Genomic DNA, 72,089 nt, shown 5'->3' on the forward strand with positions numbered 1-72,089 from the left:
AGACTTAGACAGGTTGCAAAGTTGGGCCGAGAGGTGGCGGATGGAGTTTAATGCGGAGAAGTGTGAGGTAATTCACTTTGGTAGGAATAACAGATGTGTTGAGTATAGGGCTAACGGGAGGACTTTGAATAGTGTGGAGGAGCAGAGGGATCTAGGTGTATGTGTGCATAGATCCCTGAAAGTTGGGAATCAAGTAGATAAGGTTGTTAAGAAGGCATATGGTGTCTTGGCGTTTATTGGTAGGGGGATTGAATTTAGGAGTCGTAGCGTTATGTTGCAACTGTACACAACTCTGGTGCGGCCGCACTTGGAGTACTGTGTGCAGTTCTGGTCCCCACATTACAGGAAGGATGTGGAGGCTTTGGAGAGGGTGCAGAGGAGGTTTACCAGGATGTTGCCTGGTATGGAGGGGAGATCCTATGAGGAGAGGCTGAGGGATTTGGGATTGTTTTCGCTGGAAAGGCGGCGGCTAAGAGGGGATCTTATTGAAACATATAAGATGATTAGAGGTTTAGATAGGGTGGATAGTGATAGCCTTTTTCCTCTGATGGAGAAATCCAGCACGAGGGGGCATGGCTTTAAATTGAGGGGGGGTAGTTATAGAACCGATGTCAGGGGTAGGTTCTTTACCCAGAGGGTGGTGAGGGATTGGAATGCCCTGCCAGCATCAGTAGTAAATGCGCCTAGTTTGGGGGCGTTTAAGAGATCCGTAGATAGGTTCATGGACGAAAAGAAATTGGTTTAGGTTGGAGGGTCACAGTTTTTTTTTTTTTTAACTGGTCGGTGCAACATCGTGGGCCGAAGGGCCTGTTCTGCGCTGTAATGTTCTATGTTCTATGTTCTATGTTCTAATCCGGTCCAATCCAATCCAATACAATCCGATCGAAGGAACGGCATTCAATCCAATCCAATCCAATCCAATCAAAGGAACGGCATCCAATCCAATCCAATCCAATCCATTCCAATCCAAACCAATCCAATCCAATGCAATCCATCCCAATCCAGTCTAAGCCAAATCCAAGGAACGGGATCCAATCCGATCCAATCCAATCCAATCAATTCCAATCCTAGGAACGGCATCTAATCCAATCCAATCCAATGCAAGGAACGGCATCAAAACCAACCCAATCCAATCCAATCCAATCCAATGAACGGCATGCAACCCAATGCAATGCAATCCAATACTATCCAATCCAATCCAAGAAACGCCATCCAATCCAATCCAATCCATTCCACTCCAATCCAATCCAATCCAATCCAAGGATCGGCATCCAATCAAATCCAATCCAATCCACTCCAATACAATCCAATCCAATCCACGCCAATCCAATGAAAACCAGTCCAGTCCAATCCAAGGAACGGTATCCAATCCAATCCAATCCTATCCAATCCAGTCCAATGAAACCCAATCCAATCCGAGGAACGGCATCCAATCCAATTCAATCCAATCAGATCCAATCCATACCAATCCAGTCCAATCAAATCCAATCCAACCCAATCCAATCCAATCCAATGAACGGCATCCAATCCAATCCAATCCGAGCCAATCCAAACCAATCTAAGCAACGGCATCCAATCCAATCCAATCCAAGGAACGGCATCCAATCCATTCCAATGCAGTGCGGTCCAATCCAATCCAATCCGATCCGATCCAATCCAATCCAATCCAATCCAATCCAATCCAATCTAAGGAACGGCATTCAATCCAATCCAATCCAATCCAATCCAATCCAATCCAATCCAATCCAATCCAATCAAATCAAAACCAATCCAATGAACGCCATCCAATCCAATCCAATGCAATCCAATCCAATCAAATCCAATCCAATCCAATCCAAACCAACCCAACGAAAGGCTCCCAGCCCAATCCAATCCAAGCCAATCTAATCCAAGGAGCGGCATTAAACAAATCCAATCCAATCCAATCCAAGCCAACGAACGGCATCCAGTCCAATCCAATCCAATCCAATCCAATCTAATCCTATCCAATCCAATCCAAGGAACGCCATCCAATCCAATCCAATCGAATCTAATCCGATTCAATCCAATCCAATCCAATCCAATCCAATCCAATCCAAGAAACGGCATCCAATCCAATCCAATCCAATGCAATGCCATCCAATCCAATCCAAACCGGTCCAATCCAATACAATACAATCCTATCTAAGGAACGGCATTCAATCCAATCCAATCCAATCCATTCCAAGGAACGGCATCCAATCCAATCCAATCCAAACCAATCCAAGCCAATCCAATCCAATCCAATCCAATCAAAGGAACGGCATCCAATCCAATCCAATCGAATCCAAACCTATCCAATTCAATCGAATCCTATCTAATCCAATCCAAGGAACGCCATCCAATCCAATCCAATCCAATCCAATCCGATTCAATCCAATCCAATCCAATCCAAGAAACGGCATCCAATCCAATCCAATCCAATGCAATGCCATCCAATCCAATCCAATCCGGTCCAATCCAATACAATACAATCCTATCTTAGGAACGGCATTCAATCCAATCCAATCCAATCCATTCCAAGGAACGGCATCCAATCCAATCCAATCTAAACCAATCCAAGCCAATCCAATCCAATCCAATCAAAGGAACGGCAGACAATCCAATCCAATCGAATCCAATCCTATCCAATTCAATTCAAGGAACGCCATCCAATCCAAACCAATCCAATCCAATCCAATCCAAACCAATCCAAGCCAATCCAATCCAATCCAATCCAATCCAATCAAAGGAACGGCATCCAATCCAATCCAATCCAATCCAATCCAATCCAATCCAAACCAATACAATCCAATGCAATCCATCCCAATCCAGTCTAAGCCAAATCCAAGGAACGCGATCCAATCCAATCCAATCCAATGCAATCCGATCAAATCCAATCCAATCAATTCCAATCCTTGGAAGGGCATCTAATCCAATCCAATCCAATGCAAGGAACGGCATCAAAACCAATCCAATCCAATCCAATCCAATCCAATCCAATGAACGGCATGAAATCCAATGCAATGCAATCCAATCCTATCCAATACAATCCAAGAAACGCCATCCAATCCAATCCAATCCAATCCATTCCACTCCAAACCAACACAATCCAATCCAAACCAATCCAATACAATACAATGAACGGCATGCAATCCAATCCAATCCAATCCAATCCGAGCCAATCCAATCCAATCCAAGGAACGGCATCCAATCCAATCCAATCCAATGCAATCCAAGGAACGGCATCCAATCCAATCCAATGCAGTGCAGTCCAATCCAATCCAATCCGATCCGATCCAATCCAATCCAATCCAATGCAATCCGATCAAATCCAATCCAATCAATTCCAATCCTTGGAAGGGCATCTAATCCAATCCAATCCAATGCAAGGAACGGCATCAAAACCAATCCAATCCAATCCAATCCAATCCAATCCAATGAACGGCATGAAATCCAATGCAATGCAATCCAATCCTATCCAATACAATCCAAGAAACGCCATCCAATCCAATCCAATCCAATCCATTCCACTCCAAACCAATACAATCCAATCCAAACCAATCCAATCCAATACAATGAACGGCATGCAATCCAATCCAATCCAATCCAATCCGAGCCAATCCAATCCAATCCAAGGAACGGCATCCAATCCAATCCAATCCAATGCAATCCAAGGAACGGCATCCAATCCAATCCAATGCAGTGCAGTCCAATCCAATCCAATCCGATCCGATCCAATCCAATCCAATCCAATCCAATCCAATCTAAGGAACGGCATTCAATCCAATCCAATCCAATCCAATCCAATCAAATCCAATCAAATCCAATCCAATCAAATCAAAACCAATCCAATGAACGGCATGCAATCCAATCCAATGCAATCCAATCCTATCCAATCCAATCCAAGAAACGCCATCCAATCCAATCCAATCCAATCCAATCCATCCCAATCCAGTCTAAGCCTCATCCAAGGAACGGGATCCAATCCCATCCAATCCAATGCAATCCGATCCAATCCAATCCAATCAATTCCAATCCTTGGAACGGCATCCAATCCAATCCAATCCAAACCAAGGAACGGCATCAAAACCAATCCAATCCAATCCAATCCAAGGAACGGCACCCAATCCTTTCCAATCCAATCCAATACACCCAATCCAATCGAAGGAACGGCATCCAATTCAATCCAATCCAATCCAATCCAAGTAACGGCATCCAATCCAATCCAATCCAATCCTAGGAACGGCATTAAACCAATCCTATCCAATCCAATCCAATCCAACGAACGGCACCAGCCCAATCCAATCCAATCCAATCTAATCCTATCCAATCCAATTCAAGGAGCGCCATCCAATCCAATAAAATCCAATCCGATCCAATCCAATCCCATCCAATCCAAGAAACGGCATCGAATCAAATACAATCCAATCCAATCCAATCCAATCCAATCCATCCCAATCCAGTCTAAGCCTAATCCAAGGAACGGGATCCAATCCCATCCAATCCAATGCAATCCGATCCAATCCAATCCAATCAATTCCAATCCTAGGAACGGCATCCAATCCAATCCAATCCAAACCAAGGAACGGCATCAGAATCAATCCAATCCAATCCAATCCAATCCAATGAACGGCATGCAATCCAATCCAATGCATTCCAATCTTTTCCAATCCAAGAAACGCCATCCAATCCAATCCAATCCATTACACTCCAATCCAATCCAATCCAATCCAAGGATCGGCATCCAATCAAATCCAATCCAATCCACTCCAATCCAATCCAATCCAATCCAAGCCAATCCAATCCAGTCCAGTCCAATCCAAGGAACGGTATCCAATCCAATCCAATCCAATCCAGTCCAATGAAACCCAATCCAATCCGAGGAACGGCATCCAATCCAATCCAATCCAATCCAATCCAAACCAATCCAATCCAATCCAATCCAACCCAATCCAATCCAATCCAGTGAACGGCATCCAATCCAATCCAATCCGAGCCAATCCAATCGAAGGAACGGCATCCAATCCAATCCAATCCAATCCAATCCGAGTCAATCCAATCCAATCTAAGGAACGGCATCCAATCCAATCCGAGCCAATCCAATCAAATCTAAGGAACGGCATCCAATCCAATCCAATCCAAGGAACGGCATCCAATCCAATCCAATGCAGTGCAGTCCAATCCAAACTAATCCTATCCAATCCAATCCCAGGAACGCCATCCAATCCAATCCAATCCAATCCGATTTAATCCAATCCAATCCAATCCAATCCAATCCAAGAAACGGCATCCAATCCAATCCATTCTAATACAATGCCATCCAATCCAATCCAATCCGGTCCAATCCAATACAATACAATCCTATCTAAGGAACGGCATTCAATCCAATCCAATCCAATCCAATCAAAGGAACGGCATCCAATCCAATCCAATCCATTCCAATCCAAACCAATCCAATCCAATGCAATCCATCCCAATCCAGTCTAAGCCAAATCCAAGGAACGGGATCCAATCCGATCCAATCCAATCCAATCAATTCCAATCCTAGGAACGGCATCTAATCCAATCCAATCCAATGCAAGGAACGGCATCAAAACCAACCCAATCCAATCCAATCCAATCCAATGAACGGCATGCAATCCAATGCAATGCAATCCAATACTATCCAATCCAATCCAAGAAACGCCATCCAATCCAATCCAATCCATTCCACTCCAATCCAATCCAATCCAATCCAAGGATCGGCATCCAATCAAATCCAATCCAATCCACTCCAATCCAATCCAATCCAATCCACGCCAATCCAATGCAAACCAGTCCAGTCCAATCCAAGGAACGGTATCCAATCCAATCCAATCCTATCCAATCCAGTCCAATGAAACCCAATCCAATCCGAGGAACGGCATCCAATCCAATTCAATCCAATCAGATCCAATCCATACCAATCCAATCCAATCAAATCCAATCCAACCCAATCCAATCCAATCCAATGAACGGCATCCAATCCAATCCAATCCGAGCCAATCCAAACCAATCTAAGCAACGGCATCCAATCCAATCCAATCCAATCCAAGGAACGGCATCCAATCCAATCCAATGCAGTGCGGTCCAATCCAATCCAATCCGATCCGATCCAATCCAATCCAATCCAATCCAATCCAATCCAATCCAATTCAATCTAAGGAACGGCATTCAATCCAATCCAATCCAATCCAATCCAATCCAATCCAATACAATCAAATCAAAACCAATCCAATGAACGGCATGCAATCCAATCCAATGCAATCCAATCCTATCCCATCCAATCCAAGGAACGCCATCCAATCCAATCCAATGCAATCCAATCCAATCAAATCCAATCCAATCCAATCCAATCCAAACCAACCCAACGAAAGGCTCCCAGCCCAATCCAATCCAAGCCAATCTAATCCAAGGAACGGCATTAAACAAATCCAATCCAATCCAATCCAAGCCAACGAACGGCATCCAGTCCAATCCAATCCAACCCAATCCAATCTAATCCTATCCAATCCAATCCAAGGAACGCCATCCAATCCAATCGAATCCAATCCGATTCAATCCAATCCAATCCAATCCAATCCAATCCTATCCAATTCAATCTAATCCTATCCAATCCATTCCAAGGAACGCCATCCAATCCAATCCAATCCAATCCAATCCGATTCAATCCAATCCAATCCAATCCAAGAAACGGCATCCAATCCAATCCAATCCAATGCAATGCCATCCAATCCAATCCAATCCGGTCCAATCCAATACAATACAATCCTATCTTAGGAACGGCATTCAATCCAATCCAATCCAATCCATTCCAAGGAACGGCATCCAATCCAATCCAATCCAAACCAATCCAAGCCAATCCAATCCAATCCAATCAAAGGAACGGCATACAATCTAATCCAATCGAATCCCATCCTATCCAATTCAATTCAAGGGCAGGTCGTGCCTTACGAGCCTGGTTGAGTTCTTTGAAAATGTGACCAAGCACATTGACGAAGGAAGAGCGGTGGATGTGGTCTATATGGACTTCAGCAAAGCGTTCGATAAGGTCCCCCATGCAAGACTTCTTGAGAAAGTGAGAGGGCATGGGATCCAAGGGGCTGTTGCCTTGTGGATCCAGAACTGGCTTGCCTGCAGAAGGCAGAGAGTGGCTGTGGAGGGGTCTTTCTCTGCATGGAGGTCAGTGACCAGTGGAGTGCCCCAGGGATCTGTTCTGGGACCCTTGCTGTTTGTCATTTTCATAAATGACCTGGATGAGGAAGTGGAGGGATGGGTTGGTAAGTTTGCTGACGACACCAAGGTAGGTGGTGTTGTGGATAGTTTGGAGGGATGTCAGAAGTTGCAGCGAGACATAGATAGAATGCAAGACTGGGCGGAGAAGTGGCAGATGGACTTCAACCCGGATAAGTGTGTAGTGATCCATTTTGGCAGATCCAATGGGATGGAGCAGCAGTATAAAATGAAGGGTACCATTCTTAGCAGTGTAGAGGATCAGAAGGACCTTGGGGTCCGGGTCCATAGGACTCTTAAATCGGCCTCGCAGGTGGAGGATGCGGTCAAGAAGGCGTATGGCGTACTAGCCTTCATTAATCGAGGGATTGAGTTTAGGAGTCGGGAGATAATGCTGCAGCTTTATAGGACCCTGGTTAGACCCCACTTGGAGTACTGCGCGCAGTTCTGGTCACCTCATTACAGGAAAGATGTTGAAGCCATTGAAAGGGTGCAGAGGAGATTTACAAGGATGTTGCCTGGATTGGGGGGCATGCCTTATGAGGATAGGTTGAGGGAGCTTGGTCTCTTCTCCCTGGAGAGACGAAGGATGAGAGGTGACCTGATAGAGGTTTACAAGATGTTGAGGGGTCTGGATAGGGTGGACTCTCAGAGGCTATTTCCAAGGGCTGAAATGGTTGCTACGAGAGGACACAGGTTTAAGGTGCTGGGGGGTAGGTACAGGGGGGATGTCAGGGGTAAGTTTTTCACTCAGAGGGTGGTGGGTGAGTGGAATCGGCTGACGTCGGTGGTGGTGGAGGCAAACTCGTTGGGGTCTTTTAAGAGACTTCTGGATGAGTACATGGGATTTAATGGGATTGAGGGCTATAGATAGGCCTAGAGGTGGGAATGTGATCGGCGCAACTTGTGGGCCGAAGGGCCTGTTTGTGCTGTGGCTTTCTATGTTCTATGTTCTATGTTCTATGAACGCCATCCAATCCAAACCAATCCAATCCAATCCAATCCAATCCAAACCAATCCAAGCCAATCCAATCCAATCCAATCCAATCCAATCAAAGGAACGGCATCCAATCCAATCCAATCCAATCCAATCCAATCCAAACCAATACAATCCAATGCAATCCATCCCAATCCAGTCTAAGCCAAATCCAAGGAACGCGATCCAATCCAATCCAATCCAATGCAATCCGATCAAATCCAATCCAATCAATTCCAATCCTAGGAAGGGCATCTAATCCAATCCAATCCAATGCAAGGAACGGCATCAAAACCAATCCAATCCAATCCAATCCAATCCAATCCAATGAACGGCATGCAATCCAATGCAATGCAATCCAATCCTATCCAATACAATCCAAGAAACGCCATCCAATCCAATCCAATCCAATCCATTCCACTCCAAACCAATCCAATCCAATCCAAACCAATCCAATCCAATACAATGAACGGCATCCAATCCAATCCAATCCAATCCAATCCGAGCCAATCCAATCCAATCCAAGGAACGGCATCCAATCCAATCCAATCCAATGCAATCCAAGGAACGGCATCCAATCCAATCCAATGCAGTGCAGTCCAATCCAATCCAATCCGATCCGATCCGATCCGATCCAATCCAATCCAATCCAATCCAATCCAATCCAATCTAAGGAACGGCATTCAATCCAATCCAATCCAATCCAATCCAATCAAATCCAATCCAATCAAATCAAAACCAATCCAATGAACGGCATGCAATCCAATCCAATGCAATCCAATCCTATCCCATCCAATCCAAGAAACGCCATCCAATCCAATCCAATCCAATGCAATCCATCCCAATCCAGTCTAAGCCTAATCCAAGGAACGGGATCCAATCCCATCCAATCCAATGCAATCCGATCCAATCCAATCCAATCAATTCCAATCCTTGGAACGGCATCCAATCCAATCCAATCCAAACCAAGGAACGGCATCAAAACCAATCCAATCCAATCCAATCCAATGAACGGCATGCAATCCAATCCAATGCAATCCAATCCTATCCAATCCAATCCAAGAAACGCCATCCAATCCAATCCAATCCATTACACTCCAATCCAATCCAATCCAATCCAATCCAATACATGGATCGGCATCCAATCAAATCCAAGCCAATCCACTCCAATCCAATCCAATCCAAGCCAATCCAATCCAGTCCAGTCCAGTCCAATCCAAGGAACAGTATCCAATCCAATCCAATCCATTGCAATCCAATCCAGTCCAATGAAACCCTATGCAATCCGAGGAACGGCATCCAATCCAATCCAATCCAATCCAAGCCAATCCAATCCAGTCCAGTCCAGTCCAATCCAAGGAACGGTATCCAATCCAAACCAATCCAATCCAATCCAGTCCAATGAAACCCTATGCAATCCGAGGAACGGCATCCAATCCAATCCAATCCAATGCAATCCAAGGATCGGCATCCAATCAAATCCAATCCAATCCACTCCAATCCAATCCAATCCAATCCAAGCCAATCCAATCCAATCCAAACCAGTCCAGTCCAATCCAAGGAACGGTATCCAATCCAATCCAATCCTATCCAATCCTGTCCAATGAAACCCAATCCAATCCGAGGAACGGCATCCAATCCAATTCAATCCAATCAGATCCAATCCAAACCAATCCAATCCAATCAAATCCAATCCAACCCAATCCAATCCAATCCAATGAACGGCATCCAATCCAATCCAATCCAATCCAATCCGAGCCAATCCAATCCAATCTAAGGAACGGCATCCAATCCAATCCAATCCAATCCAAGGAACGGCATCCAATCCAATCCAATGCAGTGCGGTCCAATCCAATCCAATCCGATCCGATCCAATCCAATCCAATCCAATCCAATCCAATCCAATCCAATCCAATCCAATCCAATCCAATCTAAGGAACGGCATTCAATCCAATCCAATCCAATCCAATCCAATCCAATCAAATCAAAACCAATCCAATGAACGGCATGCAATCCAATCCAATGCAATCCAATCCTATCCCATCCAATCCAAGGAACGCCATCCAATCCAATCCAATGCAATCCAATCCAATCCAATCAAATCCAATCCAATCCAATCTAATCCAATCCAAACCAATCCAACGAAAGGATCCCAGCCCAATCCAATCCAAGCCAAACTAATCCAAGGAACGGCATTAGACAAATCCAATCCAATCCAATCCAAGCCAACGAACGGCATCCAGTCCAATCCAATCCAATCCAATCTAATCCTATCCAATCCAATCCAAGGAACGCCATCCAATCCAATCCAATCGAATCCAATCCGATTCAATCCAATCCAATCCAATCCAATCCAAGAAACGGCATCCAATCCAATCCAATCCAATGCAATGCCATCCAATCCAATCCAATCCGGTCCAATCCAATACAATACAATCCTATCTAGGGAACGGCATTCAATCCAATCCAATCCAATCCATTCCAAGGAACGGCATCCAATCCAATCCAATCCAAACCAATCCAAGCCAATCCAATCCAATCCAATCCAATCAAAGGAACGGCATACAATCCAATCCAATCGAATCCAATCCTATCCAATTCAATTCAAGGAACGCCATCCAATCCAAACCAATCCAATCCAATCCAATCCAATACACTCCAATCCAATGAACGGCATCCAATCCAATAAAATCCAATCCGAGCCAATACAATACAATCTGAGGAACGGCATTCAATCCAATCCAATCCAATCCAAGGAACGGCATCAAATCCAATCCAATCCAATCCAATCCACTACAATCCAATCCAATGAACGGCATCCAACCCAATCCAATCCAATCTCCACACTATCCAATTCAATCCAAGGAACGCCATCCAATCCAATCGAATCCAATCCGATCCGATCCAATCCAATCCAATCCAAACAAATCCCATCCAAGGAACGGCATCCAATCCAATCCAATCCAATCCAATCCGATTCATTCCAAGCCAATCCAATTCAATCCAAGGAACGGCAACAAATCCAATCCAATCCAATTCAATACAATACCATCCAATCCAATCCAATACACCCAATCCAATGTAAGGAACGGCATCCAATTCAATTCAATCCAATCCAATCTAATCCAAGTAACGGCATCCAATGCAATCCAAACCAATCCAAGGAACGGCATTAAACCAATCCTATCCAATCCAATCCAATTCAATCCAACGAACGGCACCAGCCCAATCCAATCCAATCCAATCTAATTCTATACAATCCAATCCAAGGAGCGCCATCCAATCCAATAAAATCCAATCCGATCCAATCCAATCCCATCCAATCCAAGAAACGGCATCCAATCAAATCCAATCCAATCCAATCCAATCCATCCCAATCCAGTATAAGCCTAATCCAAGGAACGGGATCCAATCCCATCCAATCCAATGCAATCCGATCCAATCCAATCCAGTCAATTCCAATCCTACGAACGGCATCCAATCCAATCCAATCCAAACCATGGAACGGCATCAAAACCAATCCAATCCAATCCAATCCAACGAACGGCATGCAATCCAATCCAATGCAATCCAATCCTATCCAATCTAATCCAAGAAACGCCATCCAATCCAATCCAATACATTACACTCCAATCCAATCCAATCCAATCCAATCCAATCCAAGCATCGGCATCCAATCAAATCCAATCCAATCCTATCCGATCCAATCCAATCCGAGCCAATCCAATCCACTCTACGGAACGGCATCCAATCCAATCCGAGCCAATCCAATCCAATCTAAGGAACGGCATCCAATCCAATCCAATGCAGTGCAGTCCAATCCAATCCAATCCGATCCGATCCAATCCAATACAATCCAATCCAATCCAATCCAATCTAAGGAACGGCATTCAATCCAATCCAATCCAACGACCGGCATGCAATCCAATCCAATGCAATCCAATCCTATCCAATCCAATCCAAGAAACGCCATCCAATCCAATCCAATACATTACACTCCAATCCAATCCAATCCAATCCAATCCAATCCAAGCATCGGCATCCAATCAAATCCAATCCAATCCAATCCAATCCAATCCGAGCCAATCCAATCCAATCCAAGGAACGGCATCCAATCCAATCCAATCCAATCCAATCCAAGGAACGGCATCCAATCCAGTCCAATGCAGTGCAGTCCAATCCAATCCAATCCGATCCGATCCAATCCAATCCAATCCAATCTATTCCAATCTAAGGAACGGCATTCAATCCAATCCAATCCAATCCAATCCAATCCAATCAAATCCAATCCAATCAAATCAAAACCAATCCAATGAACGGCATGCAATCCAATCCAATGCAATCCAATCCTATCCCATCCAATCCAAGGAACGCCATCCAATCAAATCCAATCCAATCCAATCCAATCCAATCCATCCCAATCCAGTCTAAGCCTAATCCAAGGAACGGGATCCAATCCCATCCAATCCAATGCAATCCGATCCAATCCAATCCAATCAATTCCAATCCTAGGAACGGCATCCAATCCAATCCAATCCAAACCAAGGAACGGCATCAAAACCAATCCAATCCAATCCAATCCAATGAACGGCATGCAATCCAATCCAATGCAATCCAATCCTATCCAATCCAATCCAAGAAACGCCATCCAATCCAATCCAATCCATTACACTCCAATCCAATCCAATCCAATCCAATCCAAGGATCGGCATCCAATCAAATCCAATCCAATCCACTCCAATCCAATCCAATCCAATCCAAGCCAATCCAATCCAGTCCAGTCCAATCCAAGGAACAGTATCCAATCCAATCCAATCCAATCCATTCCAATGAAACCCTATGCAATCCGAGGAACGGCATCCAATCCAATCCAATCCAATCCAAGCCAATCCAATCCAGTCCAGTCCAGTCCAATCCAAGGAACGGTATCCAATCCAATCCAATCCAATCCAAGCCAATCCAATCCAGTCCAGTCCAATCCAAGGAACGGTATCCAATCCAATCCAATCCAATCCAGTCCAATGAAACCCAATCCAATCCGAGGAACGGCATCCAATCCAATCCAATCCAATCCAATCCAAACCAATCCAATCCAATCCAATCCAACCCAATCCAATCCAATCCAGTGAACGGCATCCAATCCAATCCAATCCGAGCCAATCCAATCGAAGGAACGGCATCCAATCCAATCCAATCCAATCCAATCCGAGTCAATCCAATCCAATCTAAGGAACGGCATCCAATCCAATCCGAGCCAATCCAATCAAATCTAAGGAACGGCATCCAATCCAATCCAATCCAAGGAACGGCATCCAATCCAATCCAATGCAGTGCAGTCCAATCCAAACTAATCCTATCCAATCCAATCCCAGGAACGCCATCCAATCCAATCCAATCCAATCCGATTTAATCCAATCCAATCCAATCCAATCCAATCCAAGAAACGGCATCCAATCCAATCCATTCTAATACAATGCCATCCAATCCAATCCAATCCGGTCCAATCCAATACAATACAATCCTATCTAAGGAACGGCATTCAATCCAATCCAATCCAATCCAATCAAAGGAACGGCATCCAATCCAATCCAATCCATTCCAATCCAAACCAATCCAATCCAATGCAATCCATCCCAATCCAGTCTAAGCCAAATCCAAGGAACGGGATCCAATCCGATCCAATCCAATCCAATCAATTCCAATCCTAGGAACGGCATCTAATCCAATCCAATCCAATGCAAGGAACGGCATCAAAACCAACCCAATCCAATCCAATCCAATCCAATGAACGGCATGCAATCCAATGCAATGCAATCCAATACTATCCAATCCAATCCAAGAAACGCCATCCAATCCAATCCAATCCATTCCACTCCAATCCAATCCAATCCAATCCAAGGATCGGCATCCAATCAAATCCAATCCAATCCACTCCAATCCAATCCAATCCAATCCACGCCAATCCAATGCAAACCAGTCCAGTCCAATCCAAGGAACGGTATCCAATCCAATCCAATCCTATCCAATCCAGTCCAATGAAACCCAATCCAATCCGAGGAACGGCATCCAATCCAATTCAATCCAATCAGATCCAATCCATACCAATCCAATCCAATCAAATCCAATCCAACCCAATCCAATCCAATCCAATGAACGGCATCCAATCCAATCCAATCCGAGCCAATCCAAACCAATCTAAGCAACGGCATCCAATCCAATCCAATCCAATCCAAGGAACGGCATCCAATCCAATCCAATGCAGTGCGGTCCAATCCAATCCAATCCGATCCGATCCAATCCAATCCAATCCAATCCAATCCAATCCAATCCAATTCAATCTAAGGAACGGCATTCAATCCAATCCAATCCAATCCAATCCAATCCAATCCAATACAATCAAATCAAAACCAATCCAATGAACGGCATGCAATCCAATCCAATGCAATCCAATCCTATCCCATCCAATCCAAGGAACGCCATCCAATCCAATCCAATGCAATCCAATCCAATCAAATCCAATCCAATCCAATCCAATCCAAACCAACCCAACGAAAGGCTCCCAGCCCAATCCAATCCAAGCCAATCTAATCCAAGGAACGGCATTAAACAAATCCAATCCAATCCAATCCAAGCCAACGAACGGCATCCAGTCCAATCCAATCCAACCCAATCCAATCTAATCCTATCCAATCCAATCCAAGGAACGCCATCCAATCCAATCGAATCCAATCCGATTCAATCCAATCCAATCCAATCCAATCCAATCCTATCCAATTCAATCTAATCCTATCCAATCCATTCCAAGGAACGCCATCCAATCCAATCCAATCCAATCCAATCCGATTCAATCCAATCCAATCCAATCCAAGAAACGGCATCCAATCCAATCCAATCCAATGCAATGCCATCCAATCCAATCCAATCCGGTCCAATCCAATACAATACAATCCTATCTTAGGAACGGCATTCAATCCAATCCAATCCAATCCATTCCAAGGAACGGCATCCAATCCAATCCAATCCAAACCAATCCAAGCCAATCCAATCCAATCCAATCAAAGGAACGGCATACAATCTAATCCAATCGAATCCCATCCTATCCAATTCAATTCAAGGGCAGGTCGTGCCTTACGAGCCTGGTTGAGTTCTTTGAAAATGTGACCAAGCACATTGACGAAGGAAGAGCGGTGGATGTGGTCTATATGGACTTCAGCAAAGCGTTCGATAAGGTCCCCCATGCAAGACTTCTTGAGAAAGTGAGAGGGCATGGGATCCAAGGGGCTGTTGCCTTGTGGATCCAGAACTGGCTTGCCTGCAGAAGGCAGAGAGTGGCTGTGGAGGGGTCTTTCTCTGCATGGAGGTCAGTGACCAGTGGAGTGCCCCAGGGATCTGTTCTGGGACCCTTGCTGTTTGTCATTTTCATAAATGACCTGGATGAGGAAGTGGAGGGATGGGTTGGTAAGTTTGCTGACGACACCAAGGTAGGTGGTGTTGTGGATAGTTTGGAGGGATGTCAGAAGTTGCAGCGAGACATAGATAGAATGCAAGACTGGGCGGAGAAGTGGCAGATGGACTTCAACCCGGATAAGTGTGTAGTGATCCATTTTGGCAGATCCAATGGGATGGAGCAGCAGTATAAAATGAAGGGTACCATTCTTAGCAGTGTAGAGGATCAGAAGGACCTTGGGGTCCGGGTCCATAGGACTCTTAAATCGGCCTCGCAGGTGGAGGATGCGGTCAAGAAGGCGTATGGCGTACTAGCCTTCATTAATCGAGGGATTGAGTTTAGGAGTCGGGAGATAATGCTGCAGCTTTATAGGACCCTGGTTAGACCCCACTTGGAGTACTGCGCGCAGTTCTGGTCACCTCATTACAGGAAAGATGTTGAAGCCATTGAAAGGGTGCAGAGGAGATTTACAAGGATGTTGCCTGGATTGGGGGGCATGCCTTATGAGGATAGGTTGAGGGAGCTTGGTCTCTTCTCCCTGGAGAGACGAAGGATGAGAGGTGACCTGATAGAGGTTTACAAGATGTTGAGGGGTCTGGATAGGGTGGACTCTCAGAGGCTATTTCCAAGGGCTGAAATGGTTGCTACGAGAGGACACAGGTTTAAGGTGCTGGGGGGTAGGTACAGGGGGGATGTCAGGGGTAAGTTTTTCACTCAGAGGGTGGTGGGTGAGTGGAATCGGCTGACGTCGGTGGTGGTGGAGGCAAACTCGTTGGGGTCTTTTAAGAGACTTCTGGATGAGTACATGGGATTTAATGGGATTGAGGGCTATAGATAGGCCTAGAGGTGGGAATGTGATCGGCGCAACTTGTGGGCCGAAGGGCCTGTTTGTGCTGTGGCTTTCTATGTTCTATGTTCTATGTTCTATGAACGCCATCCAATCCAAACCAATCCAATCCAATCCAATCCAATCCAAACCAATCCAAGCCAATCCAATCCAATCCAATCCAATCCAATCAAAGGAACGGCATCCAATCCAATCCAATCCAATCCAATCCAATCCAAACCAATACAATCCAATGCAATCCATCCCAATCCAGTCTAAGCCAAATCCAAGGAACGCGATCCAATCCAATCCAATCCAATGCAATCCGATCAAATCCAATCCAATCAATTCCAATCCTAGGAAGGGCATCTAATCCAATCCAATCCAATGCAAGGAACGGCATCAAAACCAATCCAATCCAATCCAATCCAATCCAATCCAATGAACGGCATGCAATCCAATGCAATGCAATCCAATCCTATCCAATACAATCCAAGAAACGCCATCCAATCCAATCCAATCCAATCCATTCCACTCCAAACCAATCCAATCCAATCCAAACCAATCCAATCCAATACAATGAACGGCATCCAATCCAATCCAATCCAATCCAATCCGAGCCAATCCAATCCAATCCAAGGAACGGCATCCAATCCAATCCAATCCAATGCAATCCAAGGAACGGCATCCAATCCAATCCAATGCAGTGCAGTCCAATCCAATCCAATCCGATCCGATCCGATCCGATCCAATCCAATCCAATCCAATCCAATCCAATCCAATCTAAGGAACGGCATTCAATCCAATCCAATCCAATCCAATCCAATCAAATCCAATCCAATCAAATCAAAACCAATCCAATGAACGGCATGCAATCCAATCCAATGCAATCCAATCCTATCCCATCCAATCCAAGAAACGCCATCCAATCCAATCCAATCCAATGCAATCCATCCCAATCCAGTCTAAGCCTAATCCAAGGAACGGGATCCAATCCCATCCAATCCAATGCAATCCGATCCAATCCAATCCAATCAATTCCAATCCTTGGAACGGCATCCAATCCAATCCAATCCAAACCAAGGAACGGCATCAAAACCAATCCAATCCAATCCAATCCAATGAACGGCATGCAATCCAATCCAATGCAATCCAATCCTATCCAATCCAATCCAAGAAACGCCATCCAATCCAATCCAATCCATTACACTCCAATCCAATCCAATCCAATCCAATCCAATACATGGATCGGCATCCAATCAAATCCAAGCCAATCCACTCCAATCCAATCCAATCCAAGCCAATCCAATCCAGTCCAGTCCAGTCCAATCCAAGGAACAGTATCCAATCCAATCCAATCCATTGCAATCCAATCCAGTCCAATGAAACCCTATGCAATCCGAGGAACGGCATCCAATCCAATCCAATCCAATCCAAGCCAATCCAATCCAGTCCAGTCCAGTCCAATCCAAGGAACGGTATCCAATCCAAACCAATCCAATCCAATCCAGTCCAATGAAACCCTATGCAATCCGAGGAACGGCATCCAATCCAATCCAATCCAATGCAATCCAAGGATCGGCATCCAATCAAATCCAATCCAATCCACTCCAATCCAATCCAATCCAATCCAAGCCAATCCAATCCAATCCAAACCAGTCCAGTCCAATCCAAGGAACGGTATCCAATCCAATCCAATCCTATCCAATCCTGTCCAATGAAACCCAATCCAATCCGAGGAACGGCATCCAATCCAATTCAATCCAATCAGATCCAATCCAAACCAATCCAATCCAATCAAATCCAATCCAACCCAATCCAATCCAATCCAATGAACGGCATCCAATCCAATCCAATCCAATCCAATCCGAGCCAATCCAATCCAATCTAAGGAACGGCATCCAATCCAATCCAATCCAATCCAAGGAACGGCATCCAATCCAATCCAATGCAGTGCGGTCCAATCCAATCCAATCCGATCCGATCCAATCCAATCCAATCCAATCCAATCCAATCCAATCCAATCCAATCCAATCCAATCCAATCTAAGGAACGGCATTCAATCCAATCCAATCCAATCCAATCCAATCCAATCAAATCAAAACCAATCCAATGAACGGCATGCAATCCAATCCAATGCAATCCAATCCTATCCCATCCAATCCAAGGAACGCCATCCAATCCAATCCAATGCAATCCAATCCAATCCAATCAAATCCAATCCAATCCAATCTAATCCAATCCAAACCAATCCAACGAAAGGATCCCAGCCCAATCCAATCCAAGCCAAACTAATCCAAGGAACGGCATTAGACAAATCCAATCCAATCCAATCCAAGCCAACGAACGGCATCCAGTCCAATCCAATCCAATCCAATCTAATCCTATCCAATCCAATCCAAGGAACGCCATCCAATCCAATCCAATCGAATCCAATCCGATTCAATCCAATCCAATCCAATCCAATCCAAGAAACGGCATCCAATCCAATCCAATCCAATGCAATGCCATCCAATCCAATCCAATCCGGTCCAATCCAATACAATACAATCCTATCTAGGGAACGGCATTCAATCCAATCCAATCCAATCCATTCCAAGGAACGGCATCCAATCCAATCCAATCCAAACCAATCCAAGCCAATCCAATCCAATCCAATCCAATCAAAGGAACGGCATACAATCCAATCCAATCGAATCCAATCCTATCCAATTCAATTCAAGGAACGCCATCCAATCCAAACCAATCCAATCCAATCCAATCCAATACACTCCAATCCAATGAACGGCATCCAATCCAATAAAATCCAATCCGAGCCAATACAATACAATCTGAGGAACGGCATTCAATCCAATCCAATCCAATCCAAGGAACGGCATCAAATCCAATCCAATCCAATCCAATCCACTACAATCCAATCCAATGAACGGCATCCAACCCAATCCAATCCAATCTCCACACTATCCAATTCAATCCAAGGAACGCCATCCAATCCAATCGAATCCAATCCGATCCGATCCAATCCAATCCAATCCAAACAAATCCCATCCAAGGAACGGCATCCAATCCAATCCAATCCAATCCAATCCGATTCATTCCAAGCCAATCCAATTCAATCCAAGGAACGGCAACAAATCCAATCCAATCCAATTCAATACAATACCATCCAATCCAATCCAATACACCCAATCCAATGTAAGGAACGGCATCCAATTCAATTCAATCCAATCCAATCTAATCCAAGTAACGGCATCCAATGCAATCCAAACCAATCCAAGGAACGGCATTAAACCAATCCTATCCAATCCAATCCAATTCAATCCAACGAACGGCACCAGCCCAATCCAATCCAATCCAATCTAATTCTATACAATCCAATCCAAGGAGCGCCATCCAATCCAATAAAATCCAATCCGATCCAATCCAATCCCATCCAATCCAAGAAACGGCATCCAATCAAATCCAATCCAATCCAATCCAATCCATCCCAATCCAGTATAAGCCTAATCCAAGGAACGGGATCCAATCCCATCCAATCCAATGCAATCCGATCCAATCCAATCCAGTCAATTCCAATCCTACGAACGGCATCCAATCCAATCCAATCCAAACCATGGAACGGCATCAAAACCAATCCAATCCAATCCAATCCAACGAACGGCATGCAATCCAATCCAATGCAATCCAATCCTATCCAATCTAATCCAAGAAACGCCATCCAATCCAATCCAATACATTACACTCCAATCCAATCCAATCCAATCCAATCCAATCCAAGCATCGGCATCCAATCAAATCCAATCCAATCCTATCCGATCCAATCCAATCCGAGCCAATCCAATCCACTCTACGGAACGGCATCCAATCCAATCCGAGCCAATCCAATCCAATCTAAGGAACGGCATCCAATCCAATCCAATGCAGTGCAGTCCAATCCAATCCAATCCGATCCGATCCAATCCAATACAATCCAATCCAATCCAATCCAATCTAAGGAACGGCATTCAATCCAATCCAATCCAACGACCGGCATGCAATCCAATCCAATGCAATCCAATCCTATCCAATCCAATCCAAGAAACGCCATCCAATCCAATCCAATACATTACACTCCAATCCAATCCAATCCAATCCAATCCAATCCAAGCATCGGCATCCAATCAAATCCAATCCAATCCAATCCAATCCAATCCGAGCCAATCCAATCCAATCCAAGGAACGGCATCCAATCCAATCCAATCCAATCCAATCCAAGGAACGGCATCCAATCCAGTCCAATGCAGTGCAGTCCAATCCAATCCAATCCGATCCGATCCAATCCAATCCAATCCAATCTATTCCAATCTAAGGAACGGCATTCAATCCAATCCAATCCAATCCAATCCAATCCAATCAAATCCAATCCAATCAAATCAAAACCAATCCAATGAACGGCATGCAATCCAATCCAATGCAATCCAATCCTATCCCATCCAATCCAAGGAACGCCATCCAATCAAATCCAATCCAATCCAATCCAATCCAATCCATCCCAATCCAGTCTAAGCCTAATCCAAGGAACGGGATCCAATCCCATCCAATCCAATGCAATCCGATCCAATCCAATCCAATCAATTCCAATCCTAGGAACGGCATCCAATCCAATCCAATCCAAACCAAGGAACGGCATCAAAACCAATCCAATCCAATCCAATCCAATGAACGGCATGCAATCCAATCCAATGCAATCCAATCCTATCCAATCCAATCCAAGAAACGCCATCCAATCCAATCCAATCCATTACACTCCAATCCAATCCAATCCAATCCAATCCAAGGATCGGCATCCAATCAAATCCAATCCAATCCACTCCAATCCAATCCAATCCAATCCAAGCCAATCCAATCCAGTCCAGTCCAATCCAAGGAACAGTATCCAATCCAATCCAATCCAATCCATTCCAATGAAACCCTATGCAATCCGAGGAACGGCATCCAATCCAATCCAATCCAATCCAAGCCAATCCAATCCAGTCCAGTCCAGTCCAATCCAAGGAACGGTATCCAATCCAATCCAATCCAATCCAATCCAGTCCAATGGCACGGTAGCACAGTGGTTAGCACTGCTGCTTCACAGCTCCAGGGCCCCAGGTTCGATTCCCGGCTCGGGTCACTGTCTGTGTGGAGTTTGCACATTCTCCTCGTGTCTGCGTGGGTTTTCTCCGGGTGCTCCGGTTTCCTCCCACAGTCCAAAGATGTGCGGGTTAGGTTGATTGGCCAGGTTAAAAAAAAAATTGCCCCTTCGTGTCCTGGGATGCGTAGGTTAAAGGGATTAGCGGGTAAAATATGTGGGGGTAGGGCCTGGGTGGGATTGTGGTCGGTGCAGACTCGATGGGCCGAATGGCCTCCTTCTGCACTGTAGGGTTTCTATGATTCTATGAATGAAACCCTATGCAATCCGAGGAACGGCATCCAATCCAATCCAATCCAATCCAATCCAATCCAATCCAATGCAATCCAAGGATCGGCATCCAATCAAATCCAATCCAATCCACTCCAATCCAATCCAATCCAATCCAAGCCAATCCAATTCAAACCAGTCCAGTCCAATCCAAGGAACGGTATCCAATCCAATCCAATTCAATCCAATCAGATCCAATCCATACCAATCCAATCCAATCCATCCCAATCCAGTCTAAGGCTAATCCAAGGAACGGGATCCAATCCCATCCAATCCAATGCAATCCGATCCAATCCAATCCAGTCAATTCCAATCCGAAGAACGGCATCCAATCCAATCCAATCCAAACCATGGAACGGCATCAAAACCAATCCAATCCAATCCAATCCAAACCAATCCAATCCAATCCAATGCAATCCATCCCAATCCATTCTAAGCCAAATCCAAGGAACGCGATCCAATCCAATCCAATCCAATGCAATCCAATCAAATCCAATCCAATCAATTCCAATCCTAGGAACGGCATCTAATCCAATCCAATCCAATGCAAGGAACGGCATCAAAACCAATCCAATCCAATCCAATCCAATCCAATGAACGGCATGCAATCCAATGCAATGCAATCCAATCCTATCCAATCCAATCCAAGAAACGCCATCCAATCCAATCCAATCCATTCCACACCAATCCAATCCAATCCAATCCAATCCAATCCAAGGATCGGCATCCAATCAAGTCTTATCCAATCCACTCCAATCCAATCCAATCCAATCCATTCCAAGCCAATCCAATCCAAACCAGTCCAGTCCAATCCAAGGAACGGTATCCAATCCAATCCAATCCAATCCAGTCCAATGAAAACCAATCCAATCCGAGGAACGGCATCCAATCCAATTCAATCCAATCCAATCCAATCCAAACCAATCCAATCCAATCCAATCCAATCCAATGCAATCCAATCCAATCCAATCCAAACCAATCCAATCCAATCCAATGAACGGCATCCAATCCAATCCAATCCAATCCAATCCAATCCAATCCGAGCCAATCCAATCCAATCTAAGGAACGGCATCCAATCCAATCCAATCCAAGGAACGGCATCCAATCCAATCCAATCCAATCCAATCCAAGGAACGGCATCCAATCCAATCCAATGCAGTGCAGACCAATCCAATCCAATCCGATCCAATCCAATCCAATCCAATCCAATCCAATCCAATCCAATCCAATCCAATCCAATCTAAGGAAAGGCATTCAATCCATTCCAATCCAATCCAATCAATTCAAAACCAATCCAATGAACGGCAAGCAATCGAATCCAATGCAATCCAATGCTATCCCATCCAATCCAAGGAACGCCATCCAATCAAATCCAATCCAATCCAATCCAATCCAATCCAATCCATCCCAATCCAGTCTAAGCCTAATCCAAGGAACGGGATCCAATCCCATCCAATCCAATGCAATCCGATCCAATCCAATCAAATCAATTCCAATCCTAGGAACGGTATCCAATCCAATCCAATCCAAACCAAGGAACGGCATCAAAACCAATCCAATCCAATGAACGGCATGCAATCCAATACAATGCAATCCAATCCTATCCAATCCAATCCAGGAAACGCCATCCAATCCAATCCAATCCATTACACTCCAATCCAATGCAATCCAATCCAATCCAAGGATCGGCATCCAATCAAATCCAATCCAATCCACTCCAATCCAATTCAATCCAATCCAAGCCAATCCAATCCAGTCCAGTCCAATCCAAGGAACGGGATCCAATCCAATCCAATCCAATCCAATCCAGTCCAATGAAACCCTATGCAATCCGAGGAACGGCATCCAATCCAATCCAATCCAATCCAAACCAATCCAATCCAATCCAATCCAACCGAATACAATCCAATCCAGTGAACGGCATCCAATCCAATCCAATCCAATCCGAGCCAATCCAATCGAAGGAACGGCATCCAATCGAATCCAATCCAATCTAATCCAATCCGAGCCACTCCAATCCAATCTAAGGAACGGCATCCAATCCAATCCGAGCCAGTCCAATCAAATCTAAGGAACGGCATCCAAACCAATCCAATCCAATCCAAGGAACGGCATCCAATCCAATCCAATGCAGTGCAGTCGATTCCAATCTAATCCTATCCAATCCAATCCAAGGAAGGCCATCCAATCCAATCCAATCCAATCCAATCCAATCCGATTCAATCCAAACCAATCCAAGAAACGGCATCCAATCCAATCCAATCCAATGCAATGCCATCCAATCCAATCCAATCCGGTCCAATCCAATACAATACAATCCTATCTAAGGAACGGCATTCAATCCAATCCAATCCAATCCATTTCAAGGAACGGCATCCAATCCAATCCAAACCAATCCAAGCCAATCCAAACCAATCCAAGCCAATACAATCCAATCCAATCCAATCAAAGGAACGGCATCCAATCCAATCCAATCCAATCCAATCCAATCCAAACCAATCCAATCCAATGCAATCCATCCCAATCCAGTCTAAGCCAAATCCAATGGACGGGATCCAATCCAATCCAATCCAATGCAATCCGATCCAATCCAATCCAATCAATTCCAATCCGAGGAACGGCATCTAATCCAATCCAATCCAATGCAAGGAACGGCATCAAAGCCAACCCAATCCAATCTAATCCAATCCAATCCAATGAACGGCATGCAATCCATAGCAATGCAATCCAATCCTATCCAATCCAATCCAAGAAACGCCATCCAATCCAATCCAAACCATTCCACTCCAATCCAATCCAATCCAATCCAATCCAATCCAATCCAAGGATCGGCATCCAATCAAATCCAATCCAATCCACTCCAATCCAATCCAATCCAATCCAATCCAATCCAAGCCAATCAAGTCCAAACCAGTCCCGTCCAATCCAAGGAACGGAATCCAATCCAATCCAATCCAATCCAATCCAGTCCAATGAAACCCAATCCAATCCGAGGAACGGCATCCAATCCAATTCAATCCAATCAAATTCAATCCAAACCTATCCAATCCAATCCAATCGAACCCAATCCAATCCAATCCAATGAACGGCATCGAATCCAATCCCATCCAATCCGAGCCAATCCAATCGTATCTAAGGAACGGCATCCAATCCAATCCAATCCAATCCACCCCAAGGCAATCCAATCCAGTCCAGTCCAATCCAAGGAACAGTATCCAATCCAATCCAATCAAATCCAATCCAGTCCAATGAAACCCTATGCAATCCGAGGAACGGCATCCAATCCAATCCAATCCAATCCAAGCCAATCCAATCCAGTCCAGTCCAATCCAAGGAACGGTATCCAATCCAATCCAATCCAATCCAGTCCAATGAAACCCTATGCAATCCGAGGAACGGCATCCAATCCAATCCAATCCAATCCAATGCAATCCAAGGATCGGCATCCAATCAAATCCAATCCAATCCACTCCAATCCAATCCAATCCAATCCAAGCCAATCCAATCCAAACCAGTCCAGTCCAGTCCAATCCAAGGAACGGTATCCAATCCAATCCAATCCTATCCAATCCAGTCCAATGAAACCCAATCCAATCCGAGGAACGGCATCCAATCCAATTCAATCCAATCAGATCCAATCCAAACCAATCCAATCCCATCCATCCCAATCCAGTCTAAGCCTAATCCAAGGAACGGGATCCAATCCCATCCAATCCAATGCAATCCGATCCAATCCAATCCAGTCAATTCCAATCCTAAGAACGGCATCCAATCCAATCCAATCCAAAACATTGAACGGCATCAAAACCAATCCAATCCAATCCAATCCAACGAACGGCATGCAATCCAATCCAATGCAATCCAATCCTATCCAATCCAATCCAAGAAACGCCATCCAATCCAATCCAATACATTACACTCCAATCCAATCCAATCCAATCCAATCCAATCCAATCCAATCCAAGCATCGGCATCCAATCAAATCCAATCCAATCCTATCCGATCCAATCCAATCCGAGCCAATACAATCCAATCTAAGGAACGGCATCCAATCCAATCCGAGCCAATCCAATTCAATCTAAGGAACGGCATCCATTCCAATCCAATCCAATCCAATCCAATCCAAGGAACGGCATCCAATCCAATCCAATGCAGCGCAGTCCAATCCAATCCAATCCAATCCAATCCAATGAACGGCATGCAATCCAATCCAATGCAATCCAATCCTACCCAATCCAATCCAAGAAACGCCATCCAATCCAATCCAATCCATTACACTCCAATCCAATCCAATCCAATCCAATCCAAGGATCGGCATCCAATCAAATCCAATCCAATCCACTCCAATCCAATCCAATCCAATCCAAGCCAATCCAATCCAGTCCAGTCCAATCCAAGGAACAGTATCCATTCCAATCCAATCCAATCCAGTCCAATGAAACCCTATGCAATCCGAGGAACGGCATCCAATCCAATCCAATCCAATCCAAGCCAATCCAATCCAATCCAGTCCAGTCCAATCCAAGGAACGGTATCCAATCCAATCCAATCCAATCCAGTCCAATGAAACCCTATGCAATCCGAGGAACTGCATCCAATCCAAACCAATCCAATCCAATCCAATCCAATGCAATCCAAGGATCGGCATCCAATCAAATCCAATCCAATCCACTCCAATCCAATCCAATCCAATCCAAGCCAATCCAATCCAAACCAGTCCAGTCCAATCCAAGGAACGGTATCCAATCCAATCCAATTCAATCCAATCAGATCCAATCCAAACCAATCCAATCCAATCCATCCCAATCCAGTCTAAGGCTAATCCAAGGAACGGGATCCAATCCCATCCAATCCAATGCAATCCGATCCAATCCAATCCAGTCAATTCCAATCCTAAGAACGCCATCCAATCCAAACCAATCCAATCCAATCCAAACCAATCCAAGCCAATCCAATCCAATCCAATCCAATCCAATCCAATCAAAGGAACGGCATCCAATCCAATCCAATCCAATCCAAACCAATCCAAACCAATACAATCCAATGCAATCCATCCCAATCCAGTCTAAGCCAAATCCAAGGAACGCGATCCAATCCAATCCAATCCAATGCAATCCGATCAAATCCAATCCAATCAATTCCAATCCTAGGAAGGGCATCTAATCCAATCCAATCCAATGCAAGGAACGGCATCAAAACCAATCCAATCGAATCCAATCCAATCCAATCCAATGAACGGCATGCAATCCAATGCAATGCAATCCAATCCTATCCAATACAATCCAAGAAACGCCATCCAATCCAATCCAATCCAATCCATTCCACTCCAATCCAATCCAATCCAATCCAAACCAATCCAATCCAATACAATGAACGGCATCCAATCCAATCCAATCCAATCCAATCCGAGCCAATCCAATCCAATCCAAGGAACGGCATCCAATCCAATCCAATCCAATGCAATCCAAGGAACGGCATCCAATCCAATCCAATGCAGTGCAGTCCAATCCAATCCAATCCGATCCGATCCGATCCGATCCAATCCAATCCAATCCAATCCACTCCAATCTAAGGAACGGCATTCAATCCAATCCAATCCAATCCAATCCAATCCAATCCAATCAAATCCAATCCAATCAAATCAAAACCAATCCAATGAACGGCATGCAATCCAATCCAATGCAATCCAATCCTATCCAATCCAATCCAAGAAACGCCATCCAATCCAATCCAATCCAATGCAATCCATCCCAATCCAGTCTAAGCCTAATCCAAGGAACGGGATCCAATCCCATCCAATCCAATGCAATGCGATCCAATCCAATCCAATCAATTCCAATCCTTGGAACGGCATCCAATCCAATCCAATCCAAACCAAGGAACGGCATCAAAACCAATCCAATCCAATCCAATCCAATGAACGGCATGCAATCCAATCCAATGCAATCCAATCCTATCCAATCCAATCCAAGAAACGCCATCCAATCCAATCCAATCCATTACACTCCAATCCAATCCAAACCAATCCAATCCAATCCATGGATCGGCATCCAATCAAATCCAAGCCAATCCACTCCAATCCAATCCAATCCAAGCCAATCCAATCCAGTCCAGTCCAGTCCAGTCCAATCCAAGGAACAGTATCCAATCCAATCCAATCCATTGCAATCCAATCCAGTCCAATGAAACCCTATGCAATCCGAGGAACGGCATCGAATCCAATCCAATCCAATCCAAGCCAATCCAATCCAGTCCAGTCCAGTCCAATCCAAGGAACGGTATCCAATCCAAACCAATCCAATCCAATCCAGTCCAATGAAACCCTATGCAATCCGAGGAACGGCATCCAATCCAATCCAATCCAATGCAATCCAAGGATCGGCATCCAATCAAATCCAATCCAATCCACTCCAATCCAATCCAATCCAATCCAAGCCAATCCAATCCAATCCAAACCAGTCCAGTCCAATCCAAGGAACGGTATCCAATCCAATCCAATCCTATCCAATCCTGTCCAATGAAACCCAATCCAATCCGAGGAACGGCATCCAATCCAATTCAATCCAATCAAATCCAATCCAACCCAATCCAATCCAATCCAATGAACGGCATCCAATCCAATCCAATCCAATCCAATCCGAGCCAATCCAATCCAATCTAAGGAACGGCATCCAATCCAATCCAATCCAATCCAAGGAACGGCATCCAATCCAATCCAACGCAGTGCGGTCCAATCCAATCCAATCCGATCCGATCCAATCCAATCCAATCCAATCCAATCCAATCCAATCCAATCCAATCCAATCCAATCCAATCCAATCTAAGGAACGGCATTCAATCCAATCCAATCCAATTCAATCCAATCAAATCAAAAACAATCCAATGAACGGCATGCAATCCAATCCAATGCAATCCAATCCAATCCCATCCAATCCAAGGAACGCCATCCAATCCAATCCAATGCAATCCAATCCAATCCAATCAAATCCAATCCAATCCAATCCAATGAACGGCATGCAATCCAATGCAATGCAATCCAATCCTATCCAATACAATCCAAGAAACGCCATCCAATCCAATCCAATCCAATCCATTCCACTCCAAACCAATCCAATCCAATCCAAACCAATCCAATCCAATACAATGAACGGCATCCAATCCAATCCAATCCAATCCAATCCAATCCGAGCCAATCCAATCCAATCCAAGGAACGGCATCCAATCCAATCCAATCCAATGCAATCCAAGGAACGGCATCCAATCCAATCCAATGCAGTGCAGTCCAATCCAATCCAATCCGATCCGATCCGATCCAATCCAATCCAATCCAATCCAATCCAATCCAATCTAAGGAACGGCATTCAATCCAATCCAATCCAATCCAATCCAATCCAATCAAATCCAATCCAATCAAATCAAAACCAATCCAATGAACGGCATGCAATCCAATCCAATGCAATCCAATCCTATCCAATCCAATCCACGAAACGCCATCCAATCCAATCCAATCCAATGCAATCCATCCCAATCCAGTCTAAGCCTAATCCAAGGAACGGGATCCAATCCCATCCAATCCAATGCAATCCGATCCAATCCAATCGAATCAATTCCAATCCTTGGAACGGCATCCAATCCAATCCAATCCAAACCAAGGAACGGCATCAAAACCAATCCAATCCAATCCAATCCAATGAACGGCATGCAATCCAATCCAATGCAATCCAATCCTATCCAATCCAATCCAAGAAACGCCATCCAATCCAATCCAATCCATTACACTCCAATCCAATCCAATCCAATCCAATCCAATCCATGGATCGGCATCCAATCAAATCCAAGCCAATCCACTCCAATCCAATCCAATCCAAGCCAATCCAATCCAGTCCAGTCCAGTCCAGTCCAATCCAAGGAACAGTATCCAATCCATCCAATCCATTGCAATCCAATCCAGTCCAATGAAACCCTATGCAATCCGAGGAACGGCATCGAATCCAATCCAATCCAATCCAAGCCAATCCAATCCAGTCCAGTCCAGTCCAATCCAAGGAACGGTATCCAATCCAAACCAATCCAATCCAATCCAGTCCAATGAAACCCTATGCAATCCGAGGAACGGCATCCAATCCAATCCAATCCAATGCAATCCAAGGATCGGCATCCAATCAAATCCAATCCAATCCACTCCAATCCAATCCAATCCAATCCAAGCCAATCCAATCCAATCCAATCCAATCCAATCCAAACCAGTCCAGTCCAATCCAAGGAACGGTATCCAATCCAATCCAATCCTATCCAATCCTGTCCAATGAAACCCAATCCAATCCGAGGAACGGCATCCAATCCAATTCAATCCAATCAGATCCAATCCAAACCAATCCAATCCAATCAAATCCAATCCAACCCAATCCAATCCAATCCAATGAACGGCATCCAATCCAATCCAATCCAATCCAATCCGAGCCAATCCAATCCAATCTAAGGAACGGCATCCAATCCAATCCAATCCAATCCAAGGAACGGCATCCAATCCAATCCAATGCAGTGCGGTCCAATCCAATCCAATCCGATCCGATCCAATCCAATCCAATCCAATCCAATCCAATCCAATCCAATCCAATCCAATCCAATCTAAGGAACGGCATTCAATCCAATCCAATCCAATCCAATCCAATCCAATCAAATCAAAACCAATCCAATGAACGGCATGCAATCCAATCCAATGCAATCCAATCCTATCCCATCCAATCCAAGGAACGCCATCCAATCCAATCCAATGCAATCCAATCCAATCCAATCAAATCCAATCCAATCCAATCTAATCCAATCCAAACCAATCCAACGAAAGGATCCGAGCCCAATCCAATCCAAGCCAAACTAATCCAAGGAACGGCATTAGACAAATCCAATCCAATCCAATCCAAGCCAACGAACGGCATCCAGTCCAATCCAATCCAATCCAATCTAATCCTATCCAATCCAATCCAAGGAACGCCATCCAATCCAATCCAATCGAATCCAATCCGATTCAATCCAATCCAATCCAATCCAATCCAAGAAACGGCATCCAATCCAATCCAATCCAATGCAATGCCATCCAATCCAATCCAATCCGGTCCAATCCAATACAATACAATCCTATCTAAGGAACGGCATTCAATCCAATCCAATCCAATCCATTCCAAGGAACGGCATCCAATCCAATCCAATCCAAACCAATCCAAGCCAAACCAATCCAATCCAATCCAATCAAAGGAACGGCATACAATCCAATCCAATCGAATCCAATCCTATCCAATTCAATTCAAGGAACGCCATCCAATCCAAACCAATCCAATCCAATCCAATCCAATACACTCCAATCCAATGAACGGCATCCAATCCAATAAAATCCAATCCGAGCCAATACAATACAATCTGAGGAACGGCATTCAATCCAATCCAATCCAATCCAAGGAACGGCATCAAATCCAATCCAATCCAATCCAATCCACTACAATCCAATCCAATGAACGGCATCCAACCCAATCCAATCCAATCCCACACTATCCAATTCAATCCAAGGAACGCCATCCAATCCAATCGAATCCAATCCGATCCGATCCAATCCAATCCAATCCAAACAAATCCCATCCAAGGAACGGCATCCAATCCAATCCAATCCAATCCAATCCGATTCATTCCAAGCCAATCCAATTCAATCCAAGGAACGGCAACAAATCCAATCCAATCCAATTCAATACAATACCATCCAATCCAATCCAATACACCCAATCCAATGTAAGGAACGGCATCCAATTCAATTCAATCCAATCCAATCTAATCCAAGTAACGGCATCCAATGCAATCCAAACCAATCCAAGGAACGGCATTAAACCAATCCTATCCAATCCAATCCAATTCAATCCAACGAACGGCACCAGCCCAATCCAATCCAATCCAATCTAATTCTATCCAATCCAATCCAAGGAGCGCCATCCAATCCAATAAAATCCAATCCGATCCAATCCAATCCCATCCAATCCAAGAAACGGCATCCAATCAAATCCAATACCAATCCAATCCAATCCAATCCAATCCAATCCATCCCAATCCAGTATAAGTCTAATCCAAGGAACGGGATCCAATCCCATCCAATCCAATGCAATCCGATCCAATCCAATCCTGTCAATTCCAATCCTAAGAACGGCATCCAATCCAATCCAATCCAAACCATGGAACGGCATCAAAACCAATCCAATCCAATCCAATCCAACGAACGGCATGCAATCCAATCCAATGCAATCCAATCCTATCCAATCTAATCCAAGAAACGCCATCCAATCCAATCCAATACATTACACTCCAATCCAATCCAATCCAATCCAATCCAATCCAAGCATCGGCATCCAATCAAATCCAATCCAATCCTATCCGATCCAATCCAATCCGAGCCAATCCAATCCACTCTACGGAACGGCATCCAATCCAATCCGAGCCAATCCAATCCAATCTAAGGAACGGCATCCAATCCAATCCAATGCAGTGCAGTCCAATCCAATCCAATCCGATCCGATCCAATCCAATACAATCCAATCCAATCCAATCTAAGGAACGGCATTCAATCCAATCCAATCCAACGACCGGCATGCAATCCAATCCAATGCAATCCAATCCTATCCAATCCAATCCAAGAAACGCCATCCAATCCAATCCAATACATTACACTCCAATCCAATCCAATCCAATCCAATCCAATCCAAGCATCGGCATCCAATCAAATCCAATCCAATCCAATCCAATCCAATCCGAGCCAATCCAATCCAATCCAAGGAACGGCATCCAATCCAATCCAATCCAATCCAATCCAAGGAACGGCATCCAATCCAGTCCAATGCAGTGCAGTCCAATCCAATCCAATCCGATCCGATCCAATCCAATCCAATCCAATCTATTCCAATCTAAGGAACGGCATTCAATCCAATCCAATCCAATCCAATCCAATCCAATCAAATCCAATCCAATCAAATCAAAACCAAACCAATGAACGGCATGCAATCCAATCCAATGCAATCCAATTCTATCCCATCCAATCCAAGGAACGCCATCCAATCAAATACAATCCAATCCAATCCAATCCAATCCATCCCAATCCAGTCTAAGCCTAATCCAAGGAACGGGATCCAATCCCATCCAATCCAATGCAATCCGATCCAATCCAATCCAATCAATTCCAATCCTAGGAACGGCATCCAATCCAATCCAATCCAAACCAAGGAACGGCATCAAAACCAATCCAATCCAATCCAACCCAATGAACGGCATGCAATCCAATCCAATGCAATCCAATCCTATCCAATCCAATCCAAGAAACGCCATCCAATCCAATCCAATCCATTACACTCCAATCCAATCCAATCCAATCCAATCCAAGGATCGGCATCCAATCAAATCCAATCCAATCCACTCCAATCCAATCCAATCCAATCCAAGCCAATCCAATCCAGTACAGTCCAATCCAAGGAACAGTATCCAATCCAATCCAATCCAATCCAGTCCAATGAAACCCTATGCAATCCGAGGAACGGCATCCAATCCAATCCAATCCAATCCAAGCCAATCCAATCCAGTCCAGTCCAATCCAAGGAACGGTATCCAATCCAATCCAATCCAATCCAATCCAGTCCAATGAAACCCTATGCAATCCGAGGAACGGCATCCAATCCAATCCAATCCAATCCAATCCAATCCAATGCAATCCAAGGATCGGCATCCAATCAAATCCAATCCAATCCACTCCAATCCAATCCAATCCAATCCAAGCCAATCCAATTCAAACCAGTCCAGTCCAATCCAAGGAACGGTATCCAATCCAATCCAATTCAATCCAATCAGATCCAATCCATACCAATCCAATCCAATCCATCCCAATCCAGTCTAAGGCTAATCCAAGGAACGGGATCCAATCCCATCCAATCCAATGCAATCCGATCCAATCCAATCCAGTCAATTCCAATCCAAGAAACTCCATCCAATCCAATCCAATACATTACACTCCAATCCAATCCAATCCAATCCAAGCATCGGCATCCAATCAAATCCAATCCAATCCTATCCGATCCAATCCACTCCGAGCCAATCCAATTCAATCTAAGGAACGGCATCCAATCCAATCCGAGCCAATCCAATTCAATCTAAGGAACGGCATCCATTCCAATCCAATCCAATCCAATCCAATCCAAGGAACGGCATCCAATCCAATCCAATGCAGCGCAGTCCAATCCAATACAATCCGATCCAATCCAATCCAATACAATACAATCCAATTCAATCTAAGGAACGGCATCCAATCAAATCCGAGCCAATCCAATCCAATCTAAGGAACGGCATCCATTCCAATCCAATCCAATCCAATCCAATCCAAGGAACGGCATCCAATCCAATCCAATGCAGCGCAGTCCAATCCAATACAATCCGATCCAATCCAATCCAATCCAATCCAATCTAACGAACGGCATTCAATCCAATCCAATCCAATCAAATCAAATCCAACCCAATGAAGGCATGCAATCCAATCCAATGCAATCCAATCCTATCCCATCCAATCCAAGGAACGCCATCCAATCCAATCCAATGCAATCCAATCCAATCAAATCCAATCCAATCGAATCCAATCCAATCCAAACCAATCCAAAGAACGGCACCCAGCCCAATCCAATCCAAGCCAATCTAATCCAAGGAACGGCATTAAACAAATCCAATCCAATCCAATCCAAGCCAACGAACGGCATCCAGCCCAATCCAATCCAATCCAATCTATTCCTATCCAATCGAATCCAAGGAACGCCATCCAATCCAATCCAATCGAATCCAATCCGATTCAATCCAATCCAATCCAATCCAATCCAAGAAACGGCATCCAATCCAATCCAATCCAATGCAATGTCATCCAATCCAATCCAATCCAATCCGGTCCAATCCAATACTATCCAATTCAATCCAAGGAACGCCATCCAATCCAATCGAATCCAATCCGATCCGATCCAATCCAATCCAATCCAAACAAATCCCATCCAAGGAACGGCATCCAATACAATCCAATCCGATTCATTCCAAGCCAATCCAATCCAATCCAAGGAACGGCAACAAATCCAATCCAATCCAATCCAATTCAATACAATCCCATCCAATCCAATCCAATCCAATCCAACCCAATCCAAGGAACGGCATCCAATCCTTTCCAATCCAATACAATCCAATCCAAGTAACGGTATCCAATCCAATCCAATCCAAGGAACGGCATTAAACCAATCCTATCCAGTCCACTCCAATTCAATCCAACGAACGGCACCAGCCCTATCCAATCCCATCCAATCCAAACCAATCCAATCCAATCCAGTCCAATCCAACCCAATACAATCCATTCCAGTGAACGGCATCCAATCCAATCCAATCCGAGCCAATCCAATCGAAGGAACGGCATCCAATCGAATCGAATCCAATCCAATCCAATCCGAGCCAATCCAATCCAATCTAAGGAACGGCATCCAATCCAATCCGAGCCAATCCAATCCAATCTAAGGACCGGCATCCAATCCAATCCAATCCAATCCAAGGAACGGCATCCAATCCAATCCAATGCAGTGCAGTCCAATCCAGTCTAATCCTATCCAATCCAAGGAACGCCATCCAATCCAATTCAATCCAATCCGATTCAATCCAATCCAATCCAAATCAATCCAATCCAAGAAACGGCATCCAAACCAATCCAATCCAATGCAATGCCATCCAATCCAATCCAATCCGGTCCAATCCAATACAATACAATCCTATCTAAGGAACGGCATTCAATCCAATCCAATCCAATCCATTCCAAGGAACGGCATCCAATCCAATCCAATCCAATCCAAACCAATCCAAGCCAATCCAATCCAATCCAATCCAATCCAATCCAATCAAAGGAACGGCATCCAATCCAATCCAATTCAATCCAATCCAATCCAATCCAAACCAATCCAATCCATTCCAATGCAATCCATCCCAATCCATTCTAAGCCAAATCCAAGGAACGCGATCCAATCCAATCCAATCCAATGCAATCCAATCAAATCCAATCCAATCAATTCCAATCCTAGGAACGGCATCTAATCCAATCCAATCCAATGCAAGGAACGGCATCAAAACCAATCCAATCCAATCCAATCCAATCCAATCCAATGAACGGCATGCAATCCAATGCAATGCAATCCAATCCTATCCAATCCAATCCAAGAAACGCCATCCAATCCAATCCAATCCATTCCACACCAATCCAATCCAATCCAATCCAATCCAATCCAAGGATCGGCATCCAATCAAGTCTTATCCAATCCACTCCAATCCAATCCAATCCAATCCATTCCAAGCCAATCCAATCCAAACCAGTCCAGTCCAATCCAAGGAACGGTATCCAATCCAATCCAATCCAATCCAGTCCAATGAAAACCAATCCAATCCGAGGAACGGCATCCAATCCAATTCAATCCAATCCAATCCAATCCAAACCAATCCAATCCAATCCAATCCAATCCAATCCAATCCAATCCAATCCAATCCAATCCAAACCAATCCAATCCATTCCAATGAACGGCATCCATTCCAATCCAATCCAATCCAATCCAATCCGAGCCAATCCAATCCAATCTAAGGAACGGCATCCAATCCAATCCAATTCAATCCAAGGAACGGCATCCAATCCAATCCAATCCAATCCAAGGAACGGCATCCAATCCAATCCAATGCAGTGCAGACCAATCCAATCCAATCCGATCCAATCCAATCCAATCCAATCCAATCCAATCCAATCCAATCTAAGGAACGGCATTCAATCCAATCCAATCCAATCCAATCAAATCAAAACCAATCCAATGAACGGCAAGCAATCCAATCCAATGCAATCCAATGCTATCCCATCCAATCCAAGGAACGCCATCCAATCAAATCCAATCCAATCCAATCCAATCCAATCCATCCCAATCCAGTCTAAGCCTAATCCAAGGAACGGGATCCAATCCCATCCAATCCAATGCAATCCGATCCAATCCAATCAAATCAATTCCAATCCTAGGAACGGTATCCAATCCAATCCAATCCAAACCAAGGAACGGCATCAAAACCAATCCAATCCAATGAACGGCATGCAATCCAATACAATGCAATCCAATCCTATCCAATCCAATCCAGGAAACGCCATCCAATCCAATCCAATCCATTACACTCCAATCCAATCCAATCCAATCCAATCCAAGGATCGGCATCCAATCAAATCCAATCCAATCCACTCCAATCCAATTCAATCCAATCCAAGCCAATCCAATCCAGTCCAGTCCAATCCAAGGAACGGAATCCGATCCAATCCAATCCAATCCAATCCAGTCCAATGAAACCCTATGCAATCCGAGGAACGGCATCCAATCCAATCCAATCCAATCCAAACCAATCCAATCCAATCCAATCCAACCGAATACAATCCAATCCAGTGAACGGCATCCAATCCAATCCAATCCAATCCGAGCCAATCCAATCGAAGGAACGGCATCCAATCGAATCCAATCCAATCTAATCCAATCCGAGCCACTCCAATCCAATCTAAGGAACGGCATCCAATCCAATCCGAGCCAGTCCAATCAAATCTAAGGAACGGCATCCAAACCAATCCAATCCAATCCAAGGAACGGCATCCAATCCAATCCAATGCAGTGCAGTCGATTCCAATCTAATCCTATCCAATAGAATCCAAGGAAGGCCATCCAATCCAATCCAATCCAATCCAATCCGATTCAATCCAATCCAATCCAATCCAAGAAACGGCATCCAATCCAATCCAATCCAATGCAATGCCATCCAATCCAATCCAATCCGGTCCAATCCAATACAATACAATCCTATCTAAGGAACGGCATTCAATCCAATCCAATCCAATCCATTCCAAGGAACGGCATCCAATCCAATCCAAACCAATCCAAGCCAATCCAAACCAATCCAAGCCAATACAATCCAATCCAATCCAATCAAAGGAACGGCATCCAATCCAATCCAATCCAATCCAATCCAATCCAATCCAAACCAATCCAATCCAATGCAATCCATCCCAATCCAGTCTAAGCCAAATCCAAGGGACGGGATCCAATCCAATCCAATCCAATGCAATCCGATCCAATCCAATCCAATCAATTCCAATCCGAGGAACGGCATCGAATCCAATCCAATCCAATGCAAGGAACGGCATCAAAGCCAACCCAATCCAATCTAATCCAATCCAATCCAATGAACGGCATGCAATCCATAGCAATGCAATCCAATCCTATCCAATCCAATCCAAGAAACGCCATCCAATCCAATCCAAACCATTCCACTCCAATCCAATCCAATCCAATCCAATCCAATCCAATCCAAGGATCGGCATCCAATCAAATCCAATCCAATCCACTCCATTCCAATCCAATCCAATCCAATCCAATCCAAGCCAATCAAGTCCAAACCAGTCCAGTCCAATCCAAGGAACGGAATCCAATCCAATCCAATCCAATCCAGTCCAATGAAACCCAATCCAATCCGAGGAACGGCATCCAATCCAATTCAATCCAATCAAATTCAATCCAAACCTATCCAATCTAATCCAATCCAATCGAACCCAATCCAATCCAATCCAATGAACGGCATCGAATCCAATCCCATCCAATCCGAGCCAATCCAATCCTATCTAAGGAACGGCATCCAATCCAATCCAATCCAATCCACCCCAAGCCAATCCAATCCAGTCCAGTCCAATCCAAGGAACAGTATCCAATCCAATCCAATCCAATCCAATCCAGTCCAATGAAACCCTATGCAATCCGAGGAACGGCATCCACTCCAATCCAATCCAATCCAATCCAATCCAAGCCAATCCAATCCAGTCCAGTCCAATCCAAGGAACGGTATCCAATCCAATCCAATCCAATCCAATCCAGTCCAATGAAACCCTATGCAATCCGAGGAACGGCATCCAATCCAATCCAATCCAATCCAATGCAATCCAAGGATCGGCATCCAATCAAATCCAATCCAATCCACTCCAATCCAATCCAATCCAATCCAAGCCAATCCAATCCAAACCAGTCCAGTCCAGTCCAATCCAAGGAACGGTATCCAATCCAATCCAATCCTATCCAATCCAGTCCAATGAAACCCAATCCAATCCGAGGAACGGCATCCAATCCAATTCAATCCAATCAGATCCAATCCAAACCAATCCAATCCCATCCATCCCAATCCAGTCTAAGGCTAATCCAAGGAACGGGATCCAATCCCATCCAATCCAATGCAATCCGATCCAATCCAATCCAGTCAATTCCAATCCTAAGAACGGCATCCAATCCAATCCAATCCAAAACATTGAACGGCATCAAAACCAATCCAATCCAATCCAATCCAACGAACGGCATGCAATCCAATCCAATGCAATCCAATCCTATCCAATCCAATCCAAGAAACGCCATCCAATCCAATCCAGTACATTACACTCCAATCCAATCCAATCCAATCCAATCCAAGCATCGGCATCCAATCAAATCCAATCCAATCCTATCCGATCCAATCCAATCCGAGCCAATCCAATCCAATCTAAGGAACGGCATCCAATCCAATCCGAGCCAATCCAATTCAATCTAAGGAACGGCATCCATTCCAATCCAATCCAATCCAATCCAATCCAAGGAACGGCATCCAATCCAATCCAATGCAGCGCAGTCCAATCCAATCCAATCCAATCCAATCCAATGAACGGCATGCAATCCAATCCAATGCAATCCAATCCTATCCAATCCAATCCAAGAAACGCCATCCAATCCAATCCAATCCATTACACTCCAATCCAATCCAATCCAAGGATCGGCATCCAATCAAATCCAATCCAATCCACTCCAATCCAATCCAATCCAATCCAAGCCAATCCAATCCAGTCCAGTCCAATCCAAGGAACAGTATCCAATCCAATCCAATCCAATCCAGTCCAATGAAACCCTATGCAATCCGAGGAACGGCATCCAATCCAATCCAATCCAATCCAATCCAATCCAATGAACGGCATGCAATCCAATCCAATGCAATCCAATCCTATCCAATCCAATCCAAGAAACGCCATCCAATCCAATCCAATCCATTACACTCCAATCCAATCCAATCCAATCCAAGGATCGGCATCCAATCAAATCCAATCCAATCCACTCCAATCCAATCCAATCCAATCCAAGCCAATCCAATCCAGTCCAGTCCAATCCAAGGAACAGTATCCAATCCAATCCAATCCAATCCAGTCCAATGAAACCCTATGCAATCCGAGGAACGGCATCCAATCCAATCCAATCCAATCCAAGCCAATCCAATCCAATCCAGTCCAGTCCAATCCAAGGAACGGTATCCAATCCAATCCAATCCAATCCAGTCCAATGAAACCCTATGCAATCCGAGGAACGGCATCCAATCCAATCCAATCCAATCCAATCCAATCCAATGCAATCCAAGGATCGGCATCCAATCAAATCCAATCCAATCCACTCCAATCCAATCCAATCCAATCCAAGCCAATCCAATCCAAACCAAACCAGTCCAGTCCAATCCAAGGAACGGTATCCAATCCAATCCAATTCAATCCAATCAGATCCAATCCAAACCAATCCAATCCAATCCATCCCAATCCAGTCTAAGGCTAATCCAAGGAACGGGATCCAATCCCATCCAATCCAATGCAATCCGATCCAATCCAATCCAGTCAATTCCAATCCTAAGAACGGCATCCAATCCAATCCAATCCAAACCATGGAACGGCATCAAAACCAATCCAATCCAATCCAATCCAACGAACGGCATGCAATCCAATCCAATGCAATCCAATCCTATCCAATCCAATCCAAGAAACGCCATCCAATCCAATCCAATACATTACACTCCAATCCAATCCAATCCAATCCAAGCATCGGCATCCAATCAAATCCAATCCTATCCGATCCAATCCACTCCGAGCCAATCCAATCCAATCTAAGGAACGGCATCCAATCCAATCCGAGCCAATCCAATTCAATCTAAGGAACGGCATCCATTCCAATCCAATCCAATCCAAGGAACGGCATCCAATCCAATCCAATGCAGCGCAGTCCAATCCAATACAATCCGATCCAATCCAATCCAATCCAATACAATCCAATTCAATCTAAGGAACGGCATCCAATCAAATCCGAGCCAATCCAATCCAATCTACGGAACGGCATCCATTCCAATCCAATCCAATCCAAACCATGGAACGGCATCAAAACCAATCCAATCCAATCCAATCCAACGAACGGCATGCAATCCAATCCAATGCAATCCAATCCTATCCAATCCAATCCAAGAAACGCCATCCAATCCAATCCAATACATTACACTCCAATCCAATCCAATCCAATCCAAGCATCGGCATCCAATCAAATCCAATCCTATCCGATCCAATCCACTCCGAGCCAATCCAATCCAATCTAAGGAACGGCATCCAATCCAATCCGAGCCAATCCAATTCAATCTAAGGAACGGCATCCATTCCAATCCAATCCAATCCAAGGAACGGCATCCAATCCAATCCAATGCAGCGCAGTCCAATCCAATACAATCCGATCCAATCCAATCCAATCCAATACAATCCAATCCAATCTAAGGAACGGCATCCAATCCAATCCGAGCCAATCCAATTCAATCTAAGGAACGGCATCCATTCCAATCCAATCCAATCCAAGGAACGGCATCCAATCCAATCCAATGCAGCGCAGTCCAATCCAATACAATCCGATCCAATCCAATCCAATCCAATACAATCCAATTCAATCTAAGGAACGGCATCCAATCAAATCCGAGCCAATCCAATCCAATCTAAGGAACGGCATCCATTCCAATCCAATCCAATCCAATCCAAGGAACGGCATCCAATCCAATCCAATGCAGCGCAGTCCAATCCAATACAATCCGATCCAATCCAATCCAATCCAATCCAATCCAATCCAATCTAACGAACGGCATTCAATCCAATCCAATCCAATCAAATCAAATCCAACCCAATGAAGGCATGCAATCCAATCCAATGCAATCCAATCCTATCCCATCCAATCCAAGGAACGCCATCCAATCCAATCCAATGCAATCCAATCCAATCAAATCCAATCCAATCGAATCCAATCCAAACCAATCCAACGAACGGCACCCAGCCCAATCCAATCCAAGCCAATATAATCCAAGGAACGGCATTAAACAAATCCAATCCAATCCAATCCAAGCCAACGAACGGCATCCAGCCCAATCCAATCCAATCCAATCTATTCCTATCCAATCGAATCCAAGGAACGCCATCCAATCCAATCCAATCGAATCCAATCCGATTCAATCCAATCCAATCCAATCCAATCCAAGAAACGGCATCCAATCCAATCCAATCCAATGCAATGTCATCCAATCCAATCCAATCCAATCCGGTCCAATCCAATACTATCCAATTCAATCCAAGGAACGCCATCCAATCCAATCGAATCCAATCCGATCCGATCCAATCCAATCCAATCCAAACAAATCCCATCCAAGGAACGGCATCCAATCCAATCCAATCCGATTCATTCCAAGCCAATCCAATCCAATCCAAGGAACGGCAACAAATCCAATCCAATCCAATCCAATTCAATACAATCCCATCCAATCCAATCCAATCCAACCCAATCCAAGGAACGGCATCCAATCCTTTCCAATCCAATCCAATCCAATCCAAGTAACGGCATCCAATCCAATCCAATCCAAGGAACGGCATTAAACCAATCCTATCCAATCCAATCCAATTCAATCCAACGAACGGCACCAGCCCTATCCAATCCCATCCAATGCAAACCAATCCAATCCAATCCAGTCCAATCCAACCCAATACAATCCATTCCAGTGAACGGCATCCAATCCAATCCAATCCAATCCAATCCAATCCGAGCCAATCCAATCGAAGGAACGGCATCCAAACGATTCCAATCCAATCCAATCCAATCCGAGCCAATCCAATCCAATCTAAGGAACGGCATCCAATCCAACCCGAGCCAATCCAATCCAATCTAAGGAACGGCATCCAATCCAATCCAATCCAATCCAAGGAACGGCATCCAATCCAATCCAATGCAGTGCAGTCCAATCCAGTCTAATCCTATCCAATCCAAGGAACGCCATCCAATCCAATTCAATCCAATCCGATTCAATCCAATCCAATCCAAATCAATCCAATCCAAGAAACGGCATCCAAACCAATCCAATCCAATGCAATGCCATCCAATCCAATCCAATCCGGTCCAATCCAATACAATACAATCCTATCTAAGGAACGGCATTCAATCCAATCCAATCCAATCCATTCCAAGGAACGGCATCCAATCCAATCCAATCCAATCCAAACCAATCCAAGCCAATCCAATCCAATCCAATCCAATCCAATCCAATCCAATCCAATCCAATCAAAGGAACGGCATCCAATCCAATTCAATTCAATCCAATCCAATCCAATCCAAACCAATCCAATCCAATCCAATGCAATCCATCCCAATCCATTCTAAGCCAAATCCAAGGAACGCGATCCAATCCAATCCAATCCAATGCAATCCAATCAAATACAATCCAATCAATTCCAATCCTAGGAACGGCATCTAATCCAATCCAATTCAATGCAAGGAACGGCATCAAAACCAATCCAATCCAATCCAATCCAATCCAATCCAATGAACGGCATGCAATCCAATGCAATGCAATCCAATCCTATCCAATCCAATCCAAGAAACGCCATCCAATCCAATCCAATCCATTCCACACCAATCCAATCCAATCCAATCCAATCCAAGGATCGGCATCCAATCAAGTCTTATCCAATCCACTCCAATCCAATCCAATCCAATCCATTCCAAGCCAATCCAATCCAAACCAGTCCAGTCCAATCCAAGGAACGGTATCCAATCCAATCCAATCCAATCCAGTCCAATGAAAACCAATCCAATCCGAGGAACGGCATCCAATCCAATTCAATCCAATCCAATCCAATCCAATCCAAACCAATCCAATCCAATCCAATCCAATCCAATCCAATCCAATCCAATCGAATCCAATCCAATCCAAACCAATCCAATCCAATCCAATGAACGGCATCCAATCCAATCCAATCCAATCCAATCCAATCCAATCCGAGCCAATCCAATCCAATCTAAGGAACGGCATCCAATCCAATCCAATCCAATCCAAGGAACGGCATCCAATCCAATCCAATCCAATCCAATCCAAGGAACGTCATCCAATCCAATCCAATGCAGTGCAGACCAATCCAATCCAATCCGATCCAATCCAATCCAATCCAATCCAATCCAATCCAATCCAATCCAATCTAAGGAACGGCATTCAATCCAATCCAATCCAATCCAATCAAATCAAAACCAATCCAATGAACGGCAAGCAATCCAATCCAATGCAATCCAATGCTATCCCATCCAATCCAAGGAACGCCATCCAATCAAATCCAATCCAATCCAATCCAATCCAATCCATCCCAATCCAGTCTAAGCCTAATCCAAGGAACGGGATCCAATCCCATCCAATCCAATGCAATCCGATCCAATCCAATCAAATCAATTCCAATCCTAGGAACGGTATCCAATCCAATCCAATCCAAACCAAGGAACGGCATCAAAACCAATCCAATCCAATGAACGGCATGCAATCCAATACAATGCAATCCAATCCTATCCAATCCAATCCAGGAAACGCCATCCAATCCAATCCAATCCATTACACTCCAATGCAATCCAATCCAATCCAATCCAAGGATCGGCATCCAATCAAATCCAATCCAATCCACTCCAATCCAATTCAATCCAATCCAAGCCAATCCAATCCAGTCCAGTCCAATCCAAGGAACGGGATCCAATCCAATCCAATCCAATCCATTCCAGTCCAATGAAACCCTATGCAATCCGAGGAACGGCATCCAATCCAATCCAATCCAATCCAAACCAATCCAATCCAATCCAATCCAACCGAATACAATCCAATCCAGTGAACGGCATCCAATCCAATCCAATCCAATCCGAGCCAATCCAATCGAAGGAACGGCATCCAATCGAATCCAATCCAATCTAATCCAATCCGAGCCACTCCAATCCAATCTAAGGAACGGCATCCAATCCAATCCGAGCCAGTCCAATCAAATCTAAGGAACGGCATCCAAACCAATCCAATCCAATCCAAGGAACGACATCCAATCCAATCCAATGCAGTGCAGTCGATTCCAATCTAATCCTATCCAATCCAATCCAAGGAAGGCCATCCAATCCAATCCAATCCAATCCAATCCGATTCAATCCAATCCAATCCAATCCAAGAAACGGCATCCAATCCAATCCAATCCAATGCAATGCCATCCAATCCAATCCAATCCGGTCCAATCCAATACAATACAATCCTATCTAAGGAACGGCATTCAATCCAATCCAATCCAATCCATTCCAAGGAACGGCATCCAATCCAATCCAAACCAATCCAAGCCAATCCAAACCAATCCAAGCCAATGCAATCCAATCCAATCCAATCAAAGGAACGGCATCCAATACAATCCAATCCAATCCATTCCAATCCAAACCAATCCAATCCAATGCAATCCTTCCCAATCCAGTCTAAGCCAAATCCAAGGGACGGGATCCAATCCAATCCAATCCAATGCAATCCGATCCAATCCAATCCAATCAATTCCAATCCGAGGAACGGCATCTAATCCAATCCAATCCAATGCAAGGAACGGCATCAAAGCCAACCCAATCCAATCCAATCCAATCCAATCCAATGAACGGCATGCAATCCATAGCAATGCAATCCAATCCTCTCCAATCCAATCCAAGAAACGCCATCCAATCCAATCCAAACCATTCCACTCCAATCCAATCCAATCCAATCCAATCCAATCCAATCCAAGGATCGGCATCCAATCAAATCCAATCCAATCCACTCCAATCCAATCCAATCCAATCCAATCCAATCCAAGCCAATCAAGTCCAAACCAGTCCAGTCCAATCCAAGGAACGGAATCCAATCCAATCCAATCCAATCCAATCCAGTCCAATGAAACCCAATCCAATCCGAGGAACGGCATCCAATCCAATTCAATCCAATCAAATTCAATCCAAACCTATCCAATCCAATCCAATCCAATCGAACCCAATCCAATCCAATCCAATGAACGGCATCGAACCCAATCCCATCCAATCCGAGCCAATCCAATCCTATCTAAGGAACGGCATCCAATCCAATCCAATCCAATCCCCTCCAAGCCAATCCAATCCAGTCCAGTCCAATCCAAGGAACAGTATCCAATCCAATCCAATCCAATCCAGTCCAATGAAACCCTATGCAATCCGAGGAACGGCATCCAATCCAATCCAATCCAATCCAAGCCAATCCAATCCAGTCCAGTCCAATCCAAGGAACGGTATCCAATCCAATCCAATCCAATGCAATCCAGTCCAATGAAACCCTATGCAATCCGAGGAACGGCATCCAATCCAATCCAATCCAATCCAATGCAATCCAAGGATCGGCATCCAATCAAATCCAATCCAACCCACTCCAATCCAATCCAATCCAATCCAAGCCAATCCAATCCAAACCAGTCCAGTCCAGTCCAATCCAAGGAACGGTATCCAATCCAGTCCAATCCTATCCAATCCAGTCCAATGAAACCCAATCCAATCCGAGGAACGGCATCCAATCCAATTCAATCCAATCAGATCCAATCCAAACCAATCCAATCCCATCCATCCCAATCCAGTCTAAGCCTAATCCAAGGAACGGGATCCAATCCCATCCAATCCAATGCAATCCGATCCAATCCAATCCAGTCAATTCCAATCCTAAGAACGGCATCCAATCCAATCCAATCCAAAACATTGAACGGCATCAAAACCAATCCAATCCAATCCAATCCAACGAACGGCATGCAATCCAATCCAATGCAATCCAATCCTATCCAATCCAATCCAAGATACGCCATCCAATCCAATCCAATACATTACACTCCAATCCAATCCAATCCAATCCAATCCAAGCATCGGCATCCAATCAAATCCAATCCAATCCTAGCCGATCCAGTCCAATCCGAGCCAATCCAATCCAATCTAAGGAACGGCATCCAATCCAATCCGAGCCAATCCAATTCAATCTAAGGAACGGCATCCATTCCAATCCAATCCAATCCAATCCAATCCAAGGAACGGCATCCAATCCAATCCAATGCAGCGCAGTCCAATCCAATACAATCCGATCCAATCCAATCCAATCCAATCCAATCCAATCAAAGGAACGGCATCCAATCCAATCCGAGCCAATCCAATCCAAACTAAGGAACGGCATCCATTCCAATCCAATCCAATCCAATCCAATCCAAGGAACATCATCCAATCCAATCCAATGCAGCGCAGTCCAATCCAATACAACCCGATCCAATCCAATCCAATCCAATCCAATCTAAGGAACGGCATACCATCCAATCCAATCCAATCCAATCCAATCCAATCCAAGCATCGGCATCCAATCAAATCCAATCCAATCCTATCCGATCCAATCCAATCCGAGCCAATCCAATCCAATCTAAGGAACGGAATCCAATCCAATCCGAGCCAATCCAATTCAATCTAAGGAACGGCATCCATTCCAATCCAATCCAATCCAATCCAAGGAACGGCATCCAATCCAATCCAATGCAGCGCAGTCCAATCCAATACAATCCGATCCAATCCAATCCAATCCAATCCAATCCAATCCAATCCAATCCAATCCAATACAATCTAAGGAACGGCATTCAATCAATTCCAATCCAATCCAATCAAATCAAATCCAACCCAATGAAGGCATGCAATCCAATCCAATGCAATCCAATCCTATCCCATCCAATCCAAGGAACGCCATCCAATCCAATCCAATGCAATCCAATCCAATCAAATCCAATCCAATCGAATCCAATCCTAACCAATCCAACGAACGGCACCCAACCCAATCCAATCCAAGCCAATCTAATCCAAGGAACGGCATTAAACAAATCCAATCCAATCCAAGCCAACGAACGGCATCCAGCCCAATCCAATCCAATCCAATCTATTCCTATCCAATCGAATCCAAGGAACGCCATCCAATCCAATCCAATCGAATCCAATCCGATTCAATCCAATCCAATCCAATCCAATCCAAGAAACGGCATCCAATCCAATCCAATCCAATGCAATGTCATCCAATCCAATCCAATCCAATCCGGTCCAATCCAATACTATCCAATTCAATCCAAGGAACGCCATCCAATCCAATCGAATCCAATCCGATCCGATCCAATTCAATCCAATCCAAACAAATCCCATCCAAGGAACGGCATCCAATCCAATCCAATCCAATCCGATTCATTCCAAGCCAATCCAATCCAATCCAAGGAACGGCAACAAATCCAATCCAACCCAATCCAATCCAATCCAATTCAATACAATCCCATCCAATCCAACCCAATACAAGGAACGGCATCCAATCCTTTCCAATCCAATCCAATCCAATCGAAGGAACGGCATCCAATTCAATCCAATCCAATCCAATCCAAGTAACGGCATCCAATCCAATCCAATCCAATCCAATCCAAGGAACGGCATTAAACCAATCCTATCCAATCCAATTCAATTCAATCCAACGAACGGCACCAGCCCTATCCAATCCCATCCAATCCAAACCAATCCAATCCAATCCAGTCCAATCCAACCCAATACAATCCAATCCAGTGAACGGCATCCAATCCAATCCAATCCAATCCAATCCGGGCCAATCCAATCGAAGGAACGGCATCCAATCGAATCCAATCCAATCCAATCCAATCCGAGCCAATCCAATCCAATCTAAGGAACGGCATCCAATCCAATCCGAGCCAATCGAATCCAATCTAAGGAACGGCATCCAATCCAATCCAATCCAATCCAATCCAAGGAACGGCATCCAATCCAATCCAATGCAGTGCAGTCCAATCCAGTCTAATCCTATCCAATCCAATCCAAGGAACGCCATCCAATCCAATTCAATCCAATCCGATTCAATCCAATCCAATCCAAATCAATCCAATCCAAGAAACGGCATCCAAACCAATCCAATCCAATGCAATGCCATCCAATCCAATCCAATCCGGTCCAATCCAATACAATACAATCCTATCTAAGGAACGGCATTCAATCCAATCCAATCCAATCCATTCCAAGGAACGGCATCCAATCCAATCCAATCCAATCCAAACCAATCCAAGCCAATCCAATCCAATCCAATCCAATCCAATCCAATCCAATCCAATCAAAGGAACGGCATCCAATCCAATCCAATCCAATCCAATCCAATCCAATCCAAACCAATCCAATCCAATCCAATGCAATCCATCCCAATCCATTCTAAGCCAAATCCAAGGAACGCGATCCAATCCAATCCAATCCAATGCAATCCGATCAAATCCAATCCAATCAATTCCAATCCTAGGAACGGCATCTAATCCAATCCAATCCAATGCAAGGAACGGCATCAAAACCAATCCAATCCAATCCAATCCAATGAACGGCATGCAATCCAATGCAATGCAATCCAATCCTATCCAATCCAATCCAAGAAACGCCATCCAATCCAATCCAATCCATTCCACTCCAATCCAATCCAATCCAATCCAATCCAAGGATCGGCATCCAATCAAGACTTATCCAATCCACTCCAATCCAATCCAATCCAATCCAATCCAAGCCAATCCAATCCAAACCAGTCCAGTCCAGTCCAATCCAAGGAACGGTAGAACATAGAACATAGAACATAGAACATAGAACATTACAGCGCAGAACAGGCCCTTCGGCCCACGATGTTGCACCGACCAGTTAAAAAAAAAAAAAAAACTTTGACCCTCCAACCTAAACCAATTTCTTTTCGTCCATGAACCTGTCTACGGATCTCTTAAACGCCCCCAAACTAGGCGCATTTACTACTGATGCTGGCAGGGCATTCCAATCCCTCACCACCCTCTGGGTAAAGAACCTACCCCTGACATCGGTTCTATAACTACCCCCCCTCAATTTAAAGCCATGCCCCCTCGTGCTGGATTTCTCCATCAGAGGAAAAAGGCTATCACTATCCACCCTATCTAAACCTCTAATCATCTTATATGTTTCAATAAGATCCCCTCTTAGCCGCCGCCTTTCCAGCGAAAACAATCCCAAATCCCTCAGCCTCTCCTCATAGGATCTCCCCTCCATACCAGGCAACATCCTGGTAAACCTCCTCTGCACCCTCTCCAAAGCCTCCACATCCTTCCTGTAATGTGGGGACCAGAACTGCACACAGTACTCCAAGTGCGGCCGCACCAGAGTTGTGTACAGTTGCAACATAACGCTACGACTCCTAAATTCAATCCCCCTACCAATAAACGCCAAGACACCATATGCCTTCTTAACAACCTTATCTACTTGATTCCCAACTTTCAGGGATCTATGCACACATACACCTAGATCCCTCTGCTCCTCCACACTATTCAAAGTCCTCCCGTTAGCCCTATACTCAACACATCTGTTATTCCTACCAAAGTGAATTACCTCACACTTCTCCGCATTAAACTCCATCCGCCACCTCTCGGCCCAACTTTGCAACCTGTCTACGTCTTCCTGCAAACTACGACACCCTTCCTCACTGTCTACCACACCACCGACTTTGGTGTCATCAGCAAATTTGCTAATCCACCCAACTATACCTTCATCCAGATCATTAATAAATATTACAAACAGCAGTGGCCCCAAAAACAGATCCCTGAGGTACACCACTTGTAACCGCACTCCATGATGAATATTTACTATCAACCACCACCCTCTGTTTCCTATCCGCTAGCCAATTCCTGATCCAATTTCCTAGATCACCCCCAATCCCATACATCTGCATTTTCTGCAGAAGCCTACCATGGTGAACCTTATCAAACGCCTTACTAAAATCCATATATACCACGTCCACTGCCTTGCCCCCATCCACCTCCTTGGTCACTTTCTCAAAAAACTCAATAAGGTTAGTAAGGCACGACCTACCTGCCACAAAACCATGCTGACTATCACCTATCAATTCATTACTCTCCAAATAACTATAAATCCTATCCCTTATAATTTTTTCCAACATCTTGCCGACAACAGAAGTGAGACTCACCGGTCTATAATTCCCGGGGAAGTCTCTGTTCCCCTTCTTAAACAATGGGACAACATTCGCTAACCTCCAATCTTCTGGTACTATACCAGAGGCCAACGACGACCTGAAGATCAGAGCCAGAGGCTCTGCAATCACTTCTCTTGCCTCCCAGAGAATCCTTGGATAAATCCCATACGGACCAGGGGATTTATCTATTTTCAGACCCTCCAGAATATCCTGCACATCCTCCTTATCAACTGTAATACTGTCTATTCTACTCCCTTGCAACCCAGTGTCCTCCTCAGCTATATTCATGTCCCCTTGCGTGAACACCGAAGAGAAATATTGGTTCAATGCTTCACCAATCTCCTCCGGTTCCACACATAACTTCCCTCTGCCATCTATAACTGGCCCTAAACTTGCCCTAACCAACCTTCTGTTCTTGACATACCTATAGAACGCCTTAGGATTCTCTTTAACCCTATCCGCCAAAGTCTTCTCATGTCCCCTTTTAGCCCTTCTAAGCTCGCTCTTCAACTCCCTCTTAGCCAATCTAAAGCTTTCTAGTGCACTACCCGAGTGCTCACGTCTCATCCGAACATAAGCCTCCTTTTTCTTTTTAACCAACAAAGAAACTTTTTTGGTGCACCACGGTTCCCTAGCCCTACCAATTCCTCCTTGCCTGACAGGGACATACCTATCACAGACTCGCAGTAGCTGCTCCTTGAAAAAACTCCACATGTCGGACGTTCCCAGTCCCTGTAATCTCCTAGTCCAACCTATGGTATCCAATCCAATCCAATCCAATCCAATCCAGTCCAATGAAAACCAATCCAATCCGAGGAACGGCATCCAATCCAATTCAATCCAATCCAATCCAATCCAAAACCAATCCAATCCAATCCAATTCAATCCAATCCAATTCAATCCAATCCAATCCAAACCAATCCAATCCAATCCAATCCAATGAACGGCATCCAATCCAATCCAATCCAATCCAATCAAATCCGAGCCAATCCAATCCAATCTAAGGAACGGCATCAAATCCAATCCAATCCAATCCAAGGAACGGCATCCAATCCAATCCAATCCAATCCAATACAAGGAACGGCATCCAATCCAATCCAATGCAGTGCAGTCCAATCCAATCCAATCCGATCCAATCCAATCCAATCCTATCCAATCCAATCCAATCCAATCCAATCCAATCCAATCCAATCCAATCCAATCCAATCTAAGGAACGGCATTCAATCCAATCCAATACAATCCAATCCAATCCAATCCAGTCCAATGAAACCCAATCCAATCCGAGGAACGGCATCCAATCCAATTCAATCCAATCCAATCCAATCCAAACCAATCCAATCCAATCCAAACCAATCCAATCCAATACAATGAACGGCATCCAATCCAATCCAATCCAATCCAATCCAATCCAATCCGAGCCAATCCAATCCAATCTAAGGAACGGCATCCAATCCAATCCAATCCAATACAAGGAACGGCATCCAATCCAATCCAATGCAGTGCAGTCCAATCCAATCCAATCCGATCCGATCCAGTCCAATCCAATCCAATCCAATCCAATCCAATCTAAGGAACGGCATTCAATCCAATCCAATCCAATCCAATCCAATCCAAGAAACGGCATCCAATCCAATCCAATCCAATGCAATGCCATCCAATCCAATCCAATCCGGTCCAATCCAATACAATACAATCCTATCTAAGGAACGGCATTCAATCCAATCCAATCCAATCAAAGGAACGGCATCCAATCCAATCCAATCCAAACCATTCCAATCCAAACCAATCCAATCCAATGCAATCCATCCCAATCCAGTCTAAGCCAAATCCAACGAACGGGATCCAATCCAATCCAATCCAATGCAATCCGATCCAATCCAATCCAATCAATTCCAATCCTAGGAACGGCATCTAATCCAATCCAATCCCATGCAAGGAACGGCATCAAAACCAACCCAATCCAATCCAATCCAATCCAATCCAATGAACGGCATGCAATCCAATGCAATGCAATCCAATCCTCTCCAATCCAATCCAAGAAACGCCATCCAATCCAATCCAATCCATTCCACTCCAATCCAATCCAATCCAAGGATCGGCATCCAATCAAATCCAATCCAATCCACTCCAATCCAATCCAATTCAATCCAATCCACGCCAATCCAATCCAAACCAGTCCAGTCCAATTCAAGGAACGGTATCCAATCCAATCCAATCCTATCCAATCCAGTCCAATGAAACCCAATCCAATCCGAGGAACGGCATCCAATCCAATTCAATCCAATCAGATCCAATCCAAACCAATCCAATCCAATCAAATCCAATCCAACCCAATCCAATCCAATCCAATGAACGGCATCCAATCCAATCGAATCCAATCCGATCCGATCCAATCCAGTCCAATCCAAACAAATCCCATCCAAGGAACAGCATCCAATCCAATCCAATCCAAACCAAGGAACGGCATCAAAACCAATCCAATCCAATCCAATCCAATCCAATGAACGGCATGCAATCCAATCCAATGCATTCCAATCCTATCCAATCCAATCCAAGAAACGCCATCCAATACAATCCAACCCATTACACTCCAATCCAATCCAATCCAATCCAAGGATCGGCATCCAATCAAATCCAATCCAATCCACTCCAATCCAATCCAATCCAATCCAAGCCAATCCAATCCAGTCCAGTCCAATCCAAGGAACGGTATCCAATCCAATCGAATCCAATCCAGTCCAATGAAACCCAATCCAATCCGAGGAACGGCATCCAATCCAATCCAATCCAATCCAATCCAAACCAATCCAATCCAATCCAATCCAACCCAATACAATCCAATCCAGTGAACGGCATCCAATCCAATCCAATCCGAGCCAATCCAATCGAAGGAACGGCATCCAATCGAATCCAATCCAATCCAATCCGAGTCAATCCAATCCAATCTAAGGAACGGCATCCAATCCAATCCGAGCCAATCCAATGAAATCTAAGGAACGGCATCCAATCCAATCCAATCCAATCCAAGGAACGGCATCCAATCCAATCCAATGCAGTGCAGTCCAATCCAAACTAATACTATCCAATCCAATTCAAGGAACGCCATCCAATCCAATCCAATCCGATTTAATCCAATCCAATCCAATCCAATCCAATCCAAGAAACGGCATGCAATCCAATGCAATGCAATCCAATCCTATCCAATCCAATCCAAGAAACGCCATCCAATCCAATCCAATCCATTCCACTCCAATCCAATCCAATCCAATCCAATCCAAGGATCGGCATCCAATCAAGACTTATCCAATCCACTCCAATCCAATCCAATCCAATCCAATCCAAGCCAATCCAATCCAAACCAGTCCAGTCCAGTCCAATCCAAGGAACGGTAGAACATAGAACATAGAACATAGAACATTACAGCGCAGAACAGGCCCTTCGGCCCACGATGTTGCACCGACCAGTTAAAAAAAAAAAAAAAACTGTGACCCTCCAACCTAAACCAATTTCTTTTCGTCCATGAACCTGTCTACGGATCTCTTAAACGCCCCCAAACTAGGCGCATTTACTACTGATGCTGGCAGGGCATTCCAATCCCTCACCACCCTCTGGGTAAAGAACCTACCCCTGACATCGGTTCTATAACTACCCCCCCCTCAATTTAAAGCCATGCCCCCTCGTGCTGGATTTCTCCATCAGAGGAAAAAGGCTATCACTATCCACCCTATCTAAACCTCTAATCATCTTATATGTTTCAATAAGATCCCCTCTTAGCCGCCGCCTTTCCAGCGAAAACAATCCCAAATCCCTCAGCCTCTCCTCATAGGATCTCCCCTCCATACCAGGCAACATCCTGGTAAACCTCCTCTGCACCCTCTCCAAAGCCTCCACATCCTTCCTGTAATGTGGGGACCAGAACTGCACACAGTACTCCAAGTGCGGCCGCACCAGAGTTGTGTACAGTTGCAACATAACGCTACGACTCCTAAATTCAATCCCCCTACCAATAAACGCCAAGACACCATATGCCTTCTTAACAACCTTATCTACTTGATTCCCAACTTTCAGGGATCTATGCACACATACACCTAGATCCCTCTGCTCCTCCACACTATTCAAAGTCCTCCCGTTAGCCCTATACTCAACACATCTGTTATTCCTACCAAAGTGAATTACCTCACACTTCTCCGCATTAAACTCCATCCGCCACCTCTCGGCCCAACTTTGCAACCTGTCTACGTCTTCCTGCAAACTACGACACCCTTCCTCACTGTCTACCACACCACCGACTTTGGTGTCATCAGCAAATTTGCTAATCCACCCAACTATACCTTCATCCAGATCATTAATAAATATTACAAACAGCAGTGGCCCCAAAAACAGATCCCTGAGGTACACCACTTGTAACCGCACTCCATGATGAATATTTACTATCAACCACCACCCTCTGTTTCCTATCCGCTAGCCAATTCCTGATCCAATTTCCTAGATCACCCCCAATCCCATACATCTGCATTTTCTGCAGAAGCCTACCATGGTGAACCTTATCAAACGCCTTACTAAAATCCATATATACCACGTCCACTGCCTTGCCCCCATCCACCTCCTTGGTCACTTTCTCAAAAAACTCAATAAGGTTAGTAAGGCACGACCTACCTGCCACAAAACCATGCTGACTATCACCTATCAATTCATTACTCTCCAAATAACTATAAATCCTATCCCTTATAATTTTTTCCAACATCTTGCCGACAACAGAAGTGAGACTCACCGGTCTATAATTCCCGGGGAAGTCTCTGTTCCCCTTCTTAAACAATGGGACAACATTCGCTAACCTCCAATCTTCTGGTACTATACCAGAGGCCAACGACGACCTGAAGATCAGAGCCAGAGGCTCTGCAATCACTTCTCTTGCCTCCCAGAGAATCCTTGGATAAATCCCATACGGACCAGGGGATTTATCTATTTTCAGACCCTCCAGAATATCCTGCACATCCTCCTTATCAACTGTAATACTGTCTATTCTACTCCCTTGCAACCCAGTGTCCTCCTCAGCTATATTCATGTCCCCTTGCGTGAACACCGAAGAGAAATATTGGTTCAATGCTTCACCAATCTCCTCCGGTTCCACACATAACTTCCCTCTGCCATCTATAACTGGCCCTAAACTTGCCCTAACCAACCTTCTGTTCTTGACATACCTATAGAACGCCTTAGGATTCTCTTTAACCCTATCCGCCAAAGTCTTCTCATGTCCCCTTTTAGCCCTTCTAAGCTCGCTCTTCAACTCCCTCTTAGCCAATCTAAAGCTTTCTAGTGCACTACCCGAGTGCTCACGTCTCATCCGAACATAAGCCTCCTTTTTCTTTTTAACCAACAAAGAAACTTTTTTGGTGCACCACGGTTCCCTAGCCCTACCAATTCCTCCTTGCCTGACAGGGACATACCTATCACAGACTCGCAGTAGCTGCTCCTTGAAAAAACTCCACATGTCGGACGTTCCCAGTCCCTGTAATCTCCTAGTCCAACCTATGGTATCCAATCCAATCCAATCCAATCCAATCCAGTCCAATGAAAACCAATCCAATCCGAGGAACGGCATCCAATCCAATTCAATCCAATCCAATCCAATCCAAAACCAATCCAATCCAATCCAATTCAATCCAATCCAATCCAATCCAATTCAATCCAATCCAATCCAAACCAATCCAATCCAATCCAATCCAATGAACGGCATCCAATCCAATCCAATCCAATCCAATCAAATCCGAGCCAATCCAATCCAATCTAAGGAACGGCATCAAATCCAATCCAATCCAATCCAAGGAACGGCATCCAATCCAATCCAATCCAATCCAATACAAGGAACGGCATCCAATCCAATCCAATGCAGTGCAGTCCAATCCAATCCAATCCGATCCAATCCAATCCAATCCTATCCAATCCAATCCAATCCAATCCAATCCAATCCAAACCAATCCAATCCAATCCAATCCAATCCAATCTAAGGAACGGCATTCAATCCAATCCAATACAATCCAATCCAATCCAATCCAGTCCAATGAAACCCAATCCAATCCGAGGAACGGCATCCAATCCAATTCAATCCAATCCAATCCAATCCAAACCAATCCAATCCAATCCAAACCAATCCAATCCAATACAATGAACGGCATCCAATCCAATCCAATCCAATCCAATCCAATCCAATCCGAGCCAATCCAATCCAATCTAAGGAACGGCATCCAATCCAATCCAATCCAATACAAGGAACGGCATCCAATCCAATCCAATGCAGTGCAGTCCAATCCAATCGAATCCGATCCGATCCAGTCCAATCCAATCCAATCCAATCCAATCCAATCTAAGGAACGGCATTCAATCCAATCCAATCCAATCCAATCCAATCCAAGAAACGGCATCCAATCCAATCCAATCCAATGCAATGCCATCCAATCCAATCCAATCCGGTCCAATCCAATACAATACAATCCTATCTAAGGAACGGCATTCAATCCAATCCAATCCAATCAAAGGAACGGCATCCAATCCAATCCAATCCAATCCATTCCAATCCAAACCAATCCAATCCAATGCAATCCATCCCAATCCAGTCTAAGCCAAATCCAACGAACGGGATCCAATCCAATCCAATCCAATGCAATCCGATCCAATCCAATCCAATCAATTCCAATCCTAGGAACGGCATCTAATGCAATCCAATCCCATGCAAGGAACGGCATCAAAACCAACCCAATCCAATCCAATCCAATCCAATCCAATGAACGGCATGCAATCCAATGCAATGCAATCCAATCCTCTCCAATCCAATCCAAGAAACGCCATCCAATCCAATCCAATCCATTCCACTCCAATCCAATCCAATCCAAGGATCGGCATCCAATCAAATCCAATCCACTCCAATCCAATCCAATTCAATCCAATCCACGCCAATCCAATCCAAACCAGTCCAGTCCAATCCAAGGAACGGTATCCAATCCAATCCAATCCTATCCAATCCAGTCCAATGAAACCCAATCCAATCCGAGGAACGGCATCCAATCCAATTCAATCCAATCAGATCCAATCCAAACCAATCCAATCCAATCAAATCCAATCCAACCCAATCCAATCCAATCCAATGAACGGCATCCAATCCAATCGAATCCAATCCGATCCGATCCAATCCAGTCCAATCCAAACAAATCCCATCCAAGGAACAGCATCCAATCCAATCCAATCCAAACCAAGGAACGGCATCAAAACCAATCCAATCCAATCCAATCCAATCCAATGAACGGCATGCAATCCAATCCAATGCATTCCAATCCTATCCAATCCAATCCAAGAAACGCCATCCAATACAATCCAACCCATTACACTCCAATCCAATCCAATCCAATCCAAGGATCGGCATCCAATCAAATCCAATCCAATCCACTCCAATCCAATCCAATCCAATCCAAGCCAATCCAATCCAGTCCAGTCCAATCCAAGGAACGGTATCCAATCCAATCGAATCCAATCCAGTCCAATGAAACCCAATCCAATCCGAGGAACGGCATCCAATCCAATCCAATCCAATCCAATCCAAACCAATCCAATCCAATCCAATCCAATCCAACCCAATACAATCCAATCCAGTGAACGGCATCCAATCCAATCCAATCCGAGCCAATCCAATCGAAGGAACGGCATCCAATCGAATCCAATCCAATCCAATCCGAGTCAATCCAATCCAATCTAAGGAACGGCATCCAATCCAATCCGAGCCAATCCAATGAAATCTAAGGAACGGCATCCAATCCAATCCAATCCAATCCAAGGAACGGCATCCAATCCAATCCAATGCAGTGCAGTCCAATCCAAACTAATACTATCCAATCCAATTCAAGGAACGCCATCCAATCCAATCCAATCCGATTTAATCCAATCCAATCCAATCCAATCCAATCCAAGAAACGGCATCCAATCCAATCCAATCCAATGCAATGCCATCCAATCCAATCCAATCCAATCCTGTCCAATCCAATACAATACAATCCTATCTAAGGAACGGCATTCAATCCAATCCAATCCAATCCAATCAAAGGAACGGCATCCAATCCAATCCAATCCAATCCAATCCATTCCAATCCAAACCAATCCAATCCAATGCAATCCATCCCAATCCAGTCTAAGCCAAATCCAAGGAACGGGATCCAATCCAATCCCATCCAATCCAATGAACGGCATGCAATCCAATGCAATGCAATCCAATCCTATCCAATCCAATCCAAGAAACGCCATCCAATCCAATCCAATCCATTCCACTCCAATCCAATCCAATCCAAGGATCGGCATCCAATCAAATCCAATCCAATCCACTCCAATCCAATCCAATCCAATCCACGCCAATCCAATCCAAACCAGTCCAGTCCAATCCAAGGAACGGTATCCAATACAATCCAATCCTATCCAATCCAGTCCAATGAAACCCAATCCAATCCGAGGAACGGCATCCAATCCAATTCAATCCAATCAGATCCAATCCAATCCTATCCAATCCAATCCAAGAAACGCCATCCAATCCAATCCAATCCATTCCACTCCAATCCAATCCAATCCAATGAACGGCATCCAATCCAATCCAATCCAATCCGAGCCAATCCAAACCAATCTAAGCAACGGCATCCAATCCAATCCAATCCAATCCAATCCAAGGAACGGCATCCAATCCAATCCAATGCAGTGCGGTCCAATCCAATCCAATCCGATCTGATCCAATCCAATCCAATCCAATCCAATCCAATCTAAGGAACGGCATTCAATCCAATCCAATCCAATCCAATCCAATCCAATCCAATCAAATCAAAACCAATCCAATGAACGGCATGCAATCCAATCCAATGCAATCCAATCCTATCCCAACCAATCCAAGAAACGCCATCCAATCCAATCCAATGCCATCCAATCCAATCAAATACAATCCAATCCAATCCAATCCAAACCAACCCAACGAAAGGCTCCCAGCCCAATCCAACCCAAGCCAATCTTATCCAAGGAACGGCATTAAACAAATCCAATCCAATCCAATCCAAGCCAACGAACGGCATCCAGTCCAATCCAATCCAATCCAATCTAATCCTATCCAATCCAATCCAAGGAACGCCATCCAATCCAATCCAATCGAATCCAATCCGATTCAATCCAATCCAATCCAATCCAAGAAACGGCATCCAATCCAATCCAATCCAATGCAATGCCATCCAATCCAATCCAATCCGGTCCAATCCAATACAATACAATCCTATCTAAGGAACGGCATTCAATCCAATCCAATCCAATCCATTCCAAGGAACGGCATCCAATCCAATCCAATCCAAACCAATCCAAGCCAATCCAATCCAATCCAATCCAATCCAATCAAAGGAACGGCATACAATCCAATCCAATCGAATCCAATCCTATCCAATTCAATCTAATCCTATCCAATCCAATCCAATCCAAGGAACGCCATCCAATCCAATCCAATCCAATCCAATCCGATTCAATCCAATCCAATCCAAGAAACGGCATCCAATCCAATCCAATCCAATGCAATGCCATCCAATCCAATCCAATCCGGTCCAATCCAATACAATACAATCCTATGTTAGGAACGGCATTCAATCAAATCCAATCCAATCCATTCCAAGGAACGGCATCCAATCCAATCCAATCCAAACCATTCCAAGCCAATCCAATCCAATCTAATCCAATCAAAGGAACGGCATACAATCCAATCCAATCCAATCGAATCCAATCCTATCCAATTCAATTCAAGGAACGCCATCCAATCCAAACCAATCCAATCCAATCCAATCCAATCCAAACCAATCCAAGCCAATCCAATCAAATCCAATCCAATCCAATCAAAGGAACGGCATCCAATCCAATCCAATCCAATCCAATCCAAACCAATCCAATCCAATGCAATCCATCCCAATCCAGTCTAAGCCAAATCCAAGGAACGCGATCCAATCCAATCCAATCCAATGCAATCCGATCAAATCCAATCCAATCAATTCCAATCCTAGGAACGGCATCTAATCCAATCCAATCCAATGCAAGGAACGGCATCAAAACCAATCCAATCCAATCCAATCCAATCCAATCCAATGAACGGCATGCAATCCAATGCAATGCAATCCAATCCTATCCAATCCAATCCAAGAAACGCCATCCAATCCAATCCAATCCATTCCACTCCAATCCAATCCAATCCAATTCAATCCAAGGATCGGCATCCAATCAAATCCAATCCAATCCACTCCAATCCAATCCAATCCAATCCAAGCCAATCCAATCCAAACCAGTCCAGTCCAATCCAAGGAACGGTATCCAATCCAATCCAATCCAATCCAGTCCAATGAAACCCAATCCAATCCGAGGAACGGCATCCAATCCAATTCAATCGAATCCAATCCAATCCAAACCAATCCAATCCAATCCAAACCAATCCAATCCAATACAATGAACGGCATCCAATCCAGTCCAATCCAATCCAATCCAATCCAATCCGAGCCAATCCAATCCAATCTAAGGAACGGCATCCAATCCAATCCAATCCAATCCAATCCAAGGAACGGCATCCAATCCAATCCAATGCAGTGCAGTCCAATCCAATCCAATCCGATCCGATTCAATCCAATCCAATCCAATCCAATCTAAGGAACGGCATTCAATCCAATCCAATCCAATCCAATCCAAGAAACGGCATCCAATCCAATCCAATCCAATGCAATGCCATCCAATCCAATCCAATCCGGTCCAATCCAATACAATACAATCCTATCTAAGGAACGGCATTCAATCCAATCCAATCCAATCAAAGGAACGGCATCCAATGCAATCCAATCCAATCCATTCCAATCCAAACCAATCCAATCCAATGCAATCCATCCCAATCCAGTCTAAGCCAAATCCAAGGAACGGGATCCAATCCAATCCAATCCAATGCAATCCGATCCAATCCAATCCAATCAATTCCAATACTAGGAACGGCATCTAATCCAATCCAATCCAATGCAAGGAACGGCATCAAAACCAACCCAATCCAATCCAATCCAATCCAATGAACGGCATGCAATCCAATGCAATGCAATCCAATCCTCTCCAATCCAATCCAAGAAACGCCATCCAATCCAATCCAATCCATTCCACTCCAATCCAATCCAATCCAATCCAAGGATCGGCATCCAATCAAATCCAATCCAATCCACTCCAATCCAATCCAATCCAATCCAATCCAATCCACGCCAATCCAATCCAAACCAGTCCAGTCCAATCCAAGGAACGGTATCCAATCCAATCCAATCCTATCCAATCCAGTCCAATGAAACTCAATCCAATCAGATCCAATCCAAACCAATCCAATCCAATCAAATGCAATCCAACCCAATCCAATCCAATCCAATGAACGGCATCCAATCCAATCGAATCCAATCCGATCCGATCCAATCCAGTCCAATCCAAACAAATCCCATCCAAGGAACAGCATCCAATCCACTCCAATCCAATCCAATTCATTCCAAGCCAATCCAATCCAATCCAAGGAACGGCAACAAATCCAATCCAATCCAATTCAATACAATACCATCCAATCCAATCCAACCCAATCCAAGGAACGGCACCCAATCCTTTCCAATCCAATCCAATACACCCAATCCAATCTAAGGAACGGCATCCAATCCGATCCAATCCAATCCCATCCAATCCAAGAAACGGCATCCAATCAAATCCAATCCATTCCAATCCAATCCAATCCATCCCAATCCAGTCTAAGCCTAATCCAAGGAACGGGATCCAATCCCATCCAATCCAATGCAATCCGATCCAATCCAATCCAATCAATTCCAATCCAAGGAACGGCATCCAATCCAATCCAATCCTATCCAATCCAGTCCAATGAAACCCAATCCAATCCGAGGAACGGCATCCAATCCAATTCAATCCAATCAGATCCAATCCAAACCAATCCAATCCAATCAAATCCAATCCAACCCAATCCAATCCAATCCAATGAACGGCATCCAATCCAATCCAATCCAATCCGAGCCAATCCAAACCAATCTAAGCAACGACATCCAATCCAATCCAATCCAAGGAACGGCATCCAATCCAATCCAATGCAGTGCGGTCCAATCCAATCCAATCCGATCCGATCCAATCCAATCCAATCCAATCCAATCCAATCTAAGGAACGGCATTCAATCCAATCCAATCCAATCCAATCCAATCCAATCAAATCAAAACCAATCCAATGAACGGCATGCAATCCAATCCAATGCAATCCAATCCTATCCCATCCAATCCAAGGAACGCCATCCAATCCAATCCAATGCAATCCAATCCAATCAAATCCAATCCAATCCAATCCAATCCAAACCAACCCAACGAAAGGCTCCCAGCCCAATCCAATCCAAGCCAATCTTATCCAAGGAACGGCATTAAACAAATCCAATCCAATCCAAGCCAACGAACGGCATCCAGTCCAATCCAATCCAATCCAATCTAATCCTATCCAATCCAATCCAAGGAACGCCATCCAATCCAATCCAATCGAATCCAATCCGATTCAATCCAATCCAATGCAATCCAATCCAATCCAAGAAACGGCATCCAATCCAATCCAATCCAATGCAATGCCATCCAATCCAATCCAATCCGGTCCAATCCAATACAATACAATCCTATCTAAGGAACGGCATTCAATCCAATCCAATCCAATCCATTCCAAGGAACGGCATCCAATTCAATCCAATCCAAACCAATCCAAGCCAATCCAATCCTATCCAATCCAATCAAAGGAACGGCATACAATCCAATCCAATCGAATCCAATCCTATCCAATTCAATCTAATCCTATCCAATCCAATCCAAGGAACGCCATCCAATCCAATCCAATCCAATCCAATCCGATTCAATCCAATCCAATCCAATCCAATCCAAGAAACGGCATCCAATCCAATCCAATCCAATGCAATGCCATCCAATCCAATCCAATCCGGTCCAATCCAATACAATACAATCCTATCTTAGGAACGGCATTCAATCCAATCCAATCCAATCCAATCCATTCCAAGGAACGGCATCCAATCCAATCCAATCCAAACCATTCCAAGCCAATCCAATCCAATCCAATCCAATCAAAGGAACGGCATACAATCCAATCCAATCGAATCCAATCCTATCCAATTCAATTCAAGGAACGCCATCCAATCCAAACCAATCCAATCCAATCCAATCCAATCCAATCCAAACCAATCCAAGCCAATCCAATCCAATCCAATCCAATCAAAGGAACGGCATCCAATCCAATCCAATCCAATCCAATCCAATCCAAACCAATCCAATCCAATGCAATCCATCCCAATCCAGTCTAAGCCAAATCCAAGGAACGCGATCCAATCCAATCCAATCCAATGCAATCCGATCAAATCCAATCCAATCAATTCCAATCCTAGGAACGGCATCTAATCCAATCCAATCCAATGCAAGGAACGGCATCAAAACCATTTCAATCCAATCCAATCCAATCCAATCCAATGAACGGCATGCAATCCAATGCAATGCAATCCAATCCTATCCAATACAATCCAAGAAACGCCATCCAATCCAATCCAATCCATTCCACTCCAATCCAATCCAATCCAATCCAATCCAAGGATCGGCATCCAATCAAATCCAATCCAATCCACTCCAATCCAATCCAATCCAATCCAATCCAAGCCAATCCAATCCAATCCAATCCAATCCAATCCAATCCAATCCAATCCAATCCAATCCAATCCAATCCAGTCCAATGAAACCCAATCCAATCCGAGGAACGGCATCCAATCCAATTCAATCCCATCCAATCCAATCCAAACCAATCCAATCCAATCCAATCCAATCCAATCCGAGCCAATCCAATCCAATCTAAGGAACGGCATCCAATCCAATCCAATCCAATCCAAGGAACGGCATCCAATCCAATCCAATGCAGTGCAGTCCAATCCAATCCAATCCGATCCGATCCAATCCAATCCAATCCAATCCAATCTAAGGAACGGCATTCAATCCAATCCAATCCAAGAAACGGCATCCAATCCAATCCAATCCAATGCAATACCATCCAATCCAATCCAATCCGGTCCAATCCAATACAATACAATCCTATCTAAGGAACGGCATTCAATCCAATCCAATCCAATCCAATCAAAGGAACGGCATCCAATGCAATCCAATCCAATCCATTCCAATCCAAACCAATCCAATCCAATGCAATTCATCCCAATCCAGTCTAAGCCAAATCCAAGGAACGGGATCCAATCCAATCCAATCCAATGCAATCCGATCCAATCCAATCCAATCAATTCCAATACTAGGAACGGCATCTAATCCAATCCAATCCAATGCGAGGAACGGCATCAAAACCAACCCAATCCAATCCAATCCAATCCAATCCAATCCAATGAACGGCATGCAATCCAATGCAATGCAATCCAATCCTCTCCAATCCAATCCAAGAAACGCCATCCAATCCAATCCAATCCATTCCACTCCAATCCAATCCAATCCAATCCAAGGATCGGCATCCAATCAAATCCAATCCAATCCACTCCAATCCAATCCAATCCAATCCAATCCACGCCAATCCAATCCAAACCAGTCCAGTCCAATCCAAGGAACGGTATCCAATCCAATCCAATCCTATCCAATCCAGTCCAATGAAACCCAATCCAATCCGAGGAACGGCATCCAATCCAATTCAATCCAATCAGATCCAATCCAAACCAATCCAATCCAATCAAATGCAATCCAACCCAATCCAATCCAATCCAATGAACGGCATCCAATCCAATCGAATCCAATCCGATCCGACCCAATCCAGTCCAATCCGAACAAATCCCATCCAAGGAACAGCATCCAATCCAATCCAATTCATTCCAAGCCAATCCAATCCAATCCAAGGAACGGCAACAAATCCAATCCAATCCAATTCAATACAATACCATCCAATCCAATCCAACCCAATCCAAGGAACGGCACCCAATCCTTTCCAATCCAATCCAATACACCCAATCCAATCTAAGGAACGGCATCCAATCCGATCCAATCCAATCCCATCCAATCCAAGAAACGGCATCCAATCAAATCCAATCCAATCCAATCCAATCCAATCCATCCCAATCCAGTCTAAGCCTAATCCAAGGAACGGGATCCAATCCCATCCAATCCAATGCAATCCGATCCAATCCAATCCAATCAATTCCAATCCAAGGAACGGCATCCAATCCAATCCAATCCTATCCAATCCAGTCCAATGAAACCCAATCCAATCCGAGGAACGGCATCCAATCCAATTCAATCCAATCAGATCCAATCCAAACCAATCCAATCCAATCACATCCAATCCAACCCAATCCAATCCAATCCAATGAACGGCATCCAATCCAATCCAATCCAATCCGAGCCAATCCAAACCAATCGAAGCAACGACATCCAATCCAATCCAATCCAAGGAACGGCATCCAATCCAATCCAATGCAGTGCGGTCCAATCCAATCCAATCCGATCCGATCCAATCCAATCCAATCCAATCCAATCCAATCCAATCTAAGGAACGGCATTCAATCCAATCCAATCCAATCCAATCAAATCAAAACCAATCCAATGAACGGCATGCAATCCAATCCAATGCAATCCAATCCTATCCCATCCAATCCAAGGAACGCCATCCAATCCAATCCAATGCAATCCAATCCAATCAAATCCAATCCAATCCAATCCAATCCAAACCAACCCAACGAAAGGCTCCCAGCCCAATCCAATCCAAGCCAATCTTATCCAAGGAACGGCATTAAACAAATCCAATCCAATCCAATCCAAGCCAACGAACGGCATCCAGTCCAATCCAATCCAATCCAATCTAATCCTATCCAATCCAATCCAAGGAACGCCATCCAATCCAATCCAATCGAATCCAATCCGATTCAATCCAATCCAATGCAATCCAATCCAATCCAAGAAACGGCATCCAATCCAATCCAATCCAATGCAATGCCATCCAATCCAATCCAATCCGGTCCAATCCAATACAATACAATCCTATCTAAGGAACGGCATTCAATCCAATCCAATCCAATCCATTCCAAGGAACGGCATCCAATCCAATCCAAACCAATCCAAGCCAATCCAATCCTATCCAATCCAATCAAAGGAACGGCATACAATCCAATCCAATCGAATCCAATCCTATCCAATTCAATCTAATCCTATCCAATCCAATCCAAGGAACGCCATCCAATCCAATCCAATCCAATCCAATCCGATTCAATCCAATCCAATCCAAGAAACGGCATCCAATCCAATCCAATCCAATGCAATGCCATCCAATCCAATCCAATCCGGTCCAATCCAATACAATACAATCCTATCTTAGGAACGGCATTCAATCCAATCCAATCCAATCCATTCCAAGGAACGGAATCCAATCCAATCCAATCCAAACCATTCCAAGCCAATCCAATCCAATCCAATCAAAGGAACGGCATACAATCCAATCCAATCGAATCCAATCCTATCCAATTCAATTCAAGGAACGCCATCCATTCCAAACCAATCCAATCCAATCCAATCCAATCCAATCCAAACCAATCCAAGCCAATCCAATCCAATCCAATCCAATCCAATCAAAGGAACGGCATCTTCAGGTCGTCGTTGGCCTCTGGTATAGTACCAGAAGATTGGAGGTTAGCGAATGTTGTCCCATTGTTTAAGAAGGGGAACAGAGACTTCCCCGGGAATTATAGACCGGTGAGTCTCACTTCTGTTGTCGGCAAGATGTTGGAAAAAATTATAAGGGATAGGATTTATAGTTATTTGGAGAGTAATGAATTGATAGGTGATAGTCAGCATGGTTTTGTGGCAGGTAGGTCGTGCCTTACTAACCTTATTGAGTTTTTTGAGAAAGTGACCAAGGAGGTGGATGGGGGCAAGGCAGTGGACGTGGTATATATGGATTTTAGTAAGGCGTTTGATAAGGTTCACCATGGTAGGCTTCTGCAGAAAATGCAGATGTATGGGATTGGGGGTGATCTAGGAAATTGGATCAGGAATTGGCTAGCGGATAGGAAACAGAGGGTGGTGGTTGATAGTAAATATTCATCATGGAGTGCGGTTACAAGTGGTGTACCTCAGGGATCTGTTTTGGGGCCACTGCTGTTTGTAATATTTATTAATGATCTGGATGAGGGTATAGTTGGGTGGATTAGCAAATTTGCTGATGACACCAAAGTCGGTGGTGTGGTAGACAGTGAGGAAGGGTGTCGTAGTTTGCAGGAAGACTTAGACAGGTTGCAAAGTTGGGCCGAGAGGTGGCGGATGGAGTTTAATGCGGAGAAGTGTGAGGTAATTCACTTTGGTAGGAATAACAGATGTGTTGAGTATAGGGCTAACGGGAGGACTTTGAATAGTGTGGAGGAGCAGAGGGATCTAGGTGTCTGTGTGCATAGATCCCTGAAAGTTGGGAATCAAGTAGATAAGGTTGTTAAGAAGGCATATGGTGTCTTGGCGTTTATTGGTAGGGGGATTGAATTTAGGAGTCGTAGCGTTATGTTGCAACTGTACACAACTCTGGTGCGGCCGCACTTGGAGTACTGTGTGCAGTTCTGGTCCCCACATTACAGGAAGGATGTGGAGGCTTTGGAGAGGGTGCCGAGGAGGTTTACCAGGATGTTGCCTGGTATGGAGGGGAGATCCTATGAGGAGAGGCTGAGGGATTTGGGATTGTTTTCGCTGGAAAGGCGGCGGCTAAGAGGGGATCTTATTGAAACATATACGATGATTAGAGGTTTAGATAGGGTGGATAGTGATAGCCTTTTTCCTCTGATGGAGAAATCCAGCACGAGGGGGCATGGCTTTAAATTGAGGGGGGGTAGTTATAGAACCGATGTCAGGGGTAGGTTCTTTACCCAGAGGGTGGTGAGGGATTGGAATGCCCTGCCAGCATCAGTAGTAAATGCGCCTAGTTTGGGGGCGTTTAAGAGATCCGTAGATAGGTTCATGGACGAAAAGAAATTGGTTTAGGTTGGAGGGTCACAGTTTTTTTTTTTAACTGGTCGGTGCAACATCGTGGGCCGAAGGGCCTGTTCTGCGCTGTAATGTTCTATGTTCTATGTTCTAATCCAATCCAATCCAATCCAATCCAATCCAAACCAATCCAATCCAATGCAATCCATCCCAATCCAGTCTAAGCCAAATCCAAGGAACGCGATCCAATCCAATCCAATCCAATGCAATCCGATCAAATCCAATCCAATCAATTCCAATCCTAGGAACGGCATCTAATCCAATCCAATCCAATGCAAGGAACGGCATCAAAACCAATCCAATCCAATCCAATCCAATCCAATGAACGGCATGCAATCCAATGCAATCCAATCCTATCCAATACAATCCAAGAAACGCCATCCAATCCAATCCAATCCATTCCACTCCAATCCAATCCAATCCAATCCAATCCAAGGATCGGCATCCAATCAAATCCAATCCAATCCACTCCAATCCAATCCCATCCAAGCCAATCCAATCCAATCCAATCCAATCCAATCCAATCCAATCCAATCCAATCCAGTCCAATGAAACCCAATCCAATCCGAGGAACGGCATCCAATCCAATTCAATCCAATCCAATCCAATCCAAACCAATCCAATCCAATCCAATCCAAACCAATCCAATCCAATACAATGAACGGCATCCAATCCAATCCAATCCAATCCAATCCAATCCGAGCCAATCCAATCCAATCTAAGGAACGGCATCCAATCCAATCCAATCCAATCCAATCCAAGGAACGGCATCCAATCCAATCCAATGCAGTGCAGTCCAATCCAATCCAATCCGATCCGATCCAATCCAATCCAATCCAATCCAATCTAAGGAACGGCATTCAATCCAATCCAATCCAATCCAATCCAAGAAACGGCATCCAATCCAATGCAATGCCATCCAATCCAATCCAATCCGGTCCAATCCAATACAATACAATCCTATCTAAGGAACGGCATTCAATCCAATCCAATCCAATCCAATCAAAGGAACGGCATCCAATCCAATCCAATCCAATCCATTCCAATCCAAACTAATCCAATCCAATGCAATCCATCCCAATCCAGTCTAAGCCAAATCCAAGGAACGGGATCCAATCCAATCCAATCCAATGCAATCCGATCCAATCCAATCCAATCAATTCCAATCCTAGGAACGGCATCTAATCCAATCCAATCCAATGCAAGGAACGGCATCAAAACCAACCCAATCCAATCCAATCCAATCCAATCCAATGAACGGCATGCAATCCAATGCAATGCAATCCAATCCTCTCCAATCCAATCCAAGAAACGCCATCCAATCCAATCCAATCCATTCCACTCCAATCCAATCCAATCCAATCCAAGGATCGGCATCCAATCAAATCCAATCCAATCCACTCCAATCCAACCAATCCAATCCAATCCACGCCAATCCAATCCAAACCAGTCCAGTCCAATCCAAGGAACGGTATCCAATCCAATCCAATCCTATCCAATCCAGTCCAATGAAACCCAATCCAATCCGAGGAACGGCATCCAATCCAATTCAATCCAATCAGATCCAATCCAAACCAATCCAATCCAATCAAATCCAATCCAACCCAATCCAATCCAATCCAATGAACGGCATCCAATCCAATCGAATCCAATCCGATCCGATCCAATCCAGTCCAATCCAAACAAATCCCATCCAAGGAACAGCATCCAATCCAATCCAATCCAATCCAATTCATTCCAAGCCAATCCAATCCAATCCAAGGAACGGCAACAAATCCAATCCAATCCAATTCAATACAATACCATCCAATACAATCCAACCCAATCCAAGGAACGGCACCCAATGCTTTCCAATCCAATCCAATACACCCAATCCAATCTAAGGAACGGCATCCAATTCAATCCAATCCAATCCAATCCAAGTAACGGCATCCAATCCAATCCAATCCAATCCTAGGAACGGCATTAAACCAATCCTATCCAATCCAATCCAATCCAACGAACGGCACCAGCCCAATCCAATCCAATCCAATCTAATCCTATCCAATCCAATTCAAGGAGCGCCATCCAATCCAATAAAATCCAATCCGATCCAATCCAATCCCATCCAATCCAAGAAACGGCATCCAATCAAATCCAATCCAATCCAATCCAATCCAATCCAATCCAATCCATCCCAATCCAGTCTAAGCCTAATCCAAGGAACGGGATCCAATCCCATCCAATCCAATGCAATCCGATCCAATCCAATCCAATCAATTCCAATCCTAGGAACGGCATCCAATCCAATCCAATCCAAACGAAGGAACGGCATCAAAACCAATCCAATCCAATCCAATCCAATCCAATGAACGGCAAGCAATCCAATCCAATGCATTCCAATCCTATCCAATCCAATCCAAGAAACGCCATCCAATCCAATCCAATCCATTACACTCCAATCCAATCCAATCCAAGGATCGGCATCCAATCAAATCCAATCCAATCCACTCCAATCCAATCCAATCCAATACAAGCCAATCCAATCCAGTCCAGTCCAATCCAAGGAACGGTATCCAATCCAATCCAATCCAATCCAATCCAGTCCAATGAAACCCAATCTAATCCGAGGAACGGCACCCAATCCAATCCAATCCAATCCAATCCAATGCAATCCAAACCAATCCAATCCAATCCAATCCAACCCAATACAATCCAATCCAGTGAACGGCATCCAATCCAATCCAATCCGAGCCAATCCAATCGAAGGAACGGCATCCAATCGAATCCAATCCAATCCAATCCGAGTC

Source organism: Mustelus asterias, chromosome 23, assembly GCF_964213995.1.
Source record: "Mustelus asterias chromosome 23, sMusAst1.hap1.1, whole genome shotgun sequence".
Taxonomy (NCBI): Eukaryota; Metazoa; Chordata; class Chondrichthyes; order Carcharhiniformes; family Triakidae; genus Mustelus; species Mustelus asterias.